Raw genomic sequence first — 72,089 nt, forward strand, 5'->3', positions numbered from 1 at the left:
GAATACATGACCATGGCTGGCCTAGTGTAATCTAACTTCCGCTGCATAGTAATAGGCATGATCTTCACTGTTTGTCTTCACAACTCTCACGTTTTGAAGACTTTCATAAAAATCGCCTATTCACCCCCCTCTAGTCGATATAACGCACTTTCAATTGGTATCAGAGCCTTGTGCTCCCTTGTTCTGTGTGATTTGGTTTAACCACCTGGAGTTTTAGCTATGTCGACTGCAGGGATAATCAAAGTCTCCGCTGCTTGTCCCGTCTTCGATGGAACTGAATATCCCTACTGGAAGAATAAGATGCGCATGCATCTTGAAGCCATTGACGTCGACCTATGGTATGTCGTCGAAAACGGCGTTCCCAAGGCTGGAGAAGGTGTCACTGCTACTGATGTCAAGAAGTTCGTTCAACTGGACTCTACTGCCAAGAATATCATCTGTGGTCATCTGACCAAAGGACAATATGGCCGTGTGAGTGCCTTGAAGACATCCAAACTGGTCTGGGATTGGCTCTCCAAAGTTAATGAAGGCATATCAACCCAGAGAGATCAAAGAATCAGTGTCCTTCGCAATCTCTTCAACCGCTTCAAACGAAATGACAATGAGAATGTCCAGCACACCTTTGATCGGCTCACTGACATCACAAATGAGCTTCAAGCCCTCGGCGCTACTGAGATCACCAAACATGAAATCGTCAAGACGCTGCTGAGATCACTTGATAGTTCGTTTGACATTCTGGCCCTGATGATTCAAGAACGTCCTGATTTCAAGACACTCGATCCGTCTGACATACTTGAGAGGCTCAACACACATGAGTTTCAGCTTTCCGAGAAAAGAGATATCTACGGTCCAAACTATGGGCGAACTCGTGCCTTGAAGGCAAAAGCTGTCTCCTCATCTGAAGAAGAATCTGACTGCAGTTCTGATGATCCTGAAGACATTGGAAGAGAACTTGCAATGCTAGTGAAGAAGTTTCAAAAATTCACCAAGAAGAAAGGCTTCAGAAAATCTTCACGATCAAGCTCAAGGAATGATGAAGCTTCTGCTCATGACTACAAGAAGAAAACATGTCACAAGTGCAAGAAAACTAGGCACTTCATCTCTGAGTGTCCACAGTGGGACAATGAGAACAGAAGGAAGAAGAAGAGCAAGGAATATGATTCTGGCGACAAGAAGAAGAAGAAATACTCAAAGTCTTCTTCCAAAACTTCATCAAGGTCTTCATCACACAAGAAGAGCTCATCTGGCAAGGCACGTGCGTTTGTTGGAAAGGAGATGGATTCAGAGGAGGAGTCCACATCTGAGGAGGCAGAGGTGGAGTCTGAGGAGGAGTCTGATTCTGGCATTGCGAGTCTGGCTACAGCATACGTCGCCAAGTCCATCTTCAATACTGAAGACAATGACTGCATCACCGACACCGACGCAAATGACAAGAACGACTCCACTCCTACCTACCGCTTCATGGCACGCGGTGCCAAGGTAAACACACGCACAACTCGCTATGAAACATCTAGTGACGATGACTCTGAATGTGATTCAAAACCTAGCTACAAAACACTTGCTAAAATTGCAACTGAACAACAGAAAGCTATGGAACATATTCAAAAATTGTTAGACAGAAGCGATGATCTGTTGGGTGCTGAAATGACTCGATCTGAATCCTTAATTGAAGACATAAAAAACCTTCATGTTAAGTATCAGGAACTTGAAGATCGTCATGATACTCTCTCAACAACTCATGAAAAGCTTTCCTATGGTTATCTTCAAAGGAAGCAAGAACTTGAGAAATTGAGGGTGGCTCATGAAGATCTTCAAAAGGAAAACGAGTCACTTCGCGCTGAACAGATCAGTCCCGCTCAGGAAGGATTTGAACCACCATGTCTTAAATGCATTGAGCGTGATAATGCTGCTTCTGTTGCTGAATGTTCCACTGCTACTACTGTTTCAATATCTTCAACTGTTGATGTGGTAACTAACCCCTCTGCTGAGGATACCACTGCTATTGCTGATGAGAATGCTAGGTTGAAGACATTGCTTGAAATAGGTGTCAGGACCCCAACTCGATGTCACATCGATCTAGCTGGTAACACCTCATATCACTTTGCGGCCTCACGCACGGTATCCCCACGGGTGTCGTCTTACCTTTTCCCGGGACCGTTTGCGCCTTTTGGCTCACGTATATGATAGTGTCGCTAGCATCCATATGATAAGGAGCCCGGGCTGACATGACTAGTCGTAAACCCAAAGTGGCACAGACTTACAGGGACAGGCATCCATGACCCAGCTTCGAACGTGTCGGTCATCAGCAAGTGGGTCCGGGCTGTAGCACTGGGCTAGCAGGACTCCGGTAAAACCGGGCTGTAGCGGGCTAACAGGACTCCGGTACTCAAAGCGTGACATTTCCCCGAAGGGACAGACACAGGAACGAAGAAGGACACATGCCGGCCAGCCTAAGTGTTCCAGAGCAGTAGCAAGCTACCATGGCTCAGCGGTAACACTAGGAGACATTTCCCGGTAAGAGAGGCTACTAAAGATAAACAACTAGATAGTCAGATCCCACACATACCAAGCATTTCAATCATACACACAATATGCTCGATATGTGCAAATACAACGAAGCATCACAACATGACTCTATGACACAAGTACTTTATTTAAGGCTCAGGGAGCCATACATAACATTCACAAAGGTACGGGTCTCACGACCCAACATACAAGTCATACAGTCATACAAGCCAGCAGCGGAAGTACATCGTCTGGGTACAGACAACTAGTAAAATAAAAGAGGCTTGGAAAGCCTAGCTATACTACGTGGTCCATCACAAGCTCAGGGTCACCACCTGGGTCTTTAGCCTACTCGTTGATGTCAACGTCTACATAGAACCCATCAGAAGGGGTTGCAGCGTCTTCTGTAAAAAATGTAGATTATAGCAACATGAGTACAAAGGTACTCAGCAAGACTTACATCAGATCCTACATACATGCATAGTATCAAGAAGGGTTGGTGGAGTTATTGCAGCAAGCCAGCTTTGACTCTTGGCTAGGCTATCCTACGATACACCAACTTGAAATGTTTTGCGCACACGAGTCCACTACTCACCACTTCAATACACTACCGAGGATCCACCTCCGTCTTCCTACGGAAGAGCCATCCTCGGCACTCACACTTATCTTGAGGCTTTTAGTAGTTTCCATTTACTTGTCTATGAACTGTATAGGCAACCAAGTAGTCCTTTACCGCGGACGCGGCTATTCGAATAGATCATGTTAACCCTGCAGGGGTGTACTTCTTCATACATGTTTCCACCACTTAGCGTCTGCACACGACATGTGCTCGGCAGACTTCAAGCGAAAGCCGACGTGGGTGTAGACCACGACCTACCTAAACACTTAAGCCTCTAGTCCAGGTTTATCGCCTATTCAGGTTCCATCCGCAGGGAGTCCGGCCGAGGTTTCCCATACGGCCCCGAATGATGTGAACAGGGTTCCCGGGATACCTAACGGGTATTCGGTACACCGTGCCACGTACCTACCGCATCACAGCCCACCCCTACGGTCAGCGCTGTCCACGGCCTCCAGTAGGCTACAAACACCAGAAACTACTTGCAACTCCTGGACAGAGAGCTAGGGTGAATAAGAAGTCGAGCGGGGTCATATTTCAGGGCCCAATGCATGGTAGTAGCTGTATCTTAAATCACACATACAGATCTTAGTGCTTAAGGTCGGCTTCAATGAAACAACCCACCATGTACTCCTACATGGCCTCTCATCGATACCTTTACCAAATCGTGTTCACCACACCACTCTCATTACCGACATAATCATTTCACTCTAGCCCATCACCCAGATGAACCAGACCTGACACGACTCTAAGCATAGCAGGCATAGCAAGGTAGGAACAACACATACATATGGCTCACTCAACTCCTACACATGCTAGTGGGTTTCATCTAGTTACTGTGGCAATGACAGGTCATGCAGAGGAAATGGGTTCAACTACCGTAGCACACAGCAGTTTGAAACGCGTTGTCTTAATGCAGTAAAAGAGAGCAGGAGCGAGAACATGGGATTGTATCGATATGATCAAATGGTTGGTTGCTTGCCTGATGGTTCGATGCACTGATACGGTTCTTCGTTAGGGTAATCACGGTACTCCTCAGAGGCAGAACCTGTCGCAAAGGACACCGATACACAACCATCACCAAACAATGTGCAACAATATGATGCATGCATGAAACATGGCAATATGAGTGTGTTGGGCTAATGCAACTAAAACCAGAAGGGTTTGAACCAATTTGAATCAAAGATTCAAATTTCAAACTCAAACATGGCCTTTTAACGTGCTTTTCCTTGTTCTGCATTAAACATCAAGTTAACTTGTTTAGTCATGCATGAAAATAGTACAGATGGATAGATTGGATTTTTCTGATCATTTTTCATATATAATTTGTCTGATTTGGAGTTACAGAATAAAAGTTATGAATTTTTGAAGTTTAAATAATATTCTGGAATTTCCTGATTTAAATTAAATCCAGAAATATATATATTGCGCCAGCATGACGTCAGCATGACGTCAGTGGTCAACTGCGGCTGGCTGGGGTCAAACCTGACGTGTGGGGTCCACACGTCAGTGACAGGGGGGTTTAACAGGGTTAATTTAATCCTAATTAGGAATTAGTGGCGCTGGGGCCCACTGGTCAGTGTCAGGGGGGGTAGTTAGTTTAGGTAGGTCGTGGGTGTAGACCACGACCTACCTAAACACTTAAGCCTCTAGTCCAGGTTTATCGCCTATCCAGGTTCCATCCGCAGGGAGTCCGGCCGAGGTTTCCCATACGGCCTCGAACGATGTGAACAGGGTTCCCGAGATACCTAACGGGTATTCGGTACACCGTGCCACGTACCTACCGCATCACAGCCCACCCCTACGGTCAGCGCTGTCCACGGCCTCCAGTAGGCTACAAACACCAGAAACTACTTGCAACTCCTGGACAGAGAGCTAGGGTGAATAAGAAGTCGAGCGGGGTCATATTTCAGGGCCCAATGCATGGTAGTAGCTGTATCTTAAATCACACATACAGATCTCAGTGCTTAAGGTCGGCTTCAATGAAACAACCCACCATGTACTCCTACATGGCCTCTCATCGATACCTTTACCAAATCGTGTTCACCACACCACTCTCATTACCGACATAATCATTTCACTCTAGCCCATCACCCAAATGAACCAGACCTGACACGACTCTAAGCATAGCAGGCATAGCAAGGTAGGAACAACACATACATATGGCTCAATCAACTCCTACACATGCTAGTGGGTTTCATCTAGTTACTGTGGCAATGACAGGTCATGCAGAGGAAATGGGTTCAACTACCGTAGCACACAGCAGTTTGAATCGCGTTGTCTTAATGCAGTAAAAGAGAGCAGGAGCGAGAACATGGGATTGTATCGATATGATCAAATGGTTGGTTGCTTGCCTGATGGTTCGATGCACTGATACGGTTCTTCGTTAGGGTAATCACGGTACTCCTCGGAGGCAGAACCTGTCGCAAAGGACACCGATACACAACCATCACCAAACAATGTGCAACAATATGATGCATGCATGAAACATGGCAATATGAGTGTGTTGGGCTAATGCAACTAAGACCAGAAGGGTTTGAACAAATTTGAATCAAAGATTCAAATTTCAAACTCAAACATGGCCTCTTTAAGTGCTTTTCCTTATTCTGCTTAAAACATCAATTTAACTTGTTTGATCATGCATGAAAATAGTACAGATGGATAGATTGGATTTTTCTGATCATTTTTCATATATAATTTGTCCAATTTGGAGTTACAGAATAAAAGTTATGAATTTTTGAAGTTTAAATAATATTCTGGAATTTCCTGATTTAATTTAAATCCAGAAAATCAATTACTGCGTCAGCCTGACGTCAGTGTGACGTCAGCAGGTCAACGGAACAGGTCTGGGTCAAACCTGACAGTGGGTCCCGCATGTCAGGGTGATTATTTTAATTAAAATTTAATTAAAACTAATCCTGTTTAATTAACAGGGCTGGGCCCCACCTGTCATTGACTCATGGGAGTCAACCAGGGCCCACCCGTGGTCAAAGTCAAAGTCGGCTGCCGGCGTTTAGCCGCCAGCGAGCCCGACGCGGCGGCGGGAGTGGTTTTGGCCATTTCGGCCACCAAATGGACCGCGGAGACCACCGGAGTGGAGCTGAGGACAACCCGCAGCTCTTGGCGGAGTCCGTTGGGGTCGGGGTGGCCGGAGTTGGCGCCGGCGACGACTTTGGCGGCCACCGGGGTTCGGTCGAGGATGAACTTGGCGCTAGAGGGGTCGGTGAGGCTCGTGGAGTGGCTAGCTAGGTGCTGTGGGACTCGGTGAGCAAGAAGGACACCATCTTGTGGCCGGAGTGTGGCCGGAAGCACGTCGGCGACGAGGTCCGCGACGGCGCGTGCGGGTGAGCTTGGTGCGCTCGCTGTGGTGCTCGAGAGAGAGGAAGAGAGGAAGGGGAAGTTAGCCCAGCTCACTGTGGTCTTGACGGAGAGGACGGCGTGGTCGGGGACGAGCTGCTGCGGCGGCTACGGCGAAAGGGATCTCCGGCGATGGCGGTTCGGGCGAGGTTGGTGCGGCGGCTTCGAGGCACGCGAGCGCTCGGGGCTCGGCTAGCTCGAAGGAGTAGAGGGCGGCGGAGCTTCTGGACAGGGTGGCGCGGCGTGGAGATGACGGGGAGCACGGCTACGACGGTGGTGCGGCGACGGTGGCGTCGGCCATGGCGTGGGAGCGCGAGGGAGAGGAGCTGGGGGCGAATGGAGGTGTCCAGGAGGGTCGGGGCGCGACGTGGAGCTCGTCCAGGCCATCAGGGCGGCGAGAGGGGGAGGCCGGGCGGCGTGCAGCTGCGTGGCGAGCTGCGGTGCCGCCGCCGAGCACCTTGGCTGCCTGCCTGGCAAGCCAAGCAGCTCGCTGGAGCGGTGGCCGGGCTGGGCCGGCTAGGTGGGCTGGCTGGTGGGCCTGCGGTGGCGCCAGGTAAGTTTTCCCCTTTTTTTCCTTTTTCTGTTTTTTATTTAATATATCTGCAACTTTGTTGAATTAAATAAAATACCTAGGCAACTTCAAAAATCACCAAACTATTCCTGGCCCATAGTTGGATTATTTCCAACATGAAACATTTTAGTTTGGAGATATTTGAGCATTTAAATATTTTATATTATTTTAAATGCCCAAATTCAAATATTTATGATTTAATTCAAAAACCCTAGGATGGCCTAGGAAAATGTGCACCATTTTTGGCAGAGGTTCTGAACCAAGACAAAAATGATGGGCATTTTAGAAGGGCATTTCAGGTTCATTGAAAAATTATTTTAGTAACCCTAGTTGGTTTCAGAGGGGACTGGGGGTTCTGTCATCCCCATTTCAAGTTTCTGATGAAAGAGTAAACATGATGCAACACTCTAATGCATGACTAGCTAGGGTGTGACAACTCACCCCCACTCAAAAGAATCTCGTCCCGAGATTTGGGTTCCTCCAGGAAGAAGGCGGGATATTCAAGTCGAAGACGATCCTCCCTTTCCCAAGTTGCTTCATCCTCAGAATGGTGCGACCATTGAACCTTGAGAAACTTGATATTATGACGTCGGGTGGTACGTTCGGCTTGATCGAGGATACGAATGGGGTACTCTCGATATGTAAGATCATCTTGGAGATCAAGCGTTTCGTGGTCCACTTCACGGATAGGATCCGAGAAGCAACGCCTGAGTTGGGAAACGTGGAAGACATCGTGAACTCTGGAGAGGTGCGGAGGTAGTTCCAACTGGTAGGCAACTTCTCCTCGTTTGGCGAGAATGCGAAAAGGTCCAATGTAACGAGGAGCCAATTTGCCTTTGATACCGAAATGATGGGTTCCCTTCAGAGGGGTGACCCGAAGATAAGCCTTCTCGTCAACCTCGAAAGTCATAGCCTTATGTTTTCGGTCATATTGACTCTTTTGACGAGATTGGGCTGTTTTCAACTTTTCACGAACGATACGAACTTGTTCTTCTGCTTCCTGAATCATATCCGGGCCAAAGAATTGTCTTTCCCCGGTCTCTGACCAGTTAAGGGGTGTTCGACATTGTCGTCCATAGAGAACTTCAAAAGGGGCTTTACCCAAGCTAGATTGATAGCTGTTGTTGTAAGCGAATTCGGCAAATGGAAGGCACTTCTCCCAGTCCATTCCGAAAGAGATAACAGAGGCTCGAAGCATGTCTTCTAGAATTTGGTTGACGCGTTCCACTTGACCACTTGACTGAGGGTGGAAAGCGGTGCTGAAGGAGAGACGGGTTCCCATAGCATTTTGGAAGCTTTCCCAAAATCGAGAGGTGAAAAGACTTCCTCGATCCGAGTTAATTTCCAAAGGAACACCATGGAGAGACACTATTCGGGAGATGTACAAATCTGCCAGCTGACTAGCGGTTATACTCTCACGAACAGGTAAGAAATGAGCTACTTTGGAAAGACGATCGACCACGACGAAAATAGCATTATTCCCTTTCTTGGTCCTGGGAAACCCGGTAATGAAATCCATACCAATTTTATCCCATTTCCATTCAGGAATAGCTAAGGGTTGAAGGGTGCCAGCAGGCCGTTGATGCTCTGCTTTTACACGACGACAGACGTCGCAATTTGCAATATACTGAGAGATTTCTCTCTTCATCCTAGTCCACCAAAACCTCTGGCATAGGTCCTGATACATTTTAGTACTACCGGGATGAATGGTGAGAGGAGATTCATGAGCCTCCTTAAGGATCAGCTGCCGTAGATGCTGGTTCTTGGGAACTACTAGACGGTTCTCAAAGTACACAGCACCATGATCATTTGTGGAGAAACAACTAGCACCTCCGCTAGCAATGTTCTCTTTGATTTTAGATATTCCTTTATCTCGCTTTTGGGCAGCGATGATTTGATCCGTAAGAGTAGGTTTTGCTACCAAGGTGGAAAGAAAACCTTGAGGAACAATGTGAAGGTTAAGCTTCCGAAATTCCTCATGGAGAAGCGGTTGACTTTGTTGTAACATCAGGTTGTTACAATAAGATTTACGACTTAGCGCATCAGCCATGACGTTGGCTTTCCCTGGGGTGTAGGTTATTCCTAAGTCGAAGTCTGTAATCAATTCAACCCAACGTCTCTGCCTAAGATTCAAATCCGGTTGGGTGAAAATATACTTCAGACTTTGGTGATCAGTGAATATTTCGCAACGATTACCGAGGAGGTAATGTCGCCAGGTCTTAAGTGCATAGACTACGGCTGCAAGCTCTAGATCATGAGTAGGATAATTCTCCTCATGTGGGTGCAATTGCCGTGAAGCGTAGGCAATTACGTGTCGATCTTGCATAAGAATGCAACCTAGTCCTTGTCGCGAGGCGTCGCAGTAGATAACAAAGTCCTTGGAGAAGTCTGGCGGTACCAGTACGGGAGCAGAGGTCAGGCGTCTTTTCAGTTCCTGAAAGCTGTGCTCACATTGTGGAGTCCATTCGAACTTCTTATCTTTCTTGAGGAGTTCGGTTAGAGGTTTGGCAACTTTGGAGAAGTTCTCGACAAAGCGACGGCAATAGCTTGCTAAGCCTAGAAAACTCCGAACTTGCTTGACCGATTCAGGTGGAGTCCAATCAAGGACGGCTTGAACTCGCTCAGGGTTAACAACAATACCTTTACCAGATATTACATGACCCAGATAGGTCACTTCTGACAACCAGAATTCACATTTCGAAAATTTGGCATAAAGGCGATGCTCTCGAAGTTTCTTCAACACTAGCCTTAGATGTTCGGCATGTTCTTCCTCGTTCTTGGAGTAGATGAGTATATCATCGAGATAAACTACGACGAATTTATCCAAATACTCCATGAAGATTGAGTTCATTAACCGAGAAAAAGTGGCTGGAGCGTTGGTTAAACCGAAGGACATGATGGTGTACTCGTATTGGCCATAGCGAGTAACAAAGGCCGTTTTAGGAATGTCCCCGTTTCTGATTTTGATTTGATGGTATCCCAACCTCAAATCCATCTTGGAGAAGACTGAGGATCCAGCGAGCTGATCATACAGATCGTTGATCCTGGGAAGTGGATATTTGTTCTTGATTGTGACCAAATTGACAGGTCGGTAATCTACAACCATCCGGTCCGTACCATCCTTCTTCTTGACGAATAGGACGGGGCAAGCCCACGGAGATGAACTAGGTCGGATGAAACCCTTTTTCAAGGACTCATCAAGTTGTTTCTTAAGCTCGGCTAGTTCTAGGGGTGCCATCTTATAGGGTCTTCTAGCAATTGGAACGGTTCCGGGGATGAGGTCTATTACGAACTCAACATCCCTGTCAGGTGGAACACCTGGCAATTCCTCTGGAAAGACATCCGGGAAGTCACAGACTACCGGCACGTCCTCAAGGTCTGGCAAAGGGCTGGCGTTAAGAGAGTATAATTATCGCTTGGCTATTCGGGTCAAGACATTGACTATCTTCCCCGAAGGATGGGTGAGTTGAACAGTCCTAGAGAAGCAATCAATTTTGGCTTGATGAGCTGACATCCAGTCCATACCCAAAATGATATTAATATCTGAAGATTTAAGGGCTATCAAAGATGCGAGAAAAACAAGTCTGTCGACTTGGATTTCATTTCCATGGCTTACTCTAGAGGTTTTCCATTTGGATCCCGGAGTTTGAATTACCATAGAGGTTGGCATATCACCGAATGCGACGTTATGCAAGCGAGCATAGTTTTCAGATATAAAAGAATGAGAGGCTCCTGTATCGAAAAGAACAGATGCCGGGTGGCAATTAACAAGAAGCGTACCGAGAACGACGTTGGGATCCTCTTGAGCTTCTTCGGCAGAGATACAGTTGACATGGCCACGTGAAGCGGTGACCGGCTTGGCGTGGAACACTTTCCCTGGCGGCTTGCCACGGCCAACAGCTTTAGCAGATTGATTGGGGTTGGTCTGGGGACACTCACGCATATAGTGGCCAGATTCCCCACACTTGAAACAAGTCACGGAACTGGTACGTGGAGGAGCATTATTGGTTGGACCCCCATAGGGCTTGGTTGGAGCAGACTGTTGAACAGGGCGAGGCGCCTGGAAGGATGGCCTCGGTGTGAACCTGGGTGGCAGGGCGGTGTTGGGTACCCACACGCGGCGCTTTTGAGGACCAGCACCGGATGAGGAACCCATGTCACGGCCATGCTTGCGTGTTGCGTCATAGTCAGTCTGACCAGTTTCAGCACTGATGGCTTTGTTGACAAGTTTCGAAAAAGATGTGCACTCATGCAGACGGAGGTCGCGGCGAAGCTCAGGACTAAGGCCCTTACGGAACCTTGCTTGCTTCTTGGCGTCAGTAGACACTTCCTCAGTTGCATATCGGGCGAGATTACCAAACTCCCTGCTATAGACATCCACAGAAAGTCGGCCTTGGGTGAAATTGCAGAATTCCTCACGTTTACGGTCCATGAGACCCTCCGGAATGTGATGTTCACGGAAAGCCTCGCTGAACTCAGCCCAAGTAGTGACATGGCCCGCTGGGCGCATGGCTCCATAATTCTCCCACCATAGACTGGCGGGGCCTTCAAGATGATATGCAGCAAAGGTGACCTTGTCAGCCTCAGCTACTAGCGCGGAACGCAGCTTGTGAGAGATACTGCGAAGCCAGTCATCAGCGTTGAGAGGCTCGACGGAGTGGTGGAACGTGGGTGGATGCAATTTGATAAAATCACTGAGTGACACCACGTTAGCCCTCTGATGGTGTGCTGTATTCTGTTCAATACGCTCCAACAAACGGTTGGTCTCCCGCTTGTTTCTCTCAGCTTCCATCATAACCTCGGCTAGTGAAGGAGGATGAGGCAGATTTTCATTCCTGCCTTCACTGCCCTCGGCCTGCTCTTGGGAAGCAGGGTTAGCGCGCGTGTTGACCATCCTAGGTGAACAAGACAATGATTTAGTCAGGATGGTAAAATTCCGACATAGGATACATAATGTAAGGAATAACTCGGAACGTAAGATGATCATCCATATGACATGGTAAATACAGAAACTGCTTCTTTTATTCCATCGTCATACACACCATACAAGGTTTAGTACAAGACCAAACAAAGTACTATTACGGTGAGAAAAGGATTACATCTCATCGGAGGCATTCCAAGCTCCTATACATTATTTTTCTACACCTCCGGAAGGAGTACAAACTAGGTCATATCCCACGAGTCACGCAGGACGATAGACGACACGGCTAGTGCGAACTAGTGATACTACCCCTAACTCAGACCGATCGGTAGTAGTCCTCATAGAAGTCACCTCCATAGCCTGGAAGTTCAACATGATCATCCAGAAACAGACGGTCTCGCGGAGCTTGTGGACCATAGGGGCTAGGATGAGGCCTTGGACCAACAAACGGTGGCCTGCGGGGACCGCGAGGTGGGGTGATGCCTCCTACATCACGCCAAACCATCACGTCTGGCAGAGCAGATCTCACAGGATAGAGATCACGCATATCTGAGAATCCAGCTTGCACTGCCGGTGCGAACCGAGTCAAAGTGGCCCAGTGGTCAGCACGGGTATTGAAGAGCTCTAGCCTCAAGGCCCGATTTTCACGGTCCTTATCCTCGAGCATCTCAGCAGTGGTGCGAGTCCGTGAATCCTCCTGAGTGGAGTCAGCATAGATAGCCTGGAGATACCCTTGTGCTCCCGGAAGTGATCCTGGCATATACCGGAAGTCAGAGTCCCGGAATAAACCAGATCTGACTCGCATAATGGTCATCATAGAGTAGGCGGCGTCCTGCACAGCCATCTCAATAGTAACCCGGAGTCCATAGGAACAGTGAAGAGGCTCGGTGGATCCAGGATAAGATGGAAATATCTTGACAGTGCAGAGATACTGGCTTTGATTGAAGTCCCGGAATTGCTCTTCGACCGTGTACTCAGGATACCAGCGGTATCCAGCCTCAGTCATTACCCTGACCAACTTAGCAGTATGGCCGGGTACATCTAGGCATCGAGTCAGGCGAACCACTTGATTAAGGTCGCGAGTGGCCATCTGAAAGCACAATCATAATGCAAAGGCATTAGAATTTCTAGCAAAATTTTGGCAGCATAACAGCTGTAAATGCTCAAAAAGGATTTTGAGACATTTGACAAAGGATTTCGTACACACTCAACATCACCATATCAAAGTTCTGAAACTATTCTGGCAACATAATGTGGTAGTAGAACTGAACTAGGCTTGTATCCATCAAACTTATAAGGTACTACTGATTAGTAACACGTGATCCTGATAGAGAGAATAGATCCTAATTCCTTAACCCCCGGTGGAAGAATGGACTGACTCAGATCAGAAAGTCATAAGGTATAAGGAGTAAAAGAGCCTTACGTTCCGACCCACAAACAATTCCCCTACATATAACTAAAGAATTTCTAGACTCAACATCGACCATTTTGGCTTGGAGAACCTACAGGCAGTCCGGCTCTGATGCCAACGCTGTCAGGACCCCGACTCGATGTCACATCGATCTAGCTGGTAACACCTCATATCACTTTGCGGCCTCACGCACGGTATCCCCACGGGTGTCGTCTTACCTTTTCCCGGGACCGTTTGCGCCTTTTGGCTCACGTATATGATAGTGTCGCTAGCATCCATATGATAAGGAGCCCGGGCTGACATGACTAGTCGTAAACCCAAAGTGGCACAGACTTACAGGGACATGCATCCATGACCCAGCTTCGAACGTGTCGGTCATCAGCAAGTGGGTCCGGGCTGTAGCACTGGGCTAGCAGGACTCCGGTAAAACCGGGCTGTAGCGGGCTAACAGGACTCCGGTACTCAAAGCGTGACATTTCCCCGAAGGGACAGACACAGGAACGAAGAAGGACACATGCCGGCCAGCCTAAGTGTTCCAGAGCAGTAGCAAGCTACCATGGCTCAGCGGTAACACTAGGAGACATTTCCCGGTAAGAGAGGCTACTAAAGATAAACAACTAGATAGTCAGATCCCACACATACCAAGCATTTCAATCATACACACAATATGCTCGATATGTGCAAATACAACGAAGCATCACAACATGACTCTATGACACAAGTACTTTATTTAAGGCTCAGGGAGCCATACATAACATTCACAAAGGTACGGGTCTCACGACCCAACATACAAGTCATACAGTCATACAAGCCAGCAGTGGAAGTACATCGTCTGGGTACAGACAACTAGTAAAATAAAAGAGGCTTGGAAAGCCTAGCTATACTACGTGGTCCATCACAAGCTCAGGGTCACCACCTGGGTCTTTAGCCTACTCGTTGATGTCAACGTCTACATAGAACCCATCAGAAGGGGTTGCAGCGTCTTCTGTAAAAAATGTAGATTATAGCAACATGAGTACAAAGGTACTCAGCAAGACTTACATCAGATCCTACATACATGCATAGTATCAAGAAGGGTTGGTGGAGTTATTGCAGCAAGCCAGCTTTGACTCTTGGCTAGGCTATCCTACGATACACCAACTTGAAATGTTTTGCGCACACAAGTCCACTACTCACCACTTCAATACACTACCGAGGATCCACCTCCGTCTTCCTACGGAAGAGCCATCCTCGGCACTCACACTTATCTTGAGGCTTTTAGTAGTTTCCATTTACTTGTCTATGAACTGTATAGGCAACCAAGTAGTCCTTTACCGCGGGCGCGGCTATTCGAATAGATCATGTTAACCCTGCAGGGGTGTACTTCTTCATACATGTTTCCACCACTTAGCGTCTGCACACGACATGTGCTCGGCAGACTTCAAGCGAAAGCCGACGTGGGTGTAGACCACGACCTACCTAAACACTTAAGCCTCTAGTCCAGGTTTATCGCCTATTCAGGTTCCATCCGCAGGGAGTCCGGCCGAGGTTTCCCATACGGCCCCGAACGATGTGAACAGGGTTCCCGGGATACCTAACGGGTATTCGGTACACCGTGCCACGTACCTACCGCATCACAGCCCACCCCTACGGTCAGCGCTGTCCACGGCCTCCAGTAGGCTACAAACACCAGAAACTACTTGCAACTCCTGGACAGAGAGCTAGGGTGAATAAGAAGTCGAGCGGGGTCATATTTCAGGGCCCAATGCATGGTAGTAGCTGTATCTTAAATCACGCATACAGATCTCAGTGCTTAAGGTCGGCTTCAATGAAACAACCCACCATGTACTCCTACATGGCCTCTCATCGATACCTTTACCAAATCGTGTTCACCACACCACTCTTATTACCGACATAATCATTTCACTCTAGCCCATCACCCAGATGAACCAGACCTGACACGACTCTAAGCATAGCAGGCATAGCAAGGTAGGAACAACACATACATATGGCTCAATCAACTCCTACACATGCTAGTGGGTTTCATCTAGTTACTGTGGCAATGACAGGTCATGCAGAGGAAATGGGTTCAACTACCGTAGCACACAGCAGTTTGAATCGCGTTGTCTTAATGCAGTAAAAGAGAGCAGGAGCGAGAACATGGGATTGTATCGATATGATCAAATGGTTGGTTGCTTGCCTGATGGTTCGATGCACTGATACGGTTCTTCGTTAGGGTAATCACGGTACTCCTCGGAGGCAGAACCTGTCGCAAAGGACACCGATACACAACCATCACCAAACAATGTGCAACAATATGATGCATGCATGAAACATGGCAATATGAGTGTGTTGGGCTAATGCAACTAAGACCAGAAGGGTTTGAACAAATTTGAATCAAAGATTCAAATTTCAAACTCAAACATGGCCTCTTTAAGTGCTTTTCCTTATTCTGCTTAAAACATCAATTTAACTTGTTTGATCATGCATGAAAATAGTACAGATGGATAGATTGGATTTTTCTGATCATTTTTCATATATAATTTGTCCAATTTGGAGTTACAGAATAAAAGTTATGAATTTTTGAAGTTTAAATAATATTCTGGAATTTCCTGATTTAATTTAAATCCAGAAAATCAATTATTGCGTCAGCCTGACGTCAGTGTGACGTCAGCAGGTCAACGGAACAGGTCTGGGTCAAACCTGACAGTGGGTCCCGCATGTCAGGGTGATTATTTTAATTAAAATTTAATTAAAACTAATCCTGCTTAATTAACAGGGCTGGGCCCCACCTGTCATTGACTCAGGGGAGTCAACCAGGGCCCACCCGTGGTCAAAGTCAAAGTCGGCTGCCGGCGTTTAGCCGCCGGCGAGCCCGACGCGGCGGCGGGAGTGGTTTTGGCCATTTCGGCCACCAAATGGACCGCGGAGACCACCGGAGTGGAGCTGAGGACAACCCGCAGCTCTTGGCGGAGTCCGTTGGGGTCGGGGTGGCCGGAGTTGGCGCCGGCGACGACTTTGGCGGCCACCGGGGTTCGGTCGAGGATGAATTTGGCGCTAGAGGGGTCGGTGAGGCTCGTGGAGTGGCTAGCTAGGTGCTGTGGGACTCGGTGAGCAAGAAGGACACCATCTTGTGGCCGGAGTGTGGCCGGAAGCACGTCGGCGACGAGGTCCGCGACGGCGCGTGCGGGTGAGCTTGGTGCGCTCGCTGTGGTGCTCGAGAGAGAGGAAGAGAGGAAGGGGAAGTTAGCCCAGCTCACTGTGGTCTTGACGGAGAGGACGGCGTGGTCGGGGACGAGCTGCTGCGGCGGCTACGGCGAAAGGGATCTCCGGCGATGGCGGTTCGGGCGAGGTTGGTGCGGCGGCTTCGAGGCACGCGAGCGCTCGGGGCTCGGCTAGCTCGAAGGAGTAGAGGGCGGCGGAGCTTCTGGACAGGGTGGCGCGGCGTGGAGACGACGGGGAGCACGGCTACGACGGTGGTGCGGCGACGGTGGCGTCGGCCATGGCGTGGGAGCGCGAGGGAGAGGAGCTGGGGGCGAATGGAGGTGTCCAGGAGGGTCGGGGCGCGACGTGGAGCTCGTCCAGGCCATCAGGGCGGCGAGAGGGGGAGGCCGGGCGGCGTGCAGCTGCGTGGCGAGCTGCGGTGCCGCCGCCGAGCACCTTGGCTGCCTGCCTGGCAAGCCAAGCAGCTCGCTGGAGCGGTGGCCGGGCTGGGCCGGCCAGGTGGGCTGGCTGGTGGGCCTGCGGTGGCGCCAGGTAAGTTTCCCCCTTTTTTTTCTGTTTCTGTTTTTTATTTAATATATCTGCAACTTTGTTGAATTAAATAAAATACCTAGGCAACTTCAAAAATCACCAAACTATTCCTCGCCCATAGTTGGATTATTTCCAACATGAAACATTTTAGTTTGGAGATATTTGAGCATTTAAATATTTTATATTATTTTAAATGCCCAAATTCAAATATTTATGATTTAATTCAAAAACCCTAGGATGGCCTAGGAAAATGTGCACCATTTTTGGCAGAGGTTCTGAACCAAGACAAAAATGATGGGCATTTTAGAAGGGCATTTCAGGTTCATTGAAAAATTATTTTAGTAACCCTAGTTGGTTTCAGAGGGGACTGGGGGTTCTGTCATCCCCATTTCAAGTTTCTGATGAAAGAGTAAACATGATGCAACACTCTAATGCATGACTAGCTAGGGTGTGACAACAGGAATGTACAAAAGTCTGAAAGGGCATCAAACATTATGTGATGTCCTTAAGAAGCAGATTCTGAACCGAAACCCTAGGAAAGAGGGTGTTGGGTTCGTGAGTAAAATTAATGTAGATGGGTCTTACTGGAAACCTGAGCAGTACCCCAAAACCACATGGGTTGCTGCAAAGGAATCCTCAGTAGATCCATCCAATCTGTCTGGCTTCACTTGTGCTAACCCAATTATCATTGATGAATCCTTTGATGCAAACTATAAACTGTTTAAGAATCAGAATGATGAAGTGTTTGCCAGGTACATTGGTACTAACTACAGGAATGGACCTCCTATGAAGAAGATCTGGGTTCCGAAAACATGTCTGGAAAATCTTCCTGTGAATGTCTTCATGACACCTCACTTGAAGAAGACAAACCTCAGACCAAAGGCTTCATATGGTCCAAATGCTTCATACAAACAGGGGACTCACCTGAGTCGCACTAACGCAAATGTTTTGCAGGGGAACCATACTCAGGCATATGAATATGAGAGTGGTTCTTCGAACCGTCATGTTCATATGACCAAAAATTACTCTGCTTATTCCTATGAGTATTATTGTCCACCTGCTAGACTGTTTGCTAAGGTTTCAAAGCCAAAATTCTCAGATGCTGCACTTAGACTTATAGCTTCTAAGCCACCCTTGAAGATGTGGGTGGTTAAGAAAGCTTAACTCTCCTTTGCAGGGAAAGGTCTCCAGCACAAAAACAAAATCTTCTGATGCTATTGCTGGGGACCATAAAAATCTTGTGGGGCGCAAGATAAAATGCCCAAATGGCATCATTATGTACTTCGTTCCTGAATCGCATGCTACTCTCCCTATCAGTCCTAATCTGGATCTGAGTTTTCATAACCCACTGGTTCGTCAAATGTTTATGCTTCGCAATACTCTTCGTGAAGCCTATCCCCCTAACTGCACTGTAGGGTACGACACCAGCGACTTCAAAGTCTTCAGAATGGATTATTGACAGTGGGTGTACAAATCATATGACTGGCAAAAGAAGCCTTCTTATGGACTCAACTTTACGTCCATCCGACAAGAGCCACATTACATTCGCTGACACTGGTAAAAGTAAGGTATTGGGTCTAGGTAGAGTTGCAATCTCAAAGGATCAACACATGGATAAAGTCATGCTTGTTGAATCCCTTAGCTTCAACTTAATGTCTGTCTCAATGCTTTGCGATTTGAATATGATTGTAATGTTTGGCAAATATCGCTGCCTGGTGCTAATGGAATCTGACAAATCTCTAGTGTTTGAAGGATATAGGAAAGGTGATTTGTATGTGGTAGATTTCTCAGCAGGACCACAACTTGCAGTATGTCTTCTTGCAAAAGCTTCAGAATGCTGGCTTTGGCATCGAAGGCTTGGGCATGCTGGCATGAGGAACCTCCACACCCTTGCGAAGAAAAAGCACGTCATAGGCATCGAAGGCGTCAAGTTCAAGAAAGATCACTTATGCTGTGCCTGTGAAGCAGGGAAGATGACAAGGGCAAAACATCCTTCGAAGACAATCATGACCACTACTCAACCCTTCGAACTGCTTCACATGGATCTTTTCGGTCCCACTCACTACTCAACTTTTACTACTTCTGCATGCCTCTATGGCTTCGTAATTGTTGATGATTATTCTAGATATACTTGGGTGCACATAATCCTTTACAAGACTGAAGTGCAGGATGTCTTCAAACGCTTCGCAAATCGAGCTATGAACAATTTTGGCGCTAAGATAAAGCACATCAGAAGTGACAATGGCACTGAATTCAAGAACACTGGCCTTGATACATATCTGGATACCTTGGGCATCACACATGAATTCTCAGCTCCATACACACCACAGCAGAATGGCGTCGTCGAACGCAAGAACAGAACACTCATTGAGATGGCCAGAACAATGCTAGATGAATACAAGACTCCAAGAAAATTCTGGACTGATGCCATTGATACTGCATGCCATACAATCAATTGTGTTTATCTTCACAAGCTTCTGAACAAGACATCCTATGAACTCCTAACTGGCAAGAAGCCAAATGTCAGTTATTTCAGAGTATTTGGCACAAAATGCTGGATCAAGGACCCACACCACACCTCAAAGTTTGCACCAAAAGCACATGAAGGCTTCATGCTTGGATATGGAAAGGATTCGCACTCCTACAGAGTCTTCAATCTCTTCCACTACAAAGTGGTTGAAACAGTGGATGTGCGATTTGATGAAACCAATGGATCACAAAGAGAGCAATTGCCAAATGTGCTAGATGAAGTTCCAGCAAATGAATCAATCAAGCTTATGGGAACTGGAGAAATTGTACCTTCTGAAGCTCAACCTGAAGAAGAACTTATCATCTCAGCACCTGATCCACATGAAGACAATGCTCAGCCTGAAGATATACCTTCAAATGACCACATAGATCAGCAAGAGCAAAGTCTTCGCCCCACACACCCTCGTGTTGCAAATGAAGTACAAATTGACAAAATACTGGACAGCATCAATGCACCTGGTCCACTCACTCGTTCAAGGGCAACTCAGCTAACAAACTTCTGTGGGCATTTCGCATTCGTCTCAATATCAGAACCCAAGAAAGTTGAAGAAGCCTTCATGGAACCTGAATGGATTCAAGCTATGCAAGAAGAGCTTCACCAGTTTGAGCTGAATAATGTATGGGAACTGGTTAAGCGTCCTGATCCACGGAAGCACAACATAATAGGCAACAAATGGATATACCGCAACAAGCAAGATGAGCATGGTCAAGTTGTCAGAAACAAAGCTCGTCTAGTTGCTCAAGGATATACTCAAGTGGAGGGCATTGACTTCGATGAAACATTTGCTCCTGTGGCTAGGCTTGAAGCCATACACATACTGCTGGCCTATGCAAATCATCATAACATACTTCTATATCAAATGGATGTGAAAAGTGCCTTTCTCAATGGCAAGATTGAAGAAGAAGTGTATGTTGCACAACCACCTGGCTTTGAAAATCCAAAACATCCTGATGTGGTATACAAGCTCAACAAGGCACTGTATGGCCTCAAACAAGCCCCTAGGGCCTGGTATGATACACTCAAGTACTTTCTGAAAAGCAAAGGCTTCATACCTGGTTCCCTGGATCCCACTCTTTTCACGAAGACATATGATGGTGAACTGTTTGTGTGCCAAATATATGTGGATGACATTATCTTCGGCTGCACCAATCAGAAGTATAGTGAAGAGTTTGGATACATGATGCAAGAGCAATATCAGATGTCCATGATGGGGGAGCTGAAGTTCTTTCTCGGTCTTCAAATACGGCAACAACGCAACAGCATCTTCATATCTCAAGAAAAATATCTTAAAGAGTGCCTGAAGAAGTTCGGTATGCAAGACTACAAAGGCTTCACAACACCAATGCCAGCCAAGCATCATCTGGGTCCCGACGACAATGGTAAAGAGTTCGATCAAAAGGTATACCGCTCCATGATTGGGTCTTTGCTTTATTTATGTGCATCTAGGCCAGATATCATGCTTAGTGTTTGCATGTGTGGTCGATTTCAAGCGACACCAAAGGAGTCACATCACTTAGCTGTGAAGCGAATTCTTCGATATTTGGCTCACACTCCAATTCTAGGATTATGGTATCCAAAGGGCTCAGAGTTTGATTTAGTTGGATTTTCGGATGCTGATTATGCTGGTGACAAAGTTGATCGCAAGTCTACATCAGGCACATGTCACTTTCTGGGACGGTCACTTGTATGTTGGTCTTCAAAGAAGCAGAACTGTGTATCACTCTCCACTGCTGAATCTGAATACATTGCTGCTGGATCTTGCTGCGCTCAGCTTCTGTGGATGAAGCAAACACTCAAGGATTATGGCATTCATCTGAAGCAAGTGCCACTTTACTGCGACAACGAAAGCGCCATCAAGATTGCCAACAACCCAGTTCAGCACTCGAAGACAAAGCACATTGAAATTCGTCATCACTTTCTCAGAGATCATGTTGTGAAGGAAGACATTGATATCATACACGTCAACACTGAAGAGCAATTGGCAGATATCTTCACAAAGCCCTTGGATGAGAAGAGATTTTGCAAGTTACGGTGTGAGCTAAATATCTTGGAATCCTCAAATGTCCTGTGATCAGGCACACATCCTAACACTTAAGCATATTGATGACTTAGATGTGCAACACACGAAGTAGCGTATATCTTCAAACAATGAAGACATACATTCTAAGTGTGAATACATTAATGTGTAATTTGACTTCGGAGCGCCACGATAATTGTGCGCCGTGTCTGGGTCTAATACTTCCTATACGGTGGGTAACGCCACCACCAAACGTTCCATTTTGAAGTGTTTCTCTCATGGCGTTACCTCTCAATGTCTTCACAATTGGTTTGGTTTCATTCTCAATATGTCTTCATGATTATCTTCACTGAGTTGATTATATGGATATATATGTACTGATGTTCTGTCCTCTACAGCATTCACTTATAGCTATGTCTTCTTGGTTGAATCTTTTGAACTAAGTGAATGTGATCGGACCCAAAACTCTCTATGCTTTCTATCTCAAACTCTATCTCTCCAAGTCATATGCATTCTGTTGAAACTGTCAAATGTCTTCACTGTGTCCTTGTCAGCTGAAGACATAGTGACAACCATAAAAGTCCGTTTTTAATGCTCATTCCTCCACATAAGATCCGGAGAAGAAGGAACGACCGCCCGACAATTTAGGCGTGCGTGGGACGTGGAACAAATCCCAACCTTCCTCTAACTGGCCACGCGTGCCCCAAATGTGAACCGCCAGGGGCACCTGGGTAATAGCACAGTGCCGCCTCTGAGTCTATAAATTCACACTTACCGCGGTCATTATCTCCTTCCTCCACCCTCGCACGAACCCTAGCGCCACCGCTAGTACTCGACGACGCCGGCGACGAAGCGCTTCACTGCCGCAACCTCTCCGACGTCGTTTTCACGCCGACAGCGGACATCGCTCTCTCCGCCGTCGCCGTAGGTGTCTTCCGTCGCCAAGTTAGGGCACGGAGGATCGAACTGCTTGGCCTCAACTCTCACTTCGTCTAGCAGTTCCAAGTGTGGTAAATAAAACCTCTTTTTTACAGCTTCTTTTGATCCTACAGTTCAGTCACTTTCTGCCATAAGAAGTTTCTCTTCACACCAGTTAATTCTCTCGCTGCATCTCATAACATGCCTAGTATATTCACTTGTGCTTCATAAAGTAGTTAGATTCCTCACTTGTACTGATCTATGGGTTCGTACAAATCTGGAACCAACTTCTTATCTACAAGTGAATGTCTTTGCATAATGAGGTCAATGTCTTCTAAACCGATTTATCTTCAAAATCTTCTGAGAATGCATATGACCTCTTCCCCTTCCCTCGCACCTTAATGCTGTCACAGGTACATGTCCGTGGGAGAATCCTTTGGTTCTCATAGTCTGCATTCATTTGCAGAGTACTTGCAGCATCACATCAACTCGCCTGAAGCCAGTTCTTGCAAAAGGCCTTTGAATCCTTTGAACATCTTGAAGCCTTCCAAGTTATTCATGGCTTCAGAAACAGCAGCAAGAAAGGGAGGCATACAGCGACATGGTGAAACGTCCAAAGATCTGCCTGATGAATTGGCAGAGATGTACAAAACTGATCCTGAAGAAAGCTATGGTCAGCGCAAGACACGAATCCAATGGATTCGAAGATATTGGGCAGAGCAATGGTTCCACTACCGCTTCGTCACTCAGGAATATGCGGAGAAGTGCGCCATAAAGAGACCGTGGGGAGATGTATTATACAAAAATCTCGTACCCAGGTCCAGAGACGAAGCCATTGCTCAAGGCTTCTATCCATGCATGGTGAGAGGACCACAGCCAGCTGAGGCACATCCGTCATCACTTCTCTGGTGTCGCGATGATAATCTCTTCAAGCAAAACTTTCAGTTTGCACAACAGTTAGCGAAGATAAACAAGAAGAAATTTGGGCTTGACTTCAACCCTGGTCCCTCCTCACCAAGGGCAGATGGCACACGCAACGCCGATCCCAATATCATCGGGCCGTTTGCCAATCTTGCAGGCCTCATCACTCGCATCCTAGTCCAAGGGACTGCTGTGAATGACCCTCCAGCAGATACTGAGTCAGATGACGCCCCTGCTGCTCCGAAGCCAAAGCAGAAGAAGCCAAAAACTCCAAAAGCTTCAAAGCCAGCCGCTTCTCCCAAGATCGCAAGAGTGAAGCCTTTAGCAACTGCACCTCCTGAAGCCAGTGTGCAGTCAGAAGGCTTATCACGAGTGTCCAAGCCCCAAGAAGCCAAGAAGCCTTAGCCACACACAGGCAAAGAGCTCACAGCTGCTGACATTCTGCGCTGCGAAGCCATTGATCTCTCAAGCGATGAAGATCTTGGAGATGATGCTCTTGAGCAGCTCATCAAGAGCAAGGAGGAGGCTGAAATCTTCAACAATCTGCCTCTGTTTGATGTCGCCATCATCCACAACTTCATCGATGAATGGTTTGACACACCAGACATAAGCTTCAATGATCTGCAGCTACCCATAGGCCTCAGCGTTGCCTTTCAAGGTGCAATCGCTTCAGAACTGGCAATAGCCCAGCGAATTGTAGAACTGAAGCAGAAAATTGATCATGAAAAGGCTCAGTTCAAGAAGCACGTGGCCAAGCTCAGTGTGCAAGAAGTGAAAAACTTCAAGATCATGTTGCACGAGCTGAAAGAAAACTTCCTGAAGACGCGTGCCGAAGCTCAAGGCTCGCGAGAACGCATGAAGACTTTGGCTGATCGCTGCGTGTAAGCCTACAATGAGGCAGAAAAGCGCAAGGCACTTGGGCGTCCCGGCATTGACCCCAGGATGGCCGCTAAGAAGAAAAAGAAGGCGGCTGTGCCCGAACCTGAAGTGCCAAGGTCAGAACCTGATGCTCCGATTGTCTTCCCCGCTGCAACGACTGGCTCGAAGCCAAAGAGTCGATCAACCGCCTCATAGCACAAGAAGACACGGACTGCAGAGGCTGAAGCTAAGAAGAGAAAACATTCTGAAGCCTCTCCTTCTGAACCCATCATCAAGAAGCGCAAGACCAAGAAATCTCGGGCTGCTCCCACAGAGCCCCTGATAGTTGAACCCCTCTGCGTCCGCTATCCTGACGCAGATCGTCAGTTGACAGTGCATGAGCCTGCTTACATAGAGGCTCCGCACGCTGAAGACATTCCAGCAGCCAACCCCAATGCTGCTGAAGACATTGGTCCCCAAGACAATGTGCAAGGTGATGCAGCCCTTCCTCAGCTTGAGACAAGCGAACAGATCAGTATTGGTCGTCCATTGACGCCAATCACACAAAATGCATCGTGGGCAGATCGCCCACAGGAGGAAGATGAGCCCCAACCCACTGCAACTCCACCAGCGCCTACACTCCATAGGCTTCGCAAAGGGCCAAGGGCTCAGGCTGCTGAAGACATTCCGGCTGCATTAGCCGAAGAGCAAGCAGAAATACCACAAGCTCCAACTCCCCCGCACCAACAAGAAGCAGTTCTCAAGGAGAACGTGCCTGAAGCTGAAAATGTTGAGGCTGCCACAAACAACACCGAAGAAAATGTGGAGCCCTCCCCAACAACAGCTTCAGAAGACACCGAAGCTACTGCTCCTGAACATTCTGTGCCTGAGTCTGCTGCCGGACCACAATTCAACTATCATATTGCGCACAGGCCCCAGGTCCAGAAGCCGATCCCACGACTACCAAGGTTCCCAGGTCCTGCATCAGCTCCTGGTTCCTTCAACATCAACGGCTTCAGGGTAGATAACACGTTTTTCGACCGCTCCAAGAACCCTTATTCAAGGGAACGGATTGTATCAGATAGGTTCTGGAGCCATCAACAGCGCAGCTATTATTCATGCATCCTCTACAACCAAGGCCGCATCTTTCCTCACAAGCGCCTTGAGGTTGAAGTTGTTGCAGGTCTGCCTGGTCTGGAAGAAGCACTGGATTGCTTCAAGCAAGTGGGTTTGCTGCCATTTATCACTGACGAAGAGCACTGGAACGAAGAGCTTCTGCTTCAGTTCTATGCCACTTTGCATATCAAAGGCTATAACAGAGATCCGAAGACATGGATCCTGGAGTGGATGACAGGCAATATCCATCATGAAGCCAATGCTTTCGACCTAATTGAGCTTACCGGCCTTCCCACTCCTGGCGAATTCTTTGAAGAAGGGTGCCAACTCCATGCTGAAGCAATTGAGAGCATATTTCAGCGTCCTGAGCCAGATATGAGTCAGATGCTATCAATGATGAAGCCATTTCCTCCAAATGCACCCTATCCAACTAGGTTCTTCGTTGAAGACTTAGAGTACCTGCCCAGAACAATATATCACATCATAAGGCGGACTCTCTGGCCAGTCAAGGGACACTCTTGATATGCAACGATTGATGGTGCAATGAAGACTCTCATCTTCTGCATTCTTCACGGCAAATGCTTCAATACACAGGATCTCTTCATCCGTCAATTTGCAGCGTCTGCTTCAGAACTGTTTGGATTAAAATTTTATGCTCCTTGGGTTATGAGGCTGATCAAGCTTCACTCTGCAATCTCCTATCAACCCTCAGCCCGCAATCATAGGATATTTTTGCCAGATGTGGACACATCTGCTGAAGCAATATATCCAGAGCCGGCCAAGCAACCACTAAGTCTTCAGAATGCAGAACACCAGAGCTTCACTCAAAATATTGAAGGTGTTGAAGCTCTCTCCCGAGTGTATCCACTGGCTGGCACCACATGTGCCCCTGCATCAACTGAAGCCACCAACAGCATAGCTGCAAAGAGACCCAAGAAGCGCGCTCGTGCACTCAATGACAGAGAGCTTCTTGTGGCTCTTCACCAAAAGCAAGATAGGCATCACGACTGGCTCAAGAGGCAGATGAGAAGCATCATGCAAGACGTCAATCGCATCCGAAATATGGCAACCAAGAATGCATTTGTCACACACGAGACCTGTCGCCGCACTTGGAAGGGCCTCACCATGATGTGCCCTGAAGCTGAACTGCATGAGGATGGCTTCACAGAGCACTTCAAATTTGACTCCACGCCTCCAAGAAGAATGGTGATGCGCAGCACACCATCACTTGAAGAGTCAGAGTTCTCTTCTTCTGCTGCCACCGTGTCTGCCCGGATTATCGAAGAAGAAGACGACGCGACATCATCTCCACCTGCTTCAACGCGCGTCGAATCTGCACCAAGCTCGTCTGCACCACCACCAAACAACTCCACCGACCCTGCTGCGCCTGGGAACGCGTAGAAACCTCTATGTCTTCAAACCTTTTTGGTCATCACTGACAAAAGGGGGAGAAGCATATGATGGTGATAGTCTTCAAGCGGGTCACTATGGGCGGGTGCCTTCATATTTTGCTACATTTTGCTTCGTGCTTACAACTCCCGTTTTTTTGCTACATTTGCTTCATTGAGTTGTAACACTTAGCCTTGATGGTCGTCTGCTACCTGTTTGTCACTCCGTTTTGCGAAGATAAATTCCGCACTCATCTCATTCTGTAGACGTCCATTTTCCATTATGCATGTCATTATCTTCATATACTTTCACATGCATAGTGGATTGTCGTAAGTTGAAGTGGATCTCCAAGTACAACCTGCCATGTGCATTTGCATTCAAGAAGCAAATTACTTATATGCACATCTTCAGGGGGAGCCCTTGCAACTTATGAAGATAATTCTTTTACAATTCCACAAATTATGTTTCCCGTTGAAAACTTCAACTAGTTTGTCATCAATCACCAAAAAGGGGGAGATTGTAAGTGCATCTAGTGCCACCCCTAGTTGGTTTTGGAGTATTGACGACAAACCTAGTTGAGGTACTAATGTGTTTGTGAGAATTGCAGGAAAACACAGGTAGAAGTCCCTCATTGATTCGGTTTTACTACCAGAGATGACCCCTAAAAATGTACGAAGACATTGAAGACAATGGTGGTTTATGAAGATATTCATATTGAAGACAATGACATGAGAAGACTCCCTATGAAGCTTTTGAAACTCGAAGACCTAGATCCTTCGTAGTTTTATTTCATTCATGTTGTGTCATAGGAACCACCGTACTGTTAAGTGGGGTCGAAGAGAACCAGTCAGAATGACTGAAGTGATGCCTAATTCAAATCCTATGTCTTCGAGCGAAGACTTTGAGAGAAAATCTTGTCCAGAGTCAGACAAGTCAGCTTTACTTGTAGCCCAAGTAAAGTTGCCGTGTGAGTTCAAAATTCGACCATTGGTACACGTGTCAGTTCCTTAGTGACCTAGGGTCATTTCGGACAGATCAGGTCGGGTTGCCAAGTGGCTATAAATAGTCCACCCCCCCACAACCATAAACGGTTGGCTGCTCAGATTTCAGTACACGGCTTTTGTCGTTTGAGAGCAACCCACCTCGAAGCCTTTGAAAGAAAAATTCCCAGTGAGGAGAAAAGCCCTAACCACCCAGAGCCAGAGTAAATTGGGCATCACTTAAGTCTTCGTGTCTGTGTGATTTGAAGACTTATTACACTTGAGGACTGTGCATCCTCCAGACGGTTAGGCGTCGCGTTCAGAGCATCCAAGAGAAATTGTGGATTGCCAGTGAACGAAGTCTGTGAAGGTTTGGGAGTCTACCTTGAAGACTTACCAGAGTGATTGGGCAAGGTCTGTGTGACCTTAGCTCAAGGAGAAAACGGTGAGGACTGGGTGTCTTGGACTAAGTGTCCTTGACTGGGTGTCCGGGACTGTGTGTCCTTTGGTTTAAATACCTAGCCGCTCCAACCAGACGTACAGTTGTCACAGCAACTGGAACTGGTCCAACAAATCATTGTCTTCAACGTGTCACTGGTTTCATCCTCACTTCCCTTCGCTTACAGTTATTCATTGTGAAGCCACTGCATGCTTGCTTTATCTTTTGTCTTCACAACATGAATGTATGATCTGTTCGGCTTCATAACTTCTTCCTACCTGATCCTTATTACACTCAAGCTGTTTGTCATTGCGCTTTCACTCTATTGAATACATGACCATGGCTGGCCTAGTGTAATCTAACATGCGCTGCATAGTAATAGGCATGATCTTCACTGTTTGTCTTCACAACTCTCACGTTTTGAAGACTTTCATAAAAATCGCCTATTCACCCCCCCTCTAGTCGATATAACGCACTTTCAAGTAGTTCTTCCAAAGTCTACACTTTGTTTTCATACATGGATCCTCTCTCGGATTATATGGCCTCAAGCCATTTATCGGAATCCAGGCCCACCATCGCTTCTCCATAGCTCGTAGGTTCATTGTTGTCTAGCAACATGACTTCCAAGACAGGATTACGTACCACTCTGAAGTAGTACGCATCCTTGTCATCCCACGAGGTTTGGGAGTGACTTGATCCGAAGTCTCATGATCAATATCATAAGCTTCCACTTCAATTGGTGTAGGTGCCACAGGAACAACTCTTTGTGCCCTGCTATACACTAGTTGAAGTGACGGTTCAACAACCTCATCAAGTCTCCACCATCCTCCCACTCAATTCTTTCGAGAGAAACTTTTCTTCGAGAAAGGACCCGATTCTAGAAACAATCCCTTATTGATTTCGAATCTGAGACAGGAGGTATACCCAACTGTTTTTGGGTGTCCTATGAAGATGCATTTATCCGCTTTGGGTTCGAGCTTATCAGCCTGAAACTTTTCCACATAAGCGTCACAGCCCCAAACTTTTAAGAAATGATAACTTAGGTTTCTCTAAACCATAGTTCATACGGTGTCATATCATCGGAATTACGTGGTGCCCTATTTAAAGTGAATGTGGTTGTCTCTAATGCCTAACCCATAAACTATTGTGGTAATTCGATAAGAGACATCATGGTATGCATCATATCCAATAGGGTGCAGTTATGATGTTCGGACACACCATCACACTATGGTGTTCCAGGCTGTATTAGTTGTGAAACAATTTCCACAATGTCTTAATTCTGTGCCAAACTCGTAATTCAGATATTCATCTCTATGATCATATCATAGATATTTTATCCTCTTGTCACGATGATCTTTCAACTTCACCCTGAAATTACTTGAACCTTTCAATAATTCAGACTCGTGATTCATCAAGTAAATATACTCAACATCTACTCAAATCATCTGTGAAGTAAGAACATAACGATATCCACTACATGCCTCAGCACTCATTGGACTACACACATCAAAAATGTATTACTTCCAAAAGTTGCTTTCTTGTTCCATTTTACTGAAAACGAGGCTTTCAGTCATCTTGCCCATGTGGTATGATTTGCATGTCTCAAGTGATTCAAAATCAAGTGAGTTCAACGGTCCATTTGCATGGAGTTTCTTCATGCATATACACCAATAGACATGGTTCGCATGTCTCAAACTTTTCAAAAACGAGCGAGCCCAAAGATCCATCAACATGGAGCTTCTTCATGCGTTTATACTGATATGACTTACGTGGCAGTGCCACAAGTAGGTGGTACTATCATTACTATCTTTTGGCATGAACATGTGTATCACTACGATCGAGATTCAATAAACTATTCATTTTAGGTGTAAGACCATTGAAGGTATTATTCAAATAAACAGAGTAACCATTATTCTCCTTAAATGAATAACCGTATTGCGATAGATATAATCCAGTCATGTCTATGCTCAACACAAACACCAAACTCGATGGTAGAGGGAGCGTGCGATGCTTGATCATATCAACATTGGAAACACTTCCAACACATATCGTCAGCTCACCTTTAGCTAGTCCCCGTTTATTCCGTAGCTTTTATTTCGAGTTACTAACACTTAGCAACCGAACCGGTATCTAATACCCTGGTGCTACTAGGAGTACTAGTAAAGTACACATTAACATAATGTATATCCAATATACTTCTATCGACCTTGCCAGCCTTCTAATCTACCAAGTATCTAGGGTAATTCTGCTCCAGTGGCTGTTCCCTTTATTACAGAAGCACTTAGTCTCGAGTTTGGGTTCAACCTTGGGTTTCTTCACTAGAGCAGCAGCTGAATTGCCGTTTTATGAAGTATCCCTTCGTGCCCTTGCCCTTCTTGAAACTAGTGGTTTCACCAACCATCAACAATTGATGCTCCTTCTTGATTTCTACTTTTGTGGTGTCAAACATCACGAACATCTCAAGGATCATCATATATGTCCCTGATATATTATAGTTCATCACAAAGCTCTAGCAGCTTGGTGGTAATGACTTCGGAGAAACATCACTATCTCATCTGGAAGATCAACTCCCACTTGATTCAAGCGATTGTTGTACTCAGACAATCTGAGCACAAGCTCAACAATTGAGCTTTTCTCCTTAGTTTGCAGGTTAAGAAAATCGTCGGATGTCTTATACCTCTTGACGTGGGCACGAGCCTGTAATTCCAATTTCAGCCCTCAAAACATCTCATATGTTTCGTGATGTTTCAAAAACGTCTTTGGTGCCTCAACTCTAAACCGTTTAACTGAACTATCATGTAGTTATCAAAACGTGTATGTCAGATGTTCGCAACATCCACACACAACGTTCGAGGTTTAGCACACTGAGCGGTGCATTAAGGACATAAGCCTTCTAAGAAGCAATGAGGACAATCCTCAGTCTACGGACCTAGTCCGCATAATTGCTACTATCAACTTTCAACTAATTTTTCTCTAGGAACATATGTAAACAGTAGAACTATAGCGTGAGCTACGACATAATTTGCAAAATCCTTTTGACTATGTTCAGAATAATTAAGTTCATCTTATGAACTCCCACTTAGATAGACATCCCTCTAGTCATCTAAGTGATTACATGATCCGAGTCAACTAGGCCGTGTCCGATCTGTGCGTGAGACAGACTAGTCAACGTCGGTGAACATCATCATGCTGATCGTATCTTCTATACGACTCATGCTCGACCTTTCGGTCTTCTATGTTCCGAGGCCATGTCTGTACAAGCTAGGCTTGTCAAGTTAACCCTAAGTGTTTTTGCATGTGTAAAACTGTCTTACACCCGTTGTATGTGAACGTAAGGATCTATCACACCCGATTAACACGTGGTGCTTCGAAACGACGAACTGTAGCAACGGTGCACAGTTAGGGGAGAACACTTCTTGAAATTTTAATGAGGGATCATCTTATTTACTACCATCGTTCTAAGCAAACAAGATGTATAAACATGATAAACATCACATGCAATCAAATAATAGTGACATGATATGGCCAATATCATATAGCTCCTTTGATCTTCATCTTGGGGCTCCATGATCATCTATTACAAGAACATCATCAATCTCATACATCACATATATCATTCATCACATCCTTTTGGCCATATCACATCACATAGCATACCCTGCAAAAACAAGTTAGACGTCCTCTAATTGTTGTTTGCATGTTTTACGTGGCTGCTATGGGTTTCTAGCAAGAACGTTTCTTACCTACGCAAAGACCACAACGTGATATGCCAATTGCTATTTACCCTTCATAAGGACCCTTTTCATCGAATCCGATCCGACTAAAGTGGGAGAGACAGACACCCGCTAGCCACCTTATGCAACTAGTGCATTTTAGTCGGTGGAACCAGTCTCACGTAAGAGTACGTGTAAGGTCGGTCCGGGCTGCTTCATCCCACGATGCCGCCGAATCAAGATAAGACTAGTAACGGCAAGCATATTGAACAAAATCAACACCCACAACTTCTTTGTGTTCTACTCGTGCATAGAATCTACGCAATAGACCTAGCTCATGATGCCACTGTTAGGGAACGTAGCAGAAATTCAAAATTTTCCTACGTGTCACCAAGATCTATCTATGGAGAGACCAGCAACGAGGGGAAGGAGAGTGCATCTACATACCCTTGTAGATCGCTAAGCGGAAGCGTTCAAGTGAACGGGGTTGATGGAGTCGTACTCGTCGTGATTCAAATCACCGATGATCCTAGTGCCGAACGGACAACACCTCCGCGTTCAACACACGTACAGCCCGGTGACGTCTCCCATGCCTTGATCCAGCAAGGAGAGAGGGAGAGGTTGAGGAAGACTCCATCCAGCAGCAACACAACGGCGTGGTGGTGATGGAGGAGCGTGGCAATCCTGCAGGGCTTCGCCAAGCACCACGGGAGAGGAGAAGAACTTGGGAGAGAGGGAGGGGCTGCACCAAAGGCAAAAGGTGTGTTTGAGAGGCCCTCCTACCCCACTATATATAGGGATCCCAAGGGGGGGTGCGCCAGCCCCTAGGAGATCCAATCTCCAAGGGGGCGGCGGCCAGGGGAGGAGTCCTCCCCCCCAAGGCACCTAGGAGGTGCCTTCCCCTGCTGGGACTCTTCCTTTAGGGTTTCCCCAGGCGCATGGGCCTCTTGGGGCTGGTGCCCTTGGCCCATGTAGGCCAAGGCGCACCCCCTACAGCCCATGTGGCCCCCCGGGGTAGGTGGCCCCACCCGGTGGACCCCCGGGACCCTTCCGGTGGTCCCGGTACAATACCGATGACCCCGAAACTTGTCCCGATGGCCGAAACAGGACTTCCTATATATAAATCTTTACCTCCGGACCATTCCGGAACTCCTCGTGACGTCCAGGATCTCATCCGGGACTCCGAACAACATTCGGTAACCACATACAAGCTTCCTTTATAACCCTAGCGTTATCGAACCTTAAGTGTGTAGACCCTACGGGTTCGGGAGACATGCAGACATGACCGAGACGTTCTCCGGTCAATAACCAATAGCGGGATCTGGATACCCATGTTGGCTCCCACATGTTCCACGATGATCTCATCGGATGAACCACGATGTCAAGGACTTCATCAATCCCGTATACAATTCCCTTTGTCGAGCGGTATTGTACTTGCCCGAGATTCGATTGTCGGTATCCAATACCTAGTTCAATCTCGTTACCGGCAAGTCTCTTTACTCGTTCCGTAACACATCATCCCGTGATCAACTCCTTGGTCACATTGCGCATATGATGATGTCCTACCGAGTGGGCCCAGATATACCTCTCCGTTTACACGGAGTGACAAATCCCAGTCTCGATTCGTGCCAACCCAACAGACACTTTCGGAGATACCTGTAATGCACCTTTATAGTCACCCAGTTACGTTGTGACGTTTGATACACCCAAAGCATTCCTACGGTATCCGGGAGTTGCACAATCTCATGGTCTAAGGAAATGATACTTGACATTAGAAAAGCTTTAGCATACGAACTACACGATCTAGTGCTATGCTTAGGATTGGGTCTTGTCCATCACATCATTCTCCTAATGATGTGATCCTGTTATTAACGACATCCAATGTCCATGGTTAGGAAACCGTAACCATCTATTGATCAACGAGCTAGTCAACTAGAGGCTTACTAGGGACATGGTGTTGTCTAGGTATCCACACATGTATCTGAGTTTCCTATCAATACAATTATAGCATGGATAATAAATGATTATCATGAACAAGGAAATATAATAATAACCAATTTATTATTGCCTCTAGGGCATATTTCCAACATCAACCACGTGTGTAACCGTGATGGTCTCTTTCCGGCGGAGTCCGGGAAGTGAACACGGTGTTGGAGTTATGCTTGACGTAGGTTATTCTAGGATCACTTCTTGATCATAGTTTCTCGACCGTGCTTTGCCTTCTCTTCTCGCTCTCTTTTGCGAACATGTTAGCCACCAGATATGCTAGTCGCTTGCCGTAGCTCCACCTCATACCTTTTCCCTACCTATAAGCTTAAATAGTCTTGATCGCGAGGGTGCGAGATTGCTGAGTCCCCGTGACCCACAAATACTTCCAAAACCAGTTTGCAGGTGCTGTTGAACCGTGCAGATGACGCAACCAAACTCAGGAGGAGCTCGATGAAGATCATGTCCTTTGTGTTGTTCTGTTTTCAGTTGATCAGTAGTGGAGCCCAGTCGAGACGATCGGGGATCTGTGTAGCATTTGGGGTAGTCTTCTTTTATTTTGGTTCCATAGTCATACCTTGTGTGTATCTGGATGATGTAATGCTTTATTCATGTAATTGTGTGAAGTGGCGATTGTAAGCCAACTATGTATCTCTTTCCCTTATGTATTACATGGGTTGTGTGAAGATTACCTCATGTGCGACATTGTTTTCAATGCGGTTATGCCTCTAAGTCGTGCTTCGACACGTGGGAGATATAGCCGCATCGAGGGTGTTACAAGTTGGTATTAGAGCCTTCCCCGACCTTAGGAGCTCCCACTGCTTGATCGAATTAGCGGACGTTGTTGAGTCTAGAAAAATGTTTTGAGTCATTTAGGAATTATATATCAGAGAGCTTAGGAATTCTTTTTACTCCCCAGTCCCTTCATCGCTCTGGTAAGGCATCCTGACGTAGAGTTTTGTCTCTTCTCTTCTCAAATTTCACTAAATTTTTTTTAGGATCACGCGGGTATCTTGGAATCGTTCCGATGGTTTTGTAACGAGAACATTGTTCTTGGTGCCTCCTGTCATTTAGGGGTTGTGGCAGTGTCCCGGGGAGTTGAGCTCCGAGGTGTTTTCGTCACAATTTTATCATTGCAGTTCTGGAATACCTGAGTTTAGTTTCGCCGACATCAAAAATCTCTTTTATGCATTTGTTGGTGAGATAACCTTGACGCCACCCAGTACTGGGGCGGGAGTTTGGGAGTATTGCCATAACTCGTATAACGGATGCTTTTCGAAGGTTGAGGTAGATGATTTCCGAAGGTTCTTGGTTATGTGTTGAAGGATGGATACAACTGGATGTAGAATTTGCTAGTTTTGGGTGAGATATTATGCTTCCCCTGTATCCCCAACACCTAATTTCATAACCGGAAAATTTCGGGAGTTTATAAGTGGGAATTCAAGTAGCTCTTAGGATATCTTTCCGACAGATGTATGATATGAAATTGGGGTTCGACGTCTAGTGGTCCGCCTATTCACGGTTGGTTTTACAGTGGTCTCGTTGTGTCTTAAAGAGTCCTTGGCTATGCCGACTCGGGGACGCTTCGTATGTCATGTGCACTGCCTTGTACATGATGGTGCTGTACGATCGAGCCCGTGTAGTCCCCACCACGAAAACTTCAGACAAAATCTCTATCATATGTTTGTTCCGGCTTATTCTGCAAGCCAATCCTTTGTTTTGTTTTGAGTTGTGGTATTCGAGTTGCTTCGAAGTCAAGTGTTGATTCCATACCTTCCCCAAATGGTGTTCTCATACTCCGATGTGGATACCAATCCTTCTCGATCATCGAGTTTGTCATTTCAATTTCTTTTCAACCGGCGCGTTTTCTCTTCAAGTGGATCCGATCACTCCAACATCCGCAAGATCACCTCTTGGGTTTTCCAACGTTGTTCGTTTCATCTGTCCTCAAGTTGCCTTTGTTTTTCCCGCCCACCCACCCTTTTTCTTCAAGGAACCAGATTTCTTATTCAAGTATCATTTTATTGTTGTGAAGCCTCTCCATTCCTTTTCCGCCAATGTTCTTATCCGGTGATTCTCATGAAGATTCTAACGGAGCTTCAAGTTCGTCACTCTTCACTCGTTTTCTTCTCCGGTGGATTCAATTCAAGCTTTGTGGATCATATCCTTTTTTCTCCTTTCTAATACCTTCTCATGCCGGTGCACCTCTTAATCATCCACTTCTCGCTATTCAATTGTTCCGGAGTGCTGAAGATATCTTAGAAGATTCGTGCTTACACTCTGCATTCGTTCAAATTCTTTCGAGGTTGTTATCTCATTCATGTCATTTAATTCAACCGGTGCAATCTCTCTTCCAAGCAATCGTTCTACGGTGTTTCTTTTGAGTGGGACCTAACCCACAGGTCTTTTTCCAGGATCTTACCTGACTCTTCTTATTTTCCCAGAGCTATCCAAATTTCTTTTCGAAGTGTGACGTAAGATTGAATTTTCATCAGTTAGAGGGTTTCTCCAAGATCTTTCAAATTCTTTTCATCGTTGGCTAAACCTTTACATTCTTCATTCTGGAGTGCCTCAAAAATTCATGGTGGTGTTTCTCATCGTCATTCTCAACATTTGAGGACCGAAGAAGAGTTTTACCTCTATATCTTATCCGTTCTCTCAGAGATTTGTGGTTCTAATTCGAGACCATCCTCTCATAATTGTTTTGATCGTGAGAATTATTTTCACCCATCCGGAGCAATTCAGGAGTCTTTTCAGTTGGCTTTCACGGAGCCCATCATCTCAGAAGATTTATTCATTCTCAGCTCTCGCTCTCCAAATCTTACCGGTGCATCATTCAAGTGATCTCTAATCAGTTCGTGATCCCTTCGTTCCCATGGATCTAAATTCTCTCATGTATCATCGTTCATTTGTCAATTCTTACCCGGTGATTCATCCCTTTATTTCGTTCATCTCCAATTCTTGCAGTGGTTCGTGCAAGATTCCTCTTCTTTCATTATCATATCAATTCTTTCGTTGTTTCGATTCCACCGGTGTTTCGTTGAAGACATTCTCAAGTTGACGCTATATCTATCCTAATCCTTTCCACGAGAATAAGTAGTATGACAAATCCGTTGCTTCTCATCAATTAAATTGGTGAAGGATACGCATAACGTAATTCTTATTCTTGCTTCATCCAAGTGATTAATTCTTTATTCCGGAGGCTCATCAAATTCTCGGTTTCATTTGTTTCATCTTTTCTTTTCCCGGAGTCCCAAGCAGCTCTCAATTATATCGTCATGAAGATCCATCTAATCATTACAAGGTTTCACCTTGTGTTTTCAACTTCTCTTTCTTTTCGTTATCCTTTTGTTTACCGGAGTTCTTCATGGAGGCTCTACATGTTGGTTCATCAAGGATTTAATTCCTTCTCGAAGTGTTCGTCAAGATTCTTTTCAGGGGAGCTCAAGTTTTCTTCTTCTTGCTATCCGGAGTGCAAATCTTTCTACCGTACCATTGGAGGTGGTATTATGTCATTCTTGATAATTTGAGCTCATGTTTCATGATTCACATATTGTTAAGAATGAGGTATTTTAAATCCATCAACCTATTCGTTGGAATTATCTTGGGTTATATTTCACCTAGAGTGTTCCCTAAGGATTGTTGCTACCTATGGTGCTCATAAATGACCCAAGTTCTTCTTTCATCCTTCCGGTGAAATAAGTTTCTTGTCTCCTTGCTCATACCAATCCAATTCTTTTTCCCGTGAGTGGCAGGTTGTCACCTCATAATTTGACATGTATTCCATAAGACCATATCAAGCTTACTCTTTTCGTTGTTGGCTTTCCAATAACTCCGTTCGACCCTTCTCCTAAGGATACCTTTTCAAGCTCTTTTGAAGCAGAAGTTGGCATTTTCTTCTACATTCTTTTGTCTCAATTATCTTTATTCTATTCTTTCTCCCGGAGGTCTAGTGATGCTGCTCTTTTCACTCCTCATCTCGGTTTGTCAAGATCATGTTCAATTTCTTCCATTTACAGTCGAAGTGCTGTCCAAATTATGTCAGTCTTAGTCCTTCTCTATCTTGTTTAACTGGAGTGTCATGTCCTCTGCTCAAGTTCTTTTCACCGCATCAAGTCTTGCATAACTTCTCAACCGGAGTGCTTTCATCTTTGTCTTCTTCGTTGCATTCTTTCTTTCAAATTGTTCAATCTTTCAAGGTTCTTTGGTTTCACTTGTCTGACAAAGAAGCAACTTAGTTTTTACCGCTTATCTTCCTTTTCCGTTGTCCCTCCGATGCCATTCTAGATCCCGGGACGAGATCCTCTCGTAGTGGTGGAGTGTTGTAACGCCCCGAGACCGATGTGCCAGGTGTCCTCCAGTTATTCGCTATTGGTGTGTTGTCATTGCTTGCGTGTCATGCATTGCATATCATGTCATCATGCGCATTTCTTTTGCATACATGTTCGTCTCATGCATCCGAGCATTTTTCCCGTTGTCCGTTTTGCAATCCGGCGCTCCCATGTCACCCGGTGTTCCCTTTCTACCTCTTTTCATGTGCGGGTGTTAAACATTTCCGGATTGGACCGAGACTTGTCATGCAGCCTTGTTTTACTACCGGTAGACCACCTGTCAAGTTTCGTACCATTTGGACTTCGTTTGATATTCCAACGGTTAACCGAGGGACCGAAAAGGCCTCGTGTGTGTTGCAGCCCAACACCCCTCCAAAGTGGACCAAAACCCACCCTCTCCATCATCTCGGTCGTTCGATCACGATCGCGTGGCCGAAAACCGCACCTCGTTTGGACTCTCCTAGCTCCCTCTACCTATAAATATGTGCAACCCTTCCAAATTCGCGGGCCAAACCCTAGCAATCTTCCTCCTTCCGCCGCCGGACACTTTCCCGCGTCGACGGACATGTCCGGTTCCACCCCCGCTGCCACGCCCAGCCACTCCGGGGCTGCCACGTTACCCCCGCGGCCGCCTCCTCCAAGCCGGCCCGCGCGGCCCAGGGAGGGCCCTCACGGCCCGCGAGCGCCGCTGCCAGGCTCCCTCGCCCCGCGCCGCCCGACTCCCTCATCCGCCGCCGTCCGTTTCGCCGGGCCGCCGCCGCCGTCGATCTCCTTGCCGCTCCGCCATACTCCTTCGGCCGGCGCCGCTCCTCGCAGCCGCGGCCATCGCCGGCGCCGCCCGCGGCCACTCCGGTGCCCGCGCCCGCCTCCGCCATCACCAACTCCGGCGCCGACCCGGCCGACCTCGTCTCCCTCCTCCCCGCGGCAAGTCCTCCGGCGAGCTCCTGTTCCGGCGATCCTCGTAAAGCGCGCCGATCCGGATCTAGATCTGGGATATTTGCCTCCGTTGACTTTCTCCCGAAACCCTAATTATTTTGCAATGTTCATCATGTTATATCTCCGCACCCGTAGCTCCGTTTTGGGCGTGTAGCATATCAAAGTGTTCGTCTCAGAGAGCACATCATTTCATCTCACTGCATCATTTTCATTTGAGCTCATCTTGATGCCCGAAATGCTGTTGGAAGAGAGGTATTTGAGATAATTGTCAGATCTGCTGCACCAAATAGCTATTTGTCATTTTTGCCATGATTAATGTGTGCATGATATGTTCCTGAGCTCTACATGTGTTTTGTTATATGCCATGCCATCTTTCCAGAGATGCTATCCATGTATTTTTGTGATGTGTGCGGTGACTAGCACAAGCTTGCAAAGTGGTGCATTCGTTAATGCTGATTTCAGGGACTTAGAATTTCTCTAAGTCCTTGATCTGTTCTTATCAATATGCCATATGTTCATGTTGTTTCCTAGTGATCCGTGCCTCTTTTGAGGATGATCAGTAAGGATAATTTGTTAACCTTGTGGTGCTCTATCCATACATGTCTTTGTTTGCAATTTTGGAGCACCCTAGCTTGAGTCAATCGAGCTCTACTTTTGCTATTTCGTGAATCTGGGCAGATTGTCTACTTGTTAGCAATTTTGCCGAGGATGTTGTTGTTGGGGAACGTAGCAGAAATTCAAAATTTTCTTACGTGTCACCAAGATCTATCTATGGAGAAACCAGCAACGAGGGGAAGGAGAGTGCATCTACATACCCTTGTAGATCGCTAAGTGGAAGCGTTCAAGTGAACGGGGTTGATGGAGTCGTACTCGTCGTGGAAGCGCTCAAGTGAACGGCACCTCCGCGTTCAACACACGTACAGCCCGATGACGTCTCCCACGCCTTGATCCAGCAAGGAGAGAGGGAGAGGTTGAGGAAGACTCCATCCAACAGCAGCACAACGGCGTGGTGGTGGTGGAGGAGCGTGGCAATCCCGCAGGGCTTCGCGAAGCACCATGGGAGAAGAGGAGGGAGAGGGGCAGGGCTGCACCAACGAGAGATCAAATCGCGTTTTATGGGCAGCCCTATGCCTCATTATTTATAGGGGGAGAGGGGGCTGCGCCCCCCTCTAGGGTTTCCCACCCCCAAGGGGTGCGGCCAGCCCTAGATGGCAAAGGGGGCGGCGGCCAGGAGGGGAAGGAGAGGGAGGCGCAGGGAGCATGGGCCTTAGGGCCCATCTGCCCTAGGGTTTCCCCTCTCCCCTCCTAGCTGCGCCTTCGGCAAGGGTGGGAGGCGCACCAGCCCACTCTGGGGCTGGTCCCTTTCCACTCTAGGCCCAAGCAAGCCTCCGGGGCCGGTGGCCCCACTTGGTGGACCCCCGGGACCCTCCCGGTGGTCCCGGTACGTTACCGATAAAACCCGAAACTTTTCCGGTGACCAAAACAGGACTTCCCATATATAAATCTTTACCTCCGGACCATGCCGGAACTCCTCGTGACGTCCGGGATCTCATCCGGGACTCCGAACAACATTCGGTTACCACATACAAGCTTCCTTTATAACCCTAGCGTCATCGAACCTTAAGTGTGTAGACCCTACGGGTTCGGGAGACATGCAGACATGAGCGAGACGTTCTCCGGTCAATAACCAACAGCGGGATCTGGATACCCATGATGGCTCCCACATGTTCCACGATGATCTCATCAGATGAACCACGATGTCAAGGACTTAATCAATCCCGTATTCAATTCCCTTTGTCTATCGGTATGTTACTTGCCCGAGATTCGATCGTCGGTATCCAATACCTTGTTCAATCTCGTTACCGGCAAGTCACTTTACTCGTTCCGTAACACATCATCCCGTGATCAACTCCTTGGTCACATTGCGCATATGATGATGTCCTAACGAGTGGGCCCAGAGATACCTCTCCGTTTACACGGAGTGACAAATCCCAGTCTCGATCCGCATAAAACAATAGATACTTTCGGAGATACCTGTAGTGCACCTTTATAGTCACCCAGTTACGTTGTGACGTTTGATACACCCAAAGCACTCCTACGGTATCCAGGAGTTACACGCTCTCATGGTCAAAGGAAGAGATACTTGACATTGGCAAAGCTCTAGCAAACGAACTACACGATCTTTGTGCTAGGCTTATTATTGGGTCTTGTCCATCACATCATTCTCCTAATGATGTGATCCCGTTATCAACGACATCCAATGTCCATAGCCAGGAAACCATGACTATCTGTTGATCACAACGAGCTAGTCAACTAGAGGCTCACTAGGGACATATTGTGGTCTATGTATTCACACGAGTATTACGATTTCCGGATAATACAGTTATAGCATGAATAAAAGACTATTATCATGAACAAAGAAATATAATAATAACACTTTTATTATTGCCTCTAGGGCATATTTCCAACAGTCTCCCACTTGCACTAGAGTCTATAATCTAGTTCACATCATCATGTGATTAACACTGACAGGTCACATCACCATGTGACCAACATCCAAAGAGTCTTGGGTTTGATCATGTTGCTTGTGAGAGAGGTTTTTAGTCAACGGGTCTGAACCTTTCAGATCCGTGTGTGCTTTACAAATCTCTATGTCATCTCCTAGATGCAGCTACCATGCTCTATTTGGAGCTATTCCAAATAACTATTCTACTTGGAGCTATTCTAAATTGTTGCTCCATTATACGTATCTGGTATCTCTACTCAGAGCTATCCGGATAGGTGTTAAGCTTGCATCGACGTAACTCTTTACGACGAACTCCTTTACCACCTCCATAATCGAGAAAATTCCTTAGTCCGCTAGTTACTAAGGATAACTTTGACCGCTGTCCTATGATCCATTCATGGATCACTCTTGTACCCCTTGACTGACTCATGGCAAGGCACACTTTAGGTGCGGTACACAGCATAGCATACTGTAGAGCCTACGTCTTAAGCATAGGGGACGACCTTCGTCCTTTCTCTCTTTTCTGCCGAGGTCGAGATTTAAGTCTTAACTTCGTACCTTACAACTCAGGCAAGAACTTCTTCTTTGACTGATCCATCTTGAACACCTTCAAGATCATGTCAAGGTATGTGCTCATTTGAAAGTATTATTAAGCATTTTGATCTATCCTCATAGATCTTGATGCTCAATGTTCAAGTAGCTTAATCCAGGTTTTCCATTGAAAAACACTTTCCAAATAACCCTATATGCTTTCCAGAAATTCTACGTCATTTCTGATCATCAATATGTCAACAACATATACTCATCAGAAATTCTATAGTGCTCCCACTCACTTCTTTGGAAATACAAGTTTCTCATAAACTTTGTATAAATCCAAAATCTTTGATCATCTCATCAAAGCGTACATTCCAACTCCGAGATGCTTACTCCAGTCCTTAGAAGGATCGCTGGAGCTAGCATACCTTTTAGCATCCTTAGGATCGACAAAACTTTTCTGATTGTATTGCATACAACCTTTCCTTACGAAAACTGGTAAGGAAACTTGTCTTGACATCCATCTGCCAGATTTCATAAATGCAGCTAATGCTAACATGATTCCGACGGACTTTAAGCATCGCTATGAATGAGAAAATCTCATCGTAGTCAACTCCTTGAACTTGTGAAAAACTCTTCGCCACAAGTCGAGCTTCACAGACGGTGACATTACCGTCCACGTTCGTCTTCTTCTTAAAGATCCATTTATCTCAATGGCTTGCCGATCATCGGGCAAGTCCACCAAAGTCCATGCTTTGTTCTGATACATGGATCCTATCTCGGATTTCATGGCTTCTAACCATTTGTCGGAATTTGGGCCCACCATCGCTTCTCCATAGCTCGTAGGTTCATTGTTGTCTAGCAACATGACCTTCAAGACAGGATTACTGTACCACTCTGAAGTAGTACGTATCCTTGTCACCCTACGAGGCACGGCAATGACTTGATCCGAAACTTCATGATCAATATCATAAGCTTCCACTTCAATTGATGTAGGTGCCACGGGAACAACTTCCTGTGCCCTGCTACACACTGGTTGAAGTGATGGTTCAATAACCTCATCAAGTCTCCACCATCCTCCCACTCAATTCTTTCGAGAGAAACCTTTCCTCGAGAAAGGACCCGATTCAAGAAACAATCCATTATTGCTTTCGGATCTGAATTAGGAGGTATACCCAACTGTTTGGGTGTCCTATGAAGATGCATTTTATCCGCTTTGGGTTCGAGCTTATCAACCTGAATTTTTTTTCACATAAGCGTCGCAGCCCCAAACTTTTAAGAAACGACAACTTAGGTTTCTCCAAACCATAATTTATACGGTGTCATCTCAACGGAATTACGTGGTGCCCTCTTTAAAGTGAATGTGGTTGTCTCTAATGCCTAACCCATGAACAATAGTGGTAATTCGATAAGAGACATCATGGTACGCACCATATCCAATAGGGTGCGACTATGATGTTCGGACACACCATCACACTATGGTGTTCCAGGCGGTATTAATTGTGAAACAAGTTCCACAATGTCTTAATTGTGTGCCAAAACTCGTAACTCAGATATTCATCTCTATGATCATATCATAGACATTATATCCTCTTGTCACAATGATCTTCTACTTCACTCTGAAATTACTTGAACCATTCAATAATTCAGACTTGTGTTTCATCAAGTAAATATTCTCAATATCTACTCGAATCATCTGTGAAGTAAGAACATAACAATATTCACTGCATGCCTCAGCACTCATTGGACTGCACACATCAAAATGTGTTACTTCCAACAAGTTGCTATCTTGTTCCGTCTTACTAAAACGAGGCTTTCAGTCATCTTGCCCATGTGGTATGGTTTGCATGTCGCAAGTGAATCAAAATCAAGTGAGTTCAAACGGTCCATTTGCATGGAGTTTCTTCATGCATATACACCAATAGACATGGTTCGCATGTCTCAAACTTTTCAAAAATGAGTGAGTCCAAAGATCCATCAACATGGAGCTTCTTCATGCGTTTTATACCATTATGACTTACATGGCAGTGCCACAAGTAAGTGGTACTATCATTACTATCTTATATCTTTTGGCATGAAAATGTGTATCACTATGATCGAGATTCAATAAACCATTCCTTTTAGGTGCAAGAGCACTTTATTCAGGTTTAATACTAATCTTGATGGTAGAGGGAGCGTGCGATGTTTGATCATATCAACATTAGAAACACTTCCAACACATATCGTCAGCTCACCTTTAGCTAGTCTCCGTTTATTCCGTAGCTTTTATTTCGAGTTACTAACACTTAGCAACCGAACCGGTATCTAATACCCTGGTGCTACTAGGAGTACTAGTAAAGTACACATCAACACAATGTATATCCAATATACTTCTATCGACCTTGCCAGCCTTCTCATCTACCAAGTATCTAGGGTAATTCTGCTCCAGTGGCTGTTCCCTTCATTACAGAAGCACTTAGTCTCGGGTTTGGGTTCAACCTTGGGTTTCTTCACTAGAGCAGCAGCTGAATTGCCGTTTCATGAAGTATCCCTTTGTTCCCTTGCCCTTCTTGAAACTAGTGGTTTCACCAACCATCAACAATTGATGCTCCTTCTTGATTTCTACTTTCGCGGTGTCAAACATCACAAATATTTCAAGGATCATCATATCTATCCCTGATATGTTATAGTTCATCACGAAGCTCTAGCAGCTTGGTGGCAATGACTTTGGGGAAACATCACTATCTCATCTGGAAGGTCAACTCCCACTTGATTAAAGTGATTGTTGTACTCAGACAATCTGAGCACAAGCTCAACAATTGAGCTTTTCTCCCTTAGTTTGCAGGCTAAGAAAATCGTCGGAGGTCTCATACCTCTAGACGTGGGCACGAGCCTGAAATCCCAATTTCAGCCTTCGAAACATCTCATATGTTCCGCGACGTTTCGAAAATGTCTTTAGTGCCTCAACTCTAAACCGTTTAACTGAACTATCACGTAGTTATCAAAACGTGTATGTTCGATGTTCGAAACATCCACAAACGACGTTTGGGGTTCAGCGCACTGAGCAGTGCATTAAGGACATAAGCTTTCTACTGTCCGCATAATTGCTACTTTCAACTTTCAACTTTATTTTCTCTAGGAACATATCTAAACAGTGGAACTAAAGCGCGAGCTACGACATAATTTGCAAAAACCTTTTGACTATGTTCAGGATAATTAAGTTCATCTTATGAACTCCCACTTAGATAGACATCCCTCTGGTCATCTAAGTGATCACATGATCCGAGTCAACTAGGCCGTGTCCGATCATCACGTGAGACGGACTAGTCATCATCGGTGAACATCTTCATGTTGATCGTATCTACTATACGACTCATGCTCGACCTTTCGGTCTCCGTGTTCCGAGGCCATGTCTGCACATGCTAGGCTCGTCAAGTTAACCCTAAGTGTTTTTGCTGTGTAAAACTGTCTTACACCCGTTGTATGTGAACGTAAGAATCCATCACACCCGATCATCACGTGGTGCTTAGAAGCGACGAACTGTAGCAACGGTGCACAGTTAGGGGAGAACACTTCTTGAAATTTTGTAAGGGATCATCTTATTTACTACCGTCGTCCTAAGCAAACAAGATGCATAATCATAATAAACATCACATGCAATTATATAGTTGTGACATGATATGGCCAATATCATATAGCTCCATTGATCTTCATCTTCGGGGCTCCATGATCATCTTGTCACCGGCATGACACCATGATCTCCATCATCATGATCTCCATCATCGTGTCTTCATGAAGTTGTCACGCCAACGACTACTTCTACTTCTATGGCTAACGCGTTTAGCAATAAAGTAAAGTAAGTTACATGGCATTCTTCAATGACACGCAAGTCATACAATAAATAAAGACAACTCCTATGGCTCCTGCCGGTTGTCATACTCATCGACATGCAAGTCGTGATTCCTATTACAAGAACATGATCAATCTCATACATCACATATCATTCATCACATTCTTCTGGCCATATCACATCACAAAGCATACCCTGCAAAAACAAGTTAGACGTCCTCTAATTGTTGTTTGCATGTTTTACGTGGCTGCTATGGGTTCTAGCAAGAACGTTTCTTACCTACGCAAAACCACAACGTGATATGCCAATTGCTATTTACCCTTCATAAGGACCCTTTTCATCGAATCCGTTCCGACTAAAGTGGGAGAGACTGGCACCCGCTAGCCACCTTATGCACCAAGTGCATGTCAATCGGTGGAACCTGTCTCACGTAAGAGTACGTGTAAGGTCGGTCCGGGCCGCTTCATCCCACGATGCCGCCGAAACAAGATTGGACTAGTAACGGTAAGCATATTGAACAAAATCAACACCCACAACTACTTTGTGTTCTACTCGTGCATAGAATCTACGCAATAGACCTAGCTCATGATGCCACTGTTGGGGAACGTAGCAGAAATTCAAAATTTTCTTACGTGTCACCAAGATCTATCTATGGAAAAACCAGCAACGAGGGGAAGGAGAGTGCATCTACATACCCTTGTAGATCGCTAAGCGGAAGCGTTCAAGTGAACGGGGTTGATGGAGTCGTACTCGTCGTGATTCAAATCACCGATGATCAAGTGCCGAACGCACGGCACCTCCGCGTTCAACACACGTACAGCCCGATGACGTCTCCCACGCCTTGATCCAGCAAGGAGAGAGGGAGAGGTTGAGGAAGACTCCATCCAACAGCAGCACAACGGCATGGTGGTGGTGGAGGAGCGTGGCAATCCCGCAGGGCTTCGCCAAGCACCATGGGAGAAGAGGAGGAGGGAGAGGGGCACGGCTGCACCAACGAGAGATCAAATCGCGTTTTATGGGCAGCCCTATGCCTCATTATTTATAGGGGGAGAGGGGGCTGCGCCCCCCTCTAGGGTTTCCCACCCCCAAGGGGTGCGGCCAGCCCTAGATGGCAAACGGGGCGGCGGCCAGGAGGGGGAGGAGAGGGAGGCGCAGGGAGCATGGGCCTTAGGGCCCATCTGCCCTAGGGTTTCCCCTCTCCCCTCCTAGCTGCGCCTTGGGCAAGGGTGGGAGGCGCACCAGCCCACTCTGGGGCTGGTCCCTTTCCACTCTAGGCCCAAGCAAGCCTCCGGGGCCGGTGGCCCCACTTGGTGGACCCCCGGGACCCTCCCGGTGGTCCCGGTACGTTACCGATAAAACCCGAAACTTTTCCGGTGACCAAAACAGGACTTCCCATATATAAATCTTTACCTCCGGACCATTCCGGAACTCCTCGTGATGTCCGGGATCTCATCCGGGACTCCGAACAACATTCAGTTACCACATACAAGCTTCCTTTATAACCCTAGCGTCATCAAACCTTAAGTGTGTAGACCCTACGGGTTCGGGAGACATGCAGACATGACCGAGACGTTCTCCGGTCAATAACCAACAGCGGGATCTGGATACCCATGATGGCTCCCACATGTTCCACGATGATCTCATCGGATGAACCACGATGTCAAGGACTTAATCAATCCCGTATTCAATTCCCTTTGTCTATCGGTATGTTACTTGCCCGAGATTCGATCGTCGGTATCCAATACCTTGTTCAATCTCGTTACCGGCAAGTCACTTTACTCGTTCCGTAACACATCATCCCGTGATCAACTCCTTGGTCACATTGCGCATATGATGATGTCCTACCGAGTGGGCCCAGAGATACCTCTCCGTTTACACGGAGTGACAAATCCCAGTCTCGATCCGCATAAAACAATAGATACTTTCGGAGATACCTGTAGTGCACCTTTATATCACCCAGTTACGTTGTGACGTTTGATACACCCAAAGCACTCCTACGGTATCCAGGAGTTACACGCTCTCATGGTCAAAGGAAGAGATACTTGACATTGGCGAAGCTCTAGCAAACGAACTACACGATCTTTGTGCTAGGCTTAGGATTGGGTCTTGTCCATCACATCATTCTCCTAATGATGTGATCCCGTTATCAACGACATCCAATGTCCATAGCCAGGAAACCATGACTATCTGTTGATCACAACGAGCTAGTCAACTAGAGGCTCACTAGGGACATATTGTGGTCTATGTATTCACACGTGTATTACGATTTCCGGATAATACAGTTATAACATTAATAAAAGACTATTATCATGAACAAAGAAATATAATAATAACACTTTTATTATTGCCTCTAGGGCATATTTCCAACAGTCTCCCACTTGCACTAGAGTCTATAATCTAGTTCACATCATCATGTGATTAACACTGAAAGGTCACATCACCATGTGACCAACATCCAAAGAGTCTTGGGTTTGATCATGTTGCTTGTGAGAGAGGTTTTTAGTCAACGGGTCTGAACCTTTCAGATCCATGTGTGCTTTACAAATCTCTATGTCATCTCCTAGATGCAGCTACCACGCTCTATTTGGAGCTATTCCAAATAACTGTTCTACTTGGAGCTATTCTAAATTGTTTCTCCATTATACGTATCCGGTATCTCTATTCAGAGCTATCCGGATAGGTGTTAAACTTGCATCGACGTAACTCTTTACGACGAACTCCTTTACCACCTCCATAATCGAGAAGATTCCTTAGTCCGCTAGTTACTAAGGATAACTTTGACCGTTGTCCTATGATCCATTCATGGATCACTCTTGTACCCCTTGACTGACTCATGGCAAGGCACACTTTAGGTGCGGTACACAGCATAGCATACTGTAGAGCCTACGTCTTAAGCATAGGGGACGACCTTCGTCCTTTCTCTCTTTTCTGCCGAGGTCGAGATTTAAGTCTTAACTTCGTACCTTACAACTCAGGCAAGAACTTCTTCTTTGACTGATCCATCTTGAACACCTTCAAGATCATGTCAAGGTATGTGCTCATTTGAAAGTATTATTAAGCATTTTGATCTATCCTCAAAGATCTTGATGCTCAATGTTCAAGTAGCTTAATCCAGGTTTTCCATTGAAAAACACTTTCCAAATAACCCTATATGCTTTCTAGAAATTCTACGTCATTTCTGATCATCAATATGTCAACAACATATACTCATCAGAAATTCTATAGTGCTCCCACTCACTTCTTTGGAAATACAAGTTTCTCATAAACTTTGTATAAATCCAAAATCTTTGATCATCTCATCAAAGCGTACATTCCAACTCCGAGATGCTTACTCCAGTCCTTAGAAGGATCGCTGGAGCTAGTATACCTTTTAGCATCCTTAGGATCGACAAAACTTTTCTGATTGTATTGCATACAACCTTTCCTTACGAAAACTGGTAAGGAAACTTGTCTTGACATCCATCTGCCAGATTTCATAAATGCAGCTAATGCTAACATGATTCCGACGGACTTTAAGCATCGCTACGAATGAGAAAATCTCATCGTAGTCAACTCCTTGAACTTGTGAAAAACTCTTCGCCACAAGTCGAGCTTCACAGACGGTGACATTACCGTCCACATCCGTCTTCTTCTTAAAGATCCATTTATCTCAATGGCTTGCCGATCATCGGGCAAGTCCACCAAAGTCCATGCTTTGTTCTGATACATGGATCCTATCTCGGATTTCATGGCTTCTAACCATTTGTCGGAATTTGGGCCCACCATCGCTTCTCCATAGCTCGTAGGTTCATTGTTGTCTAGCAACATGACCTTCAAGACAGGATTACTGTACCACTCTGAAGTAGTACGTATCCTTGTCACCCTACGAGGCACGGCAATGACTTGATCCGAAACTTCATGATCAATATCATAAGCTTCCACTTCAATTGATGTAGGTGCCACGGGAACAACTTCCTGTGCCCTGCTACACACTGGTTGAAGTGATGGTTCAATAACCTCATCAAGTCTCCACCATCCTCCCACTCAATTCTTTCGAGAGAAACCTTTCCTCGAGAAAGGACCCCATTCAAGAAACAATCCATTATTTCTTTCGGATCTGAATTAGGAGGTATACCCAACTGTTTGGGTGTCCTATGAAGATGCATTTTATCCGCTTTGGGTTCGAGCTTATCAACCTGAATTTTTTTTCACATAAGCGTCGCAGCCCCAAACTTTTAAGAAACGACAACTTAGGTTTCTCCAAACCATAATTCATACGGTGTCATCTCAACGGAATTACGTGGTGCCCTCTTTAAAGTGAATGTGGTTGTCTCTAATGCCTAACCCATGAACAATAGTGGTAATTCGATAAGAGACATCATGGTACGCACCATATCCAATAGGGTGCGACTATGATGTTCGGACACACCATCACACTATGGTGTTCCAGGCGGTATTAATTGTGAAACAAGTTCCACAATGTCTTAATTGTGTGCCAAAACTCGTAACTCAGATATTCATCTCTATGATCATATCATAGACATTATATCCTCTTGTCACAATGATCTTCTACTTCACTCTGAAATTACTTGAACCATTCAATAATTCAGACTTGTGTTTCATCAAGTAAATATTCTCAATATCTACTCGAATCATCTGTGAAGTAAGAACATAACAATATTCACTGCATGCCTCAGCACTCATTGGACTGCACACATCAAAATGTGTTACTTCCAACCAGTTGCTATCTTGTTCCTTCTTACTAAAACGAGGCTTTCAGTCATCTTGCCCATGTGGTATGATTTGCATGTCTCAAGTGAATCAAAATCAAGTGAGTTCAAACGGTCCATTTGCATGGAGTTTCTTCATGCATATACACCAATAGACATGGTTCGCATGTCTCAAACTTTTCAAAAATGAGTGAGTCCAAAGATCCATCAACATGGAGCTTCTTCATGCGTTTTATACCATTATGACTTACATGGCAGTGCCACAAGTAAGTGGTACTATCATTACTATCTTATATCTTTTGGCATGAAAATGTGTATCACTATGATCGAGATTCAATAAACCATTCCTTTTAGGTGCAAGAGCACTTTATTCAGGTTTAATACTAATCTTGATGGTAGAGGGAGCGTGCGATGTTTGATCATATCAACATTAGAAACACTTCCAACACATATCGTCAGCTCACCTTTAGCTAGTCTCCGTTTATTCCGTAGCTTTTATTTCGAGTTACTAACACTTAGCAACCGAACCGGTATCTAATACCCTGGTGCTACTAGGAGTACTAGTAAAGTACACATCAACACAATGTATATCCAATATACTTCTATCGACCTTGCCAGCCTTCTCATCTACCAAGTATCTAGGGTAATTCTGCTCCAGTGGCTGTTCCCTTCATTACAGAAGCACTTAGTCTCGGGTTTGGGTTCAACCTTGGGTTTCTTCACTAGAGCAGCAGCTGAATTGCCGTTTCATGAAGTATCCCTTTGTTCCCTTGCCCTTCTTGAAACTAGTGGTTTCACCAACCATCAACAATTGATGCTCCTTCTTGATTTCTACTTTCGCGGTGTCAAACATCACAAATATTTCAAGGATCATCATATCTATCCCTGATATGTTATAGTTCATCACGAAGCTCTAGCAGCTTGGTGGCAATGACTTTGGGGAAACATCACTATCTCATCTGGAAGATCAACTCCCACTTGATTAAAGTGATTGTTGTACTCAGACAATCTGAGCACAAGCTCAACAATTGAGCTTTTCTCCCTTAGTTTGCAGGCTAAGAAAATCGTCGGAGGTCTCATACCTCTAGACGTGGGCACGAGCCTGAAATCCCAATTTCAGCCTTCGAAACATCTCATATGTTCCGCGACGTTTCGAAAATGTCTTTAGTGCCTCAACTCTAAACCGTTTAACTGAACTATCACATAGTTATCAAAACGTGTATGTTCGATGTTCGAAACATCCACAAACGACGTTTGGGGTTCAGCGCACTGAGCAGTGCATTAAGGACATAAGCTTTCTACTGTCCGCATAATTGCTACTTTCAACTTTCAACTTTATTTTCTCTAGGAACATATCTAAACAGTGGAACTAAAGCGCGAGCTACGACATAATTTGCAAAAACCTTTTGACTATGTTCAGGATAATTAAGTTCATCTTATGAACTCCCACTTAGATAGACATCCCTCTGGTCATCTAAGTGATCACATGATCCGAGTCAACTAGGCCGTGTCCGATCATCACGTGAGACGGACTAGTCATCATCGGTGAACATCTTCATGTTGATCGTATCTACTATACGACTCATGCTCGACCTTTCGGTCTCCGTGTTCCGAGGCCATGTCTGCACATGCTAGGCTCGTCAAGTTAACCCTAAGTGTTTTTGCTGTGTAAAACTGTCTTACACCCGTTGTATGTGAACGTAAGAATCCATCACACCCGATCATCACGTGGTGCTTAGAAGCGACGAACTGTAGCAACGGTGCACAGTTAGGGGAGAACACTTCTTGAAATTTTGTAAGGGATCATCTTATTTACTACCGTCGTCCTAAGCAAACAAGATGCATAATCATAATAAACATCACATGCAATTATATAGTTGTGACATGATATGGCCAATATCATATAGCTCCATTGATCTTCATCTTCGGGGCTCCATGATCATCTTGTCACCGGCATGACACCATGATCTCCATCATCATGATCTCCATCATCGTGTCTTCATGAAGTTGTCACGCCAACGACTACTTCTACTTCTATGGCTAACGCGTTTAGCAATAAAGTAAAGTAAGTTACATGGCATTCTTCAATGACACGCAAGTCATACAATAAATAAAGACAACTCCTATGGCTCCTGCCGGTTGTCATACTCATCGACATGCAAGTCGTGATTCCTATTACAAGAACATGATCAATCTCATACATCACATATCATTCATCACATTCTTCTGGCCATATCACATCACAAAGCATACCCTGCAAAAACAAGTTAGACGTCCTCTAATTGTTGTTTGCATGTTTTACGTGGCTGCTATGGGTTCTAGCAAGAACGTTTCTTACCTACGCAAAACCACAACGTGATATGCCAATTGCTATTTACCCTTCATAAGGACCCTTTTCATCGAATCCGTTCCGACTAAAGTGGGAGAGACTGGCACCCGCTAGCCACCTTATGCACCAAGTGCATGTCAATCGGTGGAACCTGTCTCACGTAAGAGTACGTGTAAGGTCGGTCCGGGCCGCTTCATCCCACGATGCCGCCGAAACAAGATTGGACTAGTAACGGTAAGCATATTGAACAAAATCAACGCCCACAACTACTTTGTGTTCTACTCGTGCATAGAATCTACGCAATAGACCTAGCTCATGATGCCACCGTTGGGGAACGTAGCAGAAATTCAAAATTTTCTTACGTGTCACCAAGATCTATCTATGGAGAAACCAGCAACGAGGGGAAGGAGAGTGCATCTACATACCCTTGTAGATCGCTAAGCGGAAGCGTTCAAGTGAACGGGGTTGATGGAGTCGTACTCGTCGTGATTCAAATCACCGATGATCAAGTGCCGAACGCACGGCACCTCCGCGTTCAACACACGTACAGCCCGATGACGTCTCCCACGCCTTGATCCAGCAAGGAGAGAGGGAGAGGTTGAGGAAGACTCCATCCAACAGCAGCACAACGGCGTGGTGGTGGTGGAGGAGCGTGGCAATCCCGCAGGGCTTCGCCAAGCACCATGGGAGAGGAGGAGGAGGGAGAGGGGCAGGGCTGCACCAACAAGAGATCAAATCGCGTTTTATGGGCAACCCTATGCCTCATTATTTATAGGGGGAGAGGGGGCTGCGCCCCCCTCTAGGGTTTCCCACCCCCAAGGGGTGCGGCCAGCCCTAGATGGCAAACGGGGCGGCGGCCAGGAGGGGGAGGAGAGGGAGGCGCAGGGAGCATGGGCCTTAGGGCCCATCTGCCCTAGGGTTTCCCCTCTCCCCTCCTAGCTGCGCCTTGGGCAAGGGTGGGAGGCGCACCAGCCCACTCTGGGGCTGGTCCCTTTCCACTCTAGGCCCAAGCAAGCCTCCGGGGCCGGTGGCCCCACTTGGTGGACCCCCGGGACCCTCCCGGTGGTCCCGGTACGTTACCGATAAAACCCGAAACTTTTTCGGTGACCAAAATAGGACTTCCCATATATAAATCTTTACCTCCGGACCATTCTGGAACTCCTCGTGATGTCCGGGATCTCATCCGGGACTCCGAACAACATTCAGTTACCACATACAAGCTTCCTTTATAACCCTAGCGTCATCGAACCTTAAGTGTGTAGACCCTACGGGTTCGGGAGACATGCAGACATGACCGAGACGTTCTCCGGTCAATAACTAACAGCGGGATCTGGATACCCATGATGGCTCCCACATGTTCCACGATGATCTCATCGGATGAACCATGATGTCAAGGACTTAATCAATCCCGTATTCAATTCCCTTTGTCTATCGGTATGTTACTTGCCCGAGATTCGATCGTCGGTATCCAATACCTTGTTCAATCTCGTTACTGGCAAGTCACTTTACTCGTTCCGTAACACATCATCCCGTGATCAACTCCTTGGTCACATTGCGCATATGATGATGTCCTACCGAGTGGGCCCAGAGATACCTCTCCGTTTACACGGAGTGACAAATCCCAGTCTTGATCCGCATAAAACAATAGATACTTTCGGAGATACCTGTAGTGCACCTTTATAGTCACCCAGTTACATTGTGACGTTTGATACACCCAAAGCACTCCTACGGTATCCAGGAGTTACACGCTCTCATGGTCAAAGGAAGAGATACTTGACATTGGCAAAGCTCTAGCAAACGAACTACACGATCTTTGTGCTAGGCTTAGGATTGGGTCTTGTCCATCACATCATTCTCCTAATGATGTGATCCCGTTATCAACGACATTCAATGTCCATAGCCAGGAAACCATGACTATCTGTTGATCACAACGAGCTAGTCAACTAGAGGCTCACTAGGGACATATTGTGGTCTATGTATTCACACGTGTATTACGATTTCCGGATAATACAATTATAGCATGAATAAAAGACTATTATCATGAACAAAGAAATATAATAATAACACTTTTATTATTGCCTCTAGGGCATATTTCCAACAGTTGTTGTTGATCCGTGCATGCTATGTTGTTGTTCTTGCCATTTCTAGCTTATATAATGTGTATTCTTGATGGGTGTATCCTTAGGTTGTCATGCCTTGCTCTGTAGTGAGTGCATCGAGCTCAAAAACATGCCTACTTGCTATCATATTTGCATGTTCCAGTTTTCCAAGTCTGTGATCTGATTATGTTTTTGCCATGTTCACATGCCTGCAATTGTATTTTCTGATCCCTTTTGGCTCAAGGTCATTAACGGACTTTTGTTAAGCTCTTTGAGTAGCTTCATGCCATGCCTTGCTTTGCCATGTTAAGTTCCTGTATCATATAGTTTTCATGATCCAAAGTGTGCTACCTGATCTGAAATTCCAGGCTTGTGTTAATTTCACTAAGTCTGAAACCTGTTTATCTTTTGCACTTTTGCCATGCTTGTTTGAACCTGTTAATGGATGAATTGGCCGTAGCTCAGTGTTCACCTTTTGTCAAGCATCATGAGTGGATCCCTGCCATGTATTTTGTTGCCATTGTTCGGGTGCTGTAGCATATTTATCTTGTTGCATTTAGTGGGCCACTTGCTGTTTATCGCAGACCGGTGCCATATTTGTTTTGCTTGCCATTTCCAAACCGTGCATCTGATTCCGGCGATCTTTATATCGATTTCAACCAAAATCACCTCATCTTTCCAGTGGCACTCTTGGATTTCCAAGTTGAGGCCAGGTTCCATCATTCCTTTGCAAATCATGCATATGCATCACATACCGCATCCCGCATATCATACCATGTTCATGTATTGGTTGTTTACTATGTTGTGTGCTTCTTTCCGGTGTTGCTTCTTCGGGTTGGTTCCGATAACGTCGCGTTTGTGAGGACCCATTCGTCTACGTCCGTTTGTCTTCTTCATCGACTCATTCTTCTTCCTTGCGGGATTTCAGGCAAGATGACCATACCCTCGAAATCACTTCTATCTTTGCTTGCTAGTTGCTCGCTCTTTTGCTATGCCTATGTTGCGATACCTACCACTTGCTTATCATGCCTCCCATATTGTTGAACCAAGCCTCTAACCCATCTTGTCCTAGCAAAATGTTGTTTGGCTATGTTACCGCTTTGCTCAGCCCCTCTTATAGCGTTGTTAGTTGCAGGTGAAGATTGGAGCTTGTTCCATGTTTGGAACATGGATATTTTGTTGGGATATCACAATATCTCTTATTTAATTAATGCATCTATATACTTGGTAAAGGGTGGAAGGCTCGGCCTTATGCCTGGTGTTTTGTTCCACTCTTGCCGCCCTAGTTTCCGTCATATCGGTGTTATGTTCCCGGATTTTGCGTTCCTTACGCGGTTGGGTTATAATGGGAACCCCTTGACAGTTCGCCTTGAATAAAACTCCTCCAGCAAGGCCCAACATTGGTTTTACCATTCGCCACCTAGCCTTTTCTTTCCCTTGAGTCGGCCGGCTCAAGGGTCATCTTTATTTTAAAACCCTGGGCCAGTGCTTCTCTAAGTGTTGGTCCAACCCAGAGCACCGTGCGGGGCCGTCCCTTGGCAACTTGGGTTACGTTGGCTCCCGTACGCTTAGCTTATCCGGTGTGCCCTGAGAACGAGATATGTGCAGCTCCTATCGGGATTTGTCGGCACAGCGGGTGGTCTTGCTGTACTTGTTTTACCATTGTCGAGGATGTCTTGTAACCGGGATTCCGAGTCTGATCGGGTCTTCTCGCTAGAAGGAATATCCTTCGTTGACCGTGAGAGCTTGTGATGGGCTAAGTTGGGACACCCCTGCAGGGTTTTGAACTTTCGAAAGCCGTGCCCGCGGTTATGGGCAGATGGGAATTTGTTAATGTCCGGTTGTAGAAAACCTGAAGTTGACCTTAATTAAAATACATCAACCACGTGTGTAACCGTGATGGTCTCTTTCCGGCGGAGTCCGGGAAGTGAACACGGTGTTGGAGTTATGCTTGACGTAGGTTATTCTAGGATCACTTCTTGATCATAGTTTCTCGACCGTGCTTTGCCTTCTCTTCTCGCTCTCTTTTGCGAATATGTTAGCCGCCAGATATGCTAGTCGCTTGCCGCAGCTCCACCTCATACCTTTTCCCTACCTATAAGCTTAAATAGTCTTGATCGCGAGGGTGCGAGATTGCTGAATCCCCGTGACCCACAGATACTTTCAAAACCAGCTTGCAGGTGCCGTTGAACCATGCAGATGACGCAACCAAACTCAGGAGGAGCTCGATGAAGATCGTGTCCTTTGTGTTGTTTCGTTTTCAGTTGATCAGTAGTGGAGCCCAGTCGGGACGATCGGGGATCTGTGTAGCATTTGGGGTAGTCTTCTTTTATTTTGGTTCCATAGTCGGACCTTGTGTGTATCTGGATGATGTAATCCTTTATTCATGTAATTGTGTGAAGTGGCGATTGTAAGCCAACTATGTATCTCTTTCCCTTATGTATTACATGGGTTGTGTGAAGATTACCTCACTTGCGACATTGTTTTCAATACGGTTATGCCTCTAAGTCGTGCTTCGACACGTGGGAGATATAGCCGCATCGAGGGCGTTACAACAAATGTGCACCAAGGAGGGTATATGCATCATGCCCATTGATAGTGTAGTTGCAAGCAGGAGCATCACCACTAGCTGGTGGTATGCAACATAGGCAACAAGAACAAAAGATGCATACATTTTTTTAGAAGTACTTGAACTTTTATTTTTCTTATATGTGCGAATAAGTTTATAACACACTAATATTTTTCACAATTTCATTATTATGTTTATATGTGTTATATACATATTTACTTTTCCTTGCAAAAACTGTACATGTATATATTTAACAGAAATCCAAAAGGATATCAAACGTATTTTATAAGAGTTGCACGAATTTATGGCCGAGTATGCCGATGCAAGCGACACTCTCTTATTACTGCTTGTGCTAAGCATCGTACAATCAGGACATCTCCAATGGGGGCGCTTAAGTGGGTGCTAGGGAAAACAATCCCGGTAGTTTTGCTAGTGTTGGGTTTATTTCCAAGCCAAAACTGGCATTGGATGCTTTACTTTGCCCCAGGGGCTTAAGTGCTTTATTTGTGTAATTTTTGGTGTCTAAGCGCCAACGGAGTAGCACTTTGCATTGGAGGACGCGATGCTAGTGTAGGTGCTTGATTTGTTCCCCTTCATTAATCATCTACTCAAGCGCCTTCCCACTGGACATACCCTCAGGGAGCCCCTATTTGACGCTGAATGCGTCAAATAACCAGTATTTCGCAGAGAGCACCCCCTCACTGAGTCGGCCCATTAACAAGGCACTGTAGCTAACCGTAACGCTGCAGTGATGCACCACTGTAGTGGTTTTTTCACAATGGTTTCTATAAAATGGAACAAAATATATTAACTAATATTTTTTATGAAAATACCAAAGATTTTCTAAATTCTGATCAAATTTGACATTTCCAGAAAAATGAAAAATACAAACATTTCATAACTTCCGAACAAATTGTAAACTTTTTGTACATTTGTTCAAAATTGAAAATATTTTTTAAAATTTCTGGGTTAAGTTTGATATTCTAAACATATTTAAATTTCTGAATAAAATTTAAAGTTTCGGAACTTTTTTTAGAATTACAATATTTTATGATATTTCTTTTTATAAATTACATTTACTATGATATTTTTAAATTGCAATAATTCTGAAATTTTAATTTTTTGTAAAATTCTATTTTATAAAATCTCCATACATTTTTCAAAAAAGGAACAAAGAAAAAGCCAGAAAATCCAAGCCTAAAAGACGGATTCTCGTAGCATGTATAGTATATAATTAGACCGGCCCATTTTAGTCATTTGTTTCGCTCGACTGTGTGTATTTTTTTTAAATGCCATTATGGCTCACTTTATTGCTCAAATCACAGCTGCATCGTCTATTAATAGTGACAAAATAAAACTAGGCGGATCATCAACCTAAACATTTGGTTGTGAATCACAATCTTAGCTAAGCAATGAGCAACTAGATTGGCATCCCTAGGACAATGGACAAAACAAACTTTTGTAAAAAAAAAAATAGACTGAACGAGGATGTCTTCAAAAATTGGAGCTATCGCTGTTCCGGAAAAACCTCTATCATTTAGCATATTGATTACCTCCAAATTATCCGACTAGATCAACAACTTATGCACCCCTATCTGATTAGCAAGATAGAGGCCATGAAGAACGGCCGTTGCTTCTGATGTTGTTGTATCAAGCACTGAAGACAATTTCTGATTACTAGCAACCACAAAGTGGTCTTTATCATCTCGAATAACAGCCCCTGTTGCACCACTCCCCAAGTTGGCATGATAACCTGCGTCGACGTTGATGGTCACAAACCCATCCGGAGCTCTACACCATTTGCTTGTCCTCCCTTTTGCTGTGTGTACTATCGCCCTTGTAAAATTCGCCACCAAAACTTGTACTGCTTGAGATATTTCTTGTACATTCTCACCATGAACTTTCTGTCTCCTAACCCACCAAATATACCATGTTGTGGTTAGAATTACTTCACGGATATCTGTCCTTGACCTGTCCACTGTTTTAACAAATTTGCTTGCAAGCAAATAATCAAGAACTGCACTCCCAGCCCGATCAGTTTCACTAGCTTCTTTAATGATTTTCCAAAGACCCATTCCCCTTCAAATCTCTCGAGCATGTGTACAATGGAACAAAGTATGCTTTGTATCCTCACATGACCCAGCGCAGATCGGACACGAGCTAACTTCCATAGTATAGGATCCCATGCAAACACTTCCACCCAAAGATTTTTATTTTCGCTGGTAACTTGCATGACCATAGCTCCTCCCAGACTTTGGTGCCATTAGCACATCCTGGTTTTTCCATTCCGTTAATTTTGTTCCCAAACTGTGACTCCCACTCAAGATGATACGCATATCTAACAGAGAAGAAGCCATTTTTATTAAACCTCCAAGCCACGAAATCTTCCATGCCATGCTGACTTAGCGGGATCGCTAGAATTTTCTATTATTGACATCATCCCCCCACCAACATCGTGAGATTGCATCCGTGAACCCTTTGCAATTTTTTTTGTGAATCCTGAATACAGACTTCGCAAATACAGGCAAGGATTGAGCAATAGCTTTCAGAAGAACCTCTTTTCCCCCAATAGAAAGTAATTTCTCTTTCCATCCTTCAATCCTTTGACATACCCTATCCACTAGGTATTGAAAACAATCACTTTTCTCTACTCCTACCATGAGTGGAAGTCCCAGGTACTTATCGGACAGAACTTCCACCATAATGTTCAGAATTGTATAAACTTCCACTCTTCTCTCCACATGTGTATTTAGGCTATAATAGATACTGCACTTAGCTTCACTAACCAGCTGCCCCGAAGCATTACAGTAGTCATCTAAAATTCTTTTCAAGAAACTTGCGTTCTGAGCATTAGCTTTCATTAAAATTAAAGAATCATCGGCAAGGAGCAGATGTGAAACATATGGGGCTTCTCTGCATACCTTCACTCCTTCTAGTTCTCCCATAGCTTCTGCTGCAAGCCACGGGAAGGTAAAAATTGTTCTGTCTCAAAAGAGTTAAATCTTACCGAATACCTGACTGACGTAACACTAGCCATTACTAGTTTTACCCATCTTGGAACAAACCCATCTTCAACATAATTCCTTCCAGAAAACACCATTCAACTCTATCATATGCCTTGTGCATGTCTAGCTTTACTGTATAAAGCCCATGATTTCCGGCCTTCTTCTTCATAGCATGAATGCTTTCATATGCAACGAGGATATTATCCGGAATTAAACGCCCCGGCACAAAGCCGCTTTGTGCTTCCCCGATTATCTCCGGCAGGATTACTTTCAATCTTGCTGCTAACATTTTGCTAATAACTTTATAAACGACATTACACAAGCTTATGGGTCGGAACTGAGTAATTTTTTCTGGATTATCCACCTTTGGAATTTAGATATATTTAAACTGTGCACTTTCCTAGCCCTCTCAAGCCACCGACGTTTCTAACCATTGGATCATTTGTGATGCTCATTTTTGGCAGTGAGATACTCTTAAATAGCTTTAAGTGGACCAGATGTCTCATGGGCTGCTGCTCTCGTAACAAAATCTGTGGTTTATGGTTAATCGGGCCTTTCTCGCTCATGAAGCCCATTTAACGTATTTGTTTCCCATCGACACCGGCCCACTTAGCACAAAGAATATCGCAAGGAAAAAAGAGCAGCCGATTTGGGAAGGGCAGCGTGCGGGTGATGCGAAGAGATAGCGACACGGCCCTTGTTCAGGGAGACATTGAATGGGAGACACTGAAGGGGTAGTGATGCGGCATCGTGGGCGATTGGAGTAGCGAGGAGTAATGTTGCCGTTGCTAAAATCCATTAATGCCAATGGAGGTGCGCTACTCGCCGGCCTGCTCCGCGCTTCCTTTATTTAGCACGCCGGGGGGCACACCTCCCACCTCCGCCGCCCTTGACCTCGACGGCGGCGCCCACCTCTACTCACCAGCATCCTACCGCGATGACGTCCAAGAGAGCTGCCACACTTCTGATATAGCTCCATCCTGCCAGTGGCATTCGATTCAGAAGCACCATGGCGGGCTGCAGGGCGTCTCCGGTCACCACGAGCCCCAAAGCCACCAGATCAGACACCCCAAGGCATATATCCAGAGGGGAAGTAGATCAAAATGTATTCCAACTCTCTCATAGCAGTCCGCCTACGTCTACAGTTTGTTTGGGCAGCGAGGTGTTGTGTTTGTCAGGATATGTGTTATTCCTGTTTCTGCATATATCTCTTGTTTTTCTTTTGTGTTACATTTGTTTGTATTTTTTTTTTGTACATTGGGCATGAAGGATTTCTGTGCTGCAGACTAAACAGAGGCCTTCATTTGTTCAGTTCTTATTGCTGAAGCCCCAAAGTTTGCTGGTTCAGCAAAGATTGGGAGGATAAGCACTGTACATGTTTCAGGTTTGCTTCAGGCATGAAACATTGAACTAAATATCATTATTTTAGATAAATTAAATATCATTTGGAATTAGCATAAAGTTCTTGCTGCAGGTGACAAGTTTGGTTCGGGCTGTGCAGATGTCCGGGACATGATTTTGTTCCTTGCATTAGCTTTATGCCACTTCTAATCCAGTCTGCTCACCGAAAGCATTGACGTAATTTTTCAGGCAAAGTTCACAATGGGAAGAATCAGATGTTGAAAGATTTCGTATACCCATGCAAAAATTGTACTGTTATGATTACAGAAGTCGAATTTGAGACCCATAAATCTTAGAAACCTCAGTCGTATTATCATTAGCACATATTATTTGAATAAATATGCTCAAACGATAAACAATTAATAGCTATTTCTTCACCAGGTGGCATACAGTATCCAGTCCACTGTGGGTTGAATTTAGTAAACAAGCATCATCACTATTGCCGTCACATTGTACATTTTCATATACTTGTATACATCAACCAAGCTAAATTCATATGGAACTCAGTAGATTAGTGCGGCGAGGAGTTGTGATGCTTAACAGAAGGTGGAGCGCAATGCAAGAATCACTCAAGTTCTCTTTCTTACAAGAAGGGCCATTCATCGAGATGGGCCCTTATATTTGGTACAAGGAGTTGGAGCTGCTAAAACACTTGGAAAGGGAGACCAATGCTCCAAACATTCAGTTACGAATCTAAAGAGTTTTAGGAAGGGGGTGAACCAAATGTTAATCCAATAGTATATACATAATGAGCTTAATGGCTGTAATTATTGTGCCAAGTTATTTTCCTTATGATGCATTTACACAGGATGAACGTATCAATTGATAATAGCAAGAGGTCCTGTTTAAACAATATCAAATGACGACTGCCCATTTGTCCTACTAGCCAAATAATGACCAGGTTATGTTCAAGCTTAAGAGTTCCTAAGTATAATTCTTAGAACGAGATCTAAAAAATTATAATGATTTGGACTAAGCCTTTAGGTTGAGTTGGCTCATGTACTAACTTTCATGTTGAGGTACAGTTCTATAAATTACCAATATATAATATATTGAAGCAACCTAACTTTGTAATCAGTTGCAAGTGGCCTCTGTTGGCGCCGCCTCCTCGCAGCGCCCCTCTTCTTCTTCTACCTCGAGCTCCCTCACAAAACTCTCTTGTGGTTTCTCTCTATCTTCTTTCTCAAGAACACAAGAACACACACATACACATGAAACTCTACACACACACACACACACACCTCACCGTGGGAGGAACCAGCTTTGCTTTGTTCTCCCGGTGAGACACACATATGCTACATCTTTTTTCCCTCAGCCCTCACGGCCTCCGTTTCATTCAATCAATGCAATACTTATATACATCAGCTAGCACGGCCAGGAGCCAACACCATGATCCGTTTCCTATGCTCACGTTTAGGACGTGTCCAACTACTCCACTATTACAGCTGCATGCAACCTCCATCTGCTACATACACGTACTAATTAACTTGACCAAATCACTCGGCCATACCTCAACCAACCATGCACTAACTAACTAGATAATATCCCAGTACATGCATGCACCACCGCAGCTTCACGCCACAACGGCATCTCACCAAGCTGCCGCATCACACGGCCCTCAGCATCTCCCATGCAGATACATGACCATGACAAGATTAAAACTAACATTCAACCCCCTAATCTTGCCATGTCAACTCCTCTAATTTTTTTATGCAGATCACCTACATCCTCTTGCCACAACATCACCTTGCCGTGGACGACGCATTCCTTCCAGTGCCGCCGCATGTCACCACGAAAACCTTGCCGCTGCACTTGTGTTCGCCATAAGCACACGAACCCTCCTGCGATGGTAGCCATGGCCACCTACACCGGCCTCCGCATCTCACGAAGTCTGCCACCACCTGCGGCCTCCACATCTCATGGATTCTACCGCCACTGTGACCTCCATATCTCATGGAGCTTGCCGTTGATGCACCACCACTGCTATCCTCATCACTGGGTCATCGTCGCACCTTGCCTTCGGCGAGCACGACACATGCCAGCAGCAGCCAACTTCACCATGGACGCACAGCTGTCAATCGTCGTGTTCCTGGACGCATGATGCAGCACCTAGCCTCCCGCCGGTGCCCCATGAACCTCCGCCCCGACGTACGCACGCGCCATCATGCCATCTTGCCTAACGCCGCAGCCACCTCTTGACGTGGAAGACACCTCCCATCACCACGCCGTCTCCTTGTCCTAACGGCCTCGCGCCGCAACCGGATGACAGCGGCATCACGCCGCCATCCAGTCTTCTCCTTGTAACGGCATCACACCGTCGTTGTGGTAGCGTCGCACCGCAGCAGGCCACCAACGGCATCGCGCCGCTGCCGACCTCCAGCTTGCGCTGTCGTCCTCCACGAGTCAGCCGTGCCGCGGTCGCCGTTGCCACCGCTGCGGATCGACGAGGCTCTGATATCAATTGTTGGCGCCGCCTCCTCGCAGCGCCCCTCTTCTTCTTCTACCTCGAGCTCCCTCACAAAACTCTCTTGTGGTTTCTCTCTATCTTCTTCTCTCAAGAACACAAGAACACACACATACACATGAAACTCTACACACACACACACACACCTCACCGTGGGAGGAACCAGCTTTGCTTTGTTCTCCCGGTGAGACACACATATGCTACATCTTTTTTCCCTCAGCCCTCACGGCCTCCGTTTCATTCAATCAATGCAATACTTATATACATCAGCTAGCACGGCCAGGAGCCAACTCCATGATCCGTTTCCTATGCTCACGTTTAGGACGTGTCCAACTACTCCACTATTACAGCTGCATGCAACCTCCATCTGCTACATACACGTACTAATTAACTTGACCAAATCACTCGGCCATACCTCAACCAACCATGCACTAACTAACTAGATAATATCCCAGTACATGCATGCACCACCGCAGCTTCACGCCACAACGGCATCTCACCAAGCTGCCGCATCACACGGCCCTCAGCATCTCCCATGCAGATACATGACCATGACAAGATTAAAACTAACAGCCTCTCTTTCTGTTAGTAACATATGATAATTATGTTTCATCTTATATTCTGGTGGCAAAAAATGTCAGTCAGAGGTATGCATTTGTTTGTTAACAGAGAAGTAAATGTCAATTGAATATACATATTGAAATAGCACATCACATATAAAATGAAGTGAATAAATCATAACTTTGATTTTTGAATTATTCGTGGTTCTGCTTTCACTCTTACAGGGTTAAAAGAATTGTCCTAGCAATTTCTTCACAAGGCACACTAAACGCTTTCGACCATGTACCATGTATTGGTTATTTTCTTGTTCTTCTCTTCTTTGTACGAAATACATTATGTGAAACCTGTAAAAGCCATTATGCAAGATGCTTTATAGAATTGTTAGGCTGAATAGTTTTGTAAGGCAATAAAGTAGTGCCACTAATAAATTCTCTTTTCTTTCTATTATCGATGTCATTCTAGATTACCATGGACAACTCATTTGATATACTTATTTATTCACATTTTCATGTATTTTGTAATAATTACTTGAAGGCAAATTTGTATTTGCACTTGCTGTTTTTTAGATCTTTCAGTACTTGTCCTGATTTAAAACACTACACTTTGAAGACACCGTGAGCCAAAAGAGGCCACGATATGCCACAAACACATGTATCGACCGTCCTAATTCAAAGCACATACAATTGAAAGCCAAGCTCAAACCAAGTATATTTGATCTAATGAGAAAGAAAGAGAAAAGTTCAACAAACTACTATCTTGGTAACGTATCAGATTCTTCTTCATTGCAATATTTTTTTAAATGAAGCAGACAAGCACAAGCTACAACAAAGTACGATACTTCAAAGCATTCCCAACAAATATATACAAATTACTTTATATCCTTAATAACTAAGAGACAAAATAGATGGGCGCAGCAACGCGCGCCATCAGTGATCTAGTTAGCACTATAACTGTGTCGTTCCAGCCTGTTGGGATAGTGGTTGTGTTCTGATAAGAAAATAGGCAGTTTTCTGATTAAATTAATCCATGAATAAATCATGAGCATGACATTGACAGTATTGATAACACACTGATTACGATCTAACAGAGCATGTACTATGCATATAGTAGAAACATCTACGCATATCGCTAGTACTGCTACAACAGAAAGAAACATGAGAGGGATAAACGATGTATACCCTCCAATCGGCCATGCGGCGGCGGTGGCGGCGGCAGTAGCCGCGGCATCCTCAGCGGCCTTCTTGTCGGCCTCGGCCTTCTCAGCGGCGGCACGGTCGGCGTCGGTCGACATGGTGATGACGAAGGTGATGTGGACATAGATGAACAGAAGCGAGCAGTCGCGTAGTCGCTACCCAAAAACCTAATCGCCCCTCTCCCGTACAGGATCCGGAGAGGCGGGGTTTCAGAGGCCTGCTTTCCCGTCAACCGTGTACGTGGTGAACGGGACGGAGTCGCCGGCGGCAGCAGCAGCAGCAGAGGAACGGCGCGGGCCTGAAGGCGGAGATGCGTTCTGTTTCGTGGCGGCTAGGGTTGGCAGCGCCCCACATATATATGTGCGGCTGCGCATGGAGAGATGTGGGCTGAACCCACGTCCAAGTCGGTAGCCCACGATCCGACGTCTCAGATCGTGGCCCCACCTGTCAAAGACTCTCCGTTCCTGACCGGCAAAAAGAAGCGCATAGGAGTGAGCTCGGCTCGGCTCAATCCCGCAACCCGCGGCGCGGCGCGTCGTGACGAGGCGTGGCGAGGCGAGCGGAGGAGGAGGAGTGCGTGAGGGCCTCATCTCTTCTCAAGCTCCAATAGCATGAGGAAGAGAATCCCTTATAAACCACTCCAACTCTCCTTGCACTTCCGGGGTGGGACTAAACTTCCCACCACCTTGTCATGCCACCTACATGGGCCCTTAGAGATCAAATCTGAAATTGTCATATGGGCACTAGGCCCATCTCATATTTCAACAATCCCCCACCAGATCTCAGGGGCCTAGTTTGTCCTTTGTTCCAAACGCTGTTTTGATATACCAGCATCTCAGTGGAGACCGATTAAGGTTGAGCTCCACCTAGACCAAGTAGTTACACTCCTTCACAACTGACCAATGGACTATGCCTTGAATTGTCAGTTTGGCGTCAAGAAGTTTCACCACAAGTCTCACTGATACGAGGCTGCCGAAGGCCGACCCCTCGGGTGGAGCATATTAGTCACACTCCTGGCCTGTTCATGAGCTTGCTAGAGATCACCCCAATCTCATAGACTGTGACCAGCAGTCGGGCTCATATAGGTGTGTTCCTCCAAAGATCGCTCTGTAGGATAGCATCTTGCTTATGCATATAAGCCTTGGAACACATTAAGACAGTAGTCATCCTTCCATACAGTTTCCGAAAGTATTGCATCTTCAACGGAGTGGGTTAGTAAAGTTACTCTCCTCAGTTCACCACTGGCTTGTTTTCCCAGGTCCTACTTCACGGGATCTTCGATCACATAGGTTGGGTTACTACCATGGCAACTCATGTGGGTCTCATACCCATCTCCCTTGATGCGTTATCTATGACAACACGTGATAGCCCTTTAGTAAAGGGATCTGCCAGATTCTTAGCCGTTTGAATATAATCCAACGCTATCACTCCGGAGTTCCTCAATTTTTTGATAGCTTTCAATCTCATTCTTATGTGTTTGTTGGACTTCATGTTGTCCTTTGAACTCTTCACCTTGACAATAACTGTTTGATTGTCACATTTCATAAGGATGGCCGGAACCGGCTTCTCAACCACTGGCAAGTCCATCAACAGATCCCGAAGCCATTCTGCTTCGCCACCCGATGTGTCTAATGCTGTTAATTCTACTTCCATTGTCGATCTTGTTAAGATCGTTTGCTTGCAAGACTTCCAGGAAACAGCACCACCTCCAAGAGTAAATATATACCCAGTTGTGGCCTTCATCTCATTAGCATCAGAGATCCAATTTGCATCACTATACCCTTCAAGTACCGATGGGTATCCGGTATAGTGAAGTCCATAGTTCATAGCACCTTTCAGATAGCGCATAACTCTCTCAAGAGCACGCCAATGTACATCACCCTATTTGGAAACAAATCGGCTCAGTTTGCTAATAGCAAATGCGATGTCAGGCCTCGTTGCGCTCGCTAGATACTGTAGTGAACCAACAATCTGAGAGTATCTCAATTGATCTATAGTTGTGCCTTTAGACTTTCGAATCAACACACTAGAATCATATGGTGTTTGAGATGGTTTGCAGTCCGAATATCCAAAACGACTCAACACCTTCTCAACATAATGGGATTGCAAAAGTGTAATCCCACCCTCATCATCTCTCAATAGCTTGATGTTCAAGATAACATCAGCCACTCCAAGGTCCTTCATCCAAAGTTCTGAGATAGGAAAGACTTAACCTCCTCGATCAACTTGAGAAATATCAGTATGTCATCAACATACAAACACAGTATAACTCCTTCGCCCTCACCATAGCGATAGTATACATATTTGTCAGCCTCATTAACAACAAAGCCAACAGATGTCAACGTTTCATTAAACTTGTCATGCCATTGCTTAGGCGCTTGTCTCAGGCCATACAAAGATTTCACCAACTTACACACCTTTCCTTCATGACCATCCATCACAAAGCCATCAGGCTGTTGCATATAGATATCCTCCTTTAGCTCTCCGTTCAGGAAAGCCGTCTTAACATCCATCTGATGAATGAGAAGACCACGCGAGGCCGCCAATGAGAGTAATACTCGAATGGTGGTCAGTCTGGCCACAGGTGAATAAGTGTCGAAGAAATCTTCTTCTTCTTTCTGGGAGTAGCCCTTGGCCACAAGCCTAGTGTCGGTGTCAAAACCGGCGGATCTCAGGTAGGGGGTCCCGAACTGTGCGTCTAGGCCGGATGGTAACAGGAGGCAAGGAACACGATGTTTTACCCAGGTTCGGGCCCTCTTGATGGAGGTAAAACCCTACGTCCTGCTTGATTAATATTAATGATATGGGTAGTACAAGAGTAGATCTACCACGAGATCAAGGAGGCTAAACCCTAGAAGCTAGCCTATGGTATGATTGTTGTATGATGAAGTTGTCCTACTGACTAAAACCCTCCGGTTTATATAGACACCGGAGAGGGTTAGGGTTACACAAAGTCGGTTACAATGGTAGGAGATCTTGAATATCCGCATCGCCAAGCTTGCCTTCCACGCCAAGGAAAGTCCCATCCGGACACGGGACGAAGTCTTCAATCTTGTATCTTCATAGTCCTGGAGTCCGGCTGAAGGTATAGTCCGGCTACCCGAACACCCCCTAATCCAGGACTCCCTCAGTAGCCCCTGAACCAGGCTTCAATGACGACAAGTCCGGGGCGTAGATTGTCTTCGGCATTGCAAGGCGGGTTCCTCCTCCAAATTCTTCATAAAAGTTTGTAAACACCAAGAGTAGTGTCTGGCTCTGCAAAATAAGTTTCCACGTATTGCCACAGAGAGAATAATATTAACACAAATCTAATCTGCCGACGTATTCCGCAGCGTGACATCACACTACGGCCAAGCCTTTATTCGAATCGTTTTCACTTTTCCATCTCAGTGTGTTTTGCGAGGCGGTTTCCTTGGCACGTCTTGTCAAAGCAGAGATCGTGTCCCCCATTTACGGGATTCTCATCAATACGAACGTGGGTAACCCAACCGCGCCATTTATCAGGGCGCTTGGGAGGCAAGCAAGTTTTACTAGGCTGGTGGGGACGCACAGTCACATCCGCCCATATAAGGGGATAAGGATCCACCTTTTTACCTACGCCTTCTTCCTCCTTTGCCTATCCATCTTCTGCGCACCCGAGCTCCAGCGCCCAAGCCCGCACTTCCTACCTCAACCTTCTCCAACAATGTCCGGAGCGGGAGGCAAGTGGATGGTCTCCTCCGTCACGGAGGGCCATGTCAAAAGGCTAAGGAAGGCCAGATACTTGTCCAAAGACATCGCGCACCGGCTTCCTGAGGAGGGGCAGCTTCTCCCCACCCCAAGGCCCCATGAGAGGGTAGTATTTCTTCCCCACTTCCTCCGCGGACTGGGTTTTCCTCTCCACCCATTTGTCCGCGGGCTCATGTTCTACTATGGCCTAGATTTCCACGATCTGGCCCCGAACTTCATCCTCAATATCTCGGCGTTTATCATCGTGTGCGAGGCTTTCCTCTGCATCCGTCCCAATTTCAGCCTCTGGCTCAAGACCTTCAACGTCAAGCCAAAGGTGGTGCGCGGCAACCAGGCGGAGTGCGGAGGTGCCATGGCGGGAAAAATAGCCAACGTCTTATGGCTCGAGGGCTCCTTTGTGGAGACCTTGAAGGGGTGGCAATCAGGGTGGTTTTACATCACCGAGCCACGCGATTCGGAGTGGATCGCAGCCCCTGAATTCTGATCCGGACCCCCTACGCGGCTCACGTCCTAGAAGGAGACGGGCTTGTCGTGGGGCGACGAAGAAGAGGTGTCCGGATTGCAAAAATGCATCCAGTCCCTGGTGAACAAGCAGCTCAAGCTTGTCAACATAGTCCAGGTCATGCTCGTCCGCCGGATCCTTCCATGTCAAGAACGGGACTTCAATTTGTGGGAGTTCAACCCGGCGCAACACCGAACTCTGAGCAGGCTCTTCGACACGATGTACGAAGATGTCTGGAGGGGGATAACCAAAGGCGCCGAGGCTCCCACATCCGCCTCCGAAGACCGTGGATTCAGCTCGTAGCGTCCTGCTGGCGAGGTAAAAATATTTTCATCTTTTACAGGATGTTAAGCTTTCTTCATAGTTTGACTCTATGCGGGATCTAAACTCCCTCACCTTTGACAGGATTGGCAGGCGAAGTCCGGACTGATTAACTGTCCGGCTCCCTTGCCCGAAGACCCAGCCCCTGCTCTCCTAGTGAAGCTGCTGGTTCCGACACCTTATGTGGTGCCGGAGAAGAAGGCCAAGAAGAAGAAGGCCACGGGGACTCGAAAGAGTTCCCAGCATATGGTGGTGTCGGACTCGTCGTCCGACGAGTCCGAGACGCACTCCTCCCATGAAGACGAGGAGGAGGAAGAAGAGACCTCTCCCCCTCCAGCGGGGGGAGGAAAGAAGAGGAAGGCCGCCCCAGTAGGGGAGGCCGAAGGGTCCAAGAAGAGGAAAACCCCTCCGCCAGACTACGCCCCCGACGCCGATGAGGACAAGGAGGAGTGGCCGGACAGGGCCAAGCGTCCGGCGAAATCGTAAGTGTTCGGATACCAGAGTAACTCATGATATTCCTTTTGTTGCACAAATTTCCCTAATGTCGAATGTAATCATGCAGCCCGCCCAGGGACGGGCTCGACAAGTCGTCGAGCGGCTCCCTGGATTCATCGGACGTGAATTCAGTTCCGCCCGCTGCCTCCCCCTGTGCCGCGGATGACGCCGAAGTGGCGTCGTGACAAGCTCCGGGGCAAGAGGAGGTGGTCCAGGAGGAGCCGCGAGGCGACCTCTCGGACTCCATGGGTAAAGGGGACCAGACCCCCCAGGGCTCCAAGTCCGGATTTAAGCCGGACACCGCGCCAGAATCATCAACGGTTTCGGACCGCGGAAGGCCAACTCCTACCAAGAGGAGCAAGCCTATTGAGCCGGAGTCCTCCATCCAACCGGAGGCGCCGGACAATCTGCTGGAGGTGCTTAAGGGCGCCTCCATCGACGAGGAGCACCGTACCATCATGAGTACGGTGGTCCAGAAGGTTCGGTCCGCCAAAAGCGGACTGGCTGAAGCTTGTGCTAGCCTTCTAACAGGCTTCGAGGTAAGTAAAAATATGTAAAAATATTACCGCATAGACAGTAGCCCCTGATGCTCTGTT

The sequence above is a fragment of the Triticum dicoccoides genome, chromosome 4A (assembly GCF_002162155.2).
Source record: "Triticum dicoccoides isolate Atlit2015 ecotype Zavitan chromosome 4A, WEW_v2.0, whole genome shotgun sequence".
Classification (NCBI taxonomy): Eukaryota; Viridiplantae; Streptophyta; class Magnoliopsida; order Poales; family Poaceae; genus Triticum; species Triticum dicoccoides.